The sequence below is a fragment of the Rhinolophus ferrumequinum genome, chromosome X (genome assembly GCF_004115265.2).
Source record: "Rhinolophus ferrumequinum isolate MPI-CBG mRhiFer1 chromosome X, mRhiFer1_v1.p, whole genome shotgun sequence".
Taxonomy (NCBI): domain Eukaryota; kingdom Metazoa; phylum Chordata; class Mammalia; order Chiroptera; family Rhinolophidae; genus Rhinolophus; species Rhinolophus ferrumequinum.
Window position 1 is genome coordinate 117,083,488 of NC_046284.1, and position 72,089 is coordinate 117,155,576.

Sequence of the window (72,089 nt, forward strand, 5' to 3'; positions counted from 1 at the left end):
TCTTTGGAACTGTTATGGGTCTCTTAGTCCATTCAGGCTGCTATCACAAAATGCCAGGGACCTGGGTGGCTTATAAACAACAAACATTTATTTCTCACAGTTCTGGAGGCTGGAAGTCCAAGATCACGGTGCTGGCAGATTTGGTGTCTGGTGACAGCCTGCTTTGTAGACAGCTGTCTTTTTGCTGTAATGCCCCATGGCAAAAAAGCAAGGGAGTGTTCTCGGGCCAGTTTTATAAGGGCAACAGTCCCCTCTGAGGGTTCTGCTCTTATGACCTAATCACCTCCCAAAGGTTCACCTCCTAATACCATCACTTTGGGGGTTAGGTTTCAACAGAGGAATTTGGGGAGGACACAAACATTCAGGCCATAGCATATGGGATAGAGAAATAAACTTCTGTATTGTTGGGTCTCTTTGTTATAGCAGCTAAGCCTTTGTATGTAATACAAAAGAATACACAAGAATCTTGGATGGTGATTTTCTCTAGAGAGCGGTGTTGGAAGGGAGATTTAAATTGCCTTTTACATCCTTTTGTAAACTTTGAATTTTTAAAAACTTATATGCAGGTATTAGCATATATCCATTTTAAAAATAACATAAAACAGAACAATGCTGACTTTCTCTTTAACAAATTATATGTCTGATTTTTCCCATACCGGTATCTTAAATGAGGAATAAGTGAGTTTCGGAAACAAATGTTGTTAAGCACTGATTTCACTATCTTCACTTTATGAAGATATTTGCTAAGAAGGTAAAACTGTTTGTGACTTTCATTAACTTTTGATTCTGTCAACAGAACACTGCCACAGTGTGTGAGCTTGACGTAGATCCCTAATTACTAATGCTACTGAAAAATCTACATTTTCACTTTACCAAAGCAATCAGGGAACATGGAAATGAGTTTCTACCAGACAACAAATTAATGTAGCATCAAGATATTTGTCCCCATGCCTCAACAAACACCAGCATAAATGTCTTCCTATAAACATCATGGTCACAAAACAGGGTTCAATGTGACAAAGGTAAAATAGTCCTTGGCAAAGTTGTACTGATTTCCACTTTGTCCATATTAAATACCACATTTCCCCGAAAATAAGACCTAGTTGGACCATCAGCTCTAATACATCCTTTGGAGCAAAGATTAATGTAAGACTGGGTCTTATTTTAATATAAGACCAGGTCTTATAGAATAGAATGGAATGGAATGGAATAGAATAGAATAGAATAGAATAGAATAGAATAGAATAGAATAGAATATACCAGGTCTTTTTTTAATATAACACCGGGTATAGTATAATATAATATAATACTGGGTCTTTATAACATAATATGTAATATAATATAATACCAGGTCTTATATTAAATTTTGCTCCAAAAGACGCATTAGAGCTGATGGTCTGGCTAGGTCTTATTTTCGGGGAAACATGGTAACACTATGACACACCATTTTGTTTAGTTTCTTATAAACATATAAAGATAATTCATCCTGTAAGATTAATAAGAGACTGTACTTAAGGAAGGATGGTGCGTTGGAGAGTTTTCTTCTTTTCATTCTGAAGGGACTTTATTTTATTATGCTTGTATAATTTCCAGTTATTCCCAGGTAAATTTCATAGGTGCCTCTTCAAGGTTTATACCTATACTGGACAGAGGATGTTATGGACCGATACAGAGGAACCAAGGGGACAACAGAGGTGAAGGGGAGTGCCAAAGTTGTTTCATTTGGGAGAAAAGCAGAAAGGGTGCCAACAGGTAGGCATTTTGACTTTATGTCTTCCGAGTAGGAAGTAAAGAGAGAATTAATTTCTCTATTAATTATCTGAATGTACAAACTTCATGAAAACTGTTTCCCTTTTGATTTCTACCAAAAATTTTTTTTAAACTATTCTCAAAAAATCCAGTGTAGGTGGCAATTTCTTTTATATTATAGATCTATTTCCCTACTGTATATTTGTCATATGTCCATCATATGAAATGAAGCATTTTTTTAAAGGTGTGTTTTTCTAGGACCCATCAGCTCCAAGTCAAGTAGTCATTTCAATCTAGTTGTGGAGAATGCAGCTCACAGTGGCCCATGTGGGGATCGAACCGGCAACCTTGTTGTTAAGAGCACCGCGCTCTAACCAACTGGGCTAACCAGCTGCCCCGAAATGAAGCATTTTTTATCATCCACGATTTGCAGCAACTCCAATTGATAGATACTCTAAATCTTTCTAATTTAGCTGTATACTCTAAAAAATGGTTAAGAAGTTAAAAAAAAAATAAACACTTAAAAAAGCTATCTCAGCCTTTAAATGGCATCTAAACCTTAGAAGTCAAATACTATAGCCAATATTTATAAAAGTAATTCTAAAAGAAAGACTAATGCAACCACAGCATAATATAATCATGTAACCATGGATATATGATAAATCTAAACAGCAACTTAACATCAGAACTATTAGTTGCGGTTTCAAAAGTTCTTAGATATTGAAAAGAAGATGGAGTAGGCCAGCTGCTAAAATGGCATACAATAATCCCCGCCTCCTGAGATTCACAATCTCTGCCCGAGATGGCAGGCTGATTGAAGCCATCACAACTCGGTCATAGACTAGTTTTCCTGGACTGAGGTGATCACTCCTACTGAGCTGGTGGGACCTGTGATCTACTTCTAACAAATAGAATATGGTCAAATTGATGGGATGTCACTTTCCTGGTTAGATAACAAAAGACGGTGACTTCCATCTTGCCAACACTCTCTCTCTTGTTGGCCTTGGTGAAACAAGCTGCCATGTGGAAGAGGTCCACGTGGCTGGGACCTGAGAGCAGCCTTTGGCCAACAGCCCAGAAGGAACCAAATCCTGAAAACAACCACATGAGTGTGAGCTTGGAAGTAGATCCTCACCCCAGGAGATGCCTATGGCTCTGGCTGACACCTCCATTGCAGCCTCTGATAGACCCCGAGCAGAGAACCCAGCTAGGCCGTGCCTGGACTCCTGACCCACAGAGACTATGAGATAGCAAATTGTATTGTTTTAAGCCACTACGTTTTGGGGTCATTTGTTATGCAGCAATAGATTACTAAGGCAGAAGGGTTATTTCTTTGCATTTGTATTATGTTGGTGAACCATGACTTAACATCAATTAGTATTGCTTAATGGAATCAACATACAAATTGTTATACCGTGAATCATTTTCAGTTAAGACCACATTTTTCAGACTTTGCCAAAACAAATCTTCTGCCTTGGGGTTGTCAGGCCATTGGAGGATGGAGCTCTTGCAGATTCTCTGCCTCAGCCTCAGATACTGAGAATGCTGTAACACTGGCTCCAGCAGAATAAATACAATCACATCCATATTCTCATCCATTAGCCTCTGCAAGGCCAAGTAGAAGGCGGTTTTAAAGCTCCAGCTTCTTGCATATTTTTTGGTTAAAACAAATATTGTTTTTTTGCTTTGGTTGATGCTCTGCATGAGGTTATCAATGACGGCTAATCCCGGGTCCCAATCCCTCTCCTCCAAACACAGGAGCACATTTTTTTCTTCACTCTCTTCTAGGTGAAAGCGTAGCTCATTTATCACCCAGTCCGTAACAGAGGCATCTTTGGTGTCATAAGAAACATAAGCATCGTAGAAAGTTTGGGATGTGGAAAGAGACCTATAGCCTTTTACCTTAGCTAAACACACTTGATAGATAAACCAAACATCCCAGTAAAACCAATGGTGACCCAAGGCAGCCAATATAACCACGATGGTGATGAAGGACGTGAAGAAACATAATGTGGCCGCAATGGTGTCTGAAACACAGGTGGTTAGCTCTAGTTTTATAATACTCTTCCCTCTTTGATTTCCAGGACTGTCACAAGTGATGGCTGCCAGTCTAGGAATTCTGACATGCAGATTTTCATCCATCCATCTTCGAAAATCTCCCAGGTCACAAGTACAGTCAAAAGGGTTTTTATGTAGTTGCAAAACAGCTAGCTTGGTGGTGTTCTGAGTTTGAAGTGTGGATCTGTTGATTGTCTGTAGCTTGTTGTAACTGAGATCGAGGTGTACCAGATTTCTGGCTTCAGAAAGAAAGCCGGAAGGCAGGTGGAAAATCCTATTGTGACTCAGTAGCAGCGTCTGAAGAGAAGGTGTGAATTTAGATAGGCTATAAGTTAAAAAATAGAGATGGTTTCTACTTAAATCGAGCAAGTTGAGATGAACAAACTGCTGAAGTAATGACCAGTTAAAGAACTGTAAGTAATTATTATTTATATACAGTTCAGTGAGATTCTGGGGCAAGTTAACAAAAGCTTCATCTGGGATACGCTGCAGCTTATTATAGGATAAATCAAGCCGGGTCAGGTTCCTGAGACCTTTAAAAATGGCGTTGTACCTGTCATCCTCAGCATGCCACAATTGATCAAGGCAGTTGCCACTGAAAACTAATTCTTGCAGGGACACGCTACTCAGATTGTACTCTGTTAAAGTATAAATGGAGTTGTAGCTCAGGTTTAAAATGTTTAGCTTCGTTAAGTTTTTAATGAATCCTAGACGGTGCGTTACCCCTGCTATTTGAAAATAGTGTGCATTGTAGCTGAGATCTAGAACTTCTAATTTAGTCAATTCACTGAAAGCAAGATCACTATCAAAGTCTAGTTTATTGTGTGACAAATCCAAATATTTGACATTAGACACAGCTGAAAATTCAGTTCCATTTAATGCTTGAGCATTGTCATTTGAAGACAGATTTAAGCAGGCAATTTCATTTTGAAAAGCTTCAAATTGCTTTTGCCCAATAAAGAAAATATTGTTCAAGCTTAAATCTAAGGCTTTGCCATAAGTTGTACATTGTGGCTTTATTAAAGGATTGGTGCTATGATAAAAATTCGAAAGCGGGTCAAACTTATTATTTGCTGAACGTGGCTTACGGATATGACTTTGGCCAGTGGAGTCATTTGCATCATATTGCCTGATACCATTTACCAAGGGTGATATTCTGTTTAATGACAAGTAAACGACCTTCAGGTTGCGATGGTTTCGGAAAAAGGTAAAATCAATTTGCTTAATAAAGTTAACACCCAAGTTGATAGTCGTTAAATTTGAGAGGTTTGCCAAGGGCTCCAAATCTTTTTGCCTAAGTTCCTGGAACACATAACCTTCTAAGTGCAATTCCCGGAGACTCTTAAGGTTAATGAATTTTGAAGAAATATTAATATTTGCTGGATAGTCTCCCTTTATATAGTTAAAAGATAAGTCAAGTATTTCTAAGACGGGCAGCTTTGCTAAAAAGTCCCCAGACATTATTTCTTGTGCTAAATTGTTGAATTGAAGATACAGCTCCTTCAGATGATGCATCTTGTCAAACCAGGTTGCAGGAATCTTGCGGAGGGAAGTGCTGGAGAGGTTCAAGATTTGAAGATTGGAGAGGTCATGAAAAGCAAGATTATCTATGACAATTGAAGCGCCTCCTGGACAAGGTGTACAGGGAAATGGGGCGTTGAAACACTTTGGACAGTTCCCGCTTAAATCTAGTACTCTTAAATTTTCCAATTTCTTGAAGTCTCCTCGATGGATGACATGGATATTGGTGTTGCTGAGATACAAGTTTGTGAGGGAGCGTGGCAGGTTGTGTGGCACTTGGGAAAGGTTATTAAAAGATAGTGAAAGCACCTTCAAATTTGTCGTCTCTTTAAATGTTCTGTTGCTTAGACAAAAAGTTTGATTACAAGCATTGCCAAAATAGCAGTTCCAGCCCAAATAGAGAGTTTCCAGATTCCCAAGTCCAGAAGTATTGTTTTCAGTTATAAAAACTATGTTGTTTTGAATTAGACTAAGTGTTTTCAAAGACCTTGGCAAATTAGCAGGTATTTTGTTTAACTGGTTGTCTTCAAGCAGTAACTCTGTTAGGTTTTGAAGGTCAAAGAAGGCCCCATCTGTAATAGTCAGGCCGTTTTTATTTGTATAATGATTTTCAATGTAGGGTGGTAGCACGACGTTGTGGTTTAGATTTATTTTAGTAAGATTTCCCAGCCCTCGAAATGATTCATTTGTTATGAGTGTGATGAAATTACTAGACAGGTCTAGTTCTGTCACATATTTGCTCACTCCTTTGGGAACTTCACGCAGGTCAAGACCACTGCACTCTGCAATAACAGAGGAATTTTGTCTTGTCTCATGGCAAGGATAGTCCCTAGGATAGTCTGCTCCAGCGAAGAACTCACAGGAATCACAAATTAGCAGGAAAAGGCAGGTCACAAGCAAACACTGAAGGGTCATGTTTACCTAAGGAAAATCAAAAGTGGAGGCATACTATTAGAATAGTGATATTTGCCAGGTATTTCATGATGAAATCAACAGTGCTTCACCACACTTTGTATGAGTTTTGAAGTGTGAGTTCTCTTAACAATTAAATAAGTTGCATTAAATTACGTTCAGAATGATTTTAAGCTTTCATTGTGTTCAGCTTCATGGTGCTAAAAGAAGTTGAAGGTGGAGCTATCTCAGATTATGATGATGAGAAAACCTTGGAAGCTTTTGCAGAAGCATTAATCAAGATGCCCCATCAAAATGATAGGGCTGATGCTGGACCATGGCTATGGTTCATGCTAGATCTATGGCATGGCAAGCTACATACGAGGTCTGACAATTACATTCGCGAACTCATCCTAGAAAAAGTGCTATATATCTCATTGCTGAATATCACTATGGTCACCTTCGAAGCACTCCCCTTGGGAAGCTATGCACTGATGCCAGTGCCTAGTCCACCCTTCAAAGCAATTTTGAAACTCTTTTTCTGGAACGGTCATCAGAGCTGTTGTTGTATTACCCTCGATACCCTGAATGTCATCAAAATGTCTTCCTTTCAATGTTTCCTTTATCTTTGGGTAAAGAAAGAAGTCATTGGGGGCCAGATCAGGGGAGTAGGAAGGGTGTTCCAATATAGTTATTTGTTTACTGGCTCAAAACTCCCTCACAGACAGTGCCGTGTGAGCTTGTGCATTGTCCTGATGCAATAGGCATGAATTGTTGGCGATAAGTTAAGGTCATTTTCATCTTCTTTTTATAAATTTTATTGGGGAATATTGGGGAACAGTGTGTTTCTTCAGGGCCCATCAGCTCCAAGTTGTTGTCCTTCAGTCTAATTATGCTGGGTGCAGCTCTCTGGCCCATGTGGGAATCGAACTGGCAACACTGGTTCAGAGCTTGCGCTCTAACCGACTGAGCCATCCAGCCACCCCATTTTTATCGTATTCACACAGCCTTTTCAGCACTTCCAAATAGTAAACTTGGTTAACTGTTTGTCCAGTTGGTACAAATTCATAATGAATAATCCCTCTGATATCAAAAAAGGTTAGCAACATCATTTTGACTTTTGATTTGGACTGATGGAACTTTTTCAGTCATGGAGAATTGGCTGACTTCCATTATGCACTTTGATGCATTGTTTCAGGGTCATATTGGTAATCTCATGTTTCATCACCAGTGATAACACGGCCCAAAACATCGTCTTGTCTCTCCAAAAGGTTTTGGCAAACTTCGACTCTTTTGGTTTTGTTCATTGGTGAGTTCCTTTGGGATGATTTTTGCATACACCTTTTTCCTGCAAAAATGTTCAGTTAAGATTTTCCTAACTGTTTCTGTATTGATGTTTACTTGGTCTGCTATGCTTCTCACAGTCAGCCGATGATTTTGACGCACAATTCGACAAATTTTTGCAATGTTTTCGTCAGTTCTGCTCGTTACTGGCCGCCCTGACCTCTCTTCATCAGTGACACACGTTCTCTCCCCTCAGAAAAACATTGAATCCATTTGTACACTGCCATTTTCTTCATGGTATTATCCCCATAAACTTGGACTAACATGTCCCTGATTTCACTTCTACTCTTGCCAAGTTTCACAAGAAATTTAATGTTTGTTCATTGCTCTAATTCAAGCTCAGACATTCTCGCAACGGCACACAAAAACATGCAACAACAATAATGAACGCCACTCAGCAAGACACCACCACATGTCAACACGAGCACAGCTGTGAGACACTGATATTCCAAGGTTATGAAACCTTATCGAGCTGTTTATACAGTGCTGCCAATGTAAGCGTATGGTGGCAAGTTCACAAACTTAATTATCAGACCTCTTATCTATAGTTTCAACCTATTAATATAACTCTTGATGAAACTTTGGCCAGTTCCAATGAAAGTTCAGATCCTGCTTCTATTAAAGTATTAATAGAAGTATTAATAGAAGTATTAATAGAAGTATTAATAGAAGTATTAAAGTATTAATATTAATACTTCTATTAAAGTATTCATGATCTCCAAGTCAGGGTCATCTCTACCTTATTAACACAACAATATCTCGCATTGGTATTTCCCATAATTTTTCTATACCTTTATGGTGGCACGTATCAAGTTCTCTGATCTCCTTGCATGACAGGAAAGTGGACACCTTCTGTTGATAACAATAATAACAAAGTATCAGTTATTGTGCCAAACATAAACATGTTCTCATCCACATTACTGTTTGCAGCAACACAGCAAGATAGATTCTATTATTATCCATATTTAGTAACTGAAGAAACAAAGTCAAAGACTTAAACAACTTTCAGAAGGATGATACATGGCAGATCTGGGACTTGAGTCAATATGATTCCAACATCCTGTTTTTAGCCACTAGCCATCATACTACACAATCTAATTTTGAAATCTTCCCGCCAGAACAATGCTTGAAATGTAGACAGCACTCAAACATTTTTTTGTGGAATGGCTACTATTCATATGTACCTTATCATACAAACACTGGCATCAATAGCTATTCTTTTGTTAATATTGTAAACTTTTATAGGGAAACATGGTGTTTTATATTTTTATGCATCTTCTGTAACACTTAGTAGCATGCCTCACTTTCTGTGCCTCTTTCTTGATAAAGGGCTGACTATATTACTTTCAGTAATTATACAATGTAATAAACAGATTAATGTGATTGGTTTGATGAAGGGTTATGTTCAAAAGGACTCTCAAAATCTTATCTCACTGGGTATGAAGACCAACCTTTACTAAACTATATTTTTCACTAAAGCCCAACTCATGTTCTTATTGTGAGTTAAGCCAGGTAAGTGCTTTCTCCTAAATTATCCTAACATTTAGGTTTAGGGAACTAACAGTCTCTGCCATACCCTTACTATATTATACAAGATTTTTATATGGATGTTCATTATTCTTAGGGGCAATAATTATTGCCCAATTATGACAGATAAGAAAAAACCCCAGCTCCTTATGAGATGAAAGTTAAAGTGGAGTAGAACTCCCAGGAATTTTCAGTTATTTTTAGTTATTTTCAACTACAGCACTATGTAGGTACTGCTGCTCAATGTTTAACATTTACTGAAAGAAAGCCCTGTTTTACCTGGTGTGGTAGGCAGAATTTTAAGATGGCCCCTGACTCGCCCCCTGGTATTATTCCTGTAATTATGTTACATTATGTGGCAAAAGGGAGACTATCTAATCTAATCACCTAGGCCTTTAAAAGCAGAAAGTTTTCTCTGGCTAGTAGCACAAGGGAGAGTCAGAGAGATTGGAAGCAGGAGAAAAATTTGACGCACTGTTGCTGACTTGAAGATGGAGGGGGCCACTGACAAGAAATGCAGGCAGCCCTTTAGAAGCTGAGAGTGGCTCCCTGCTGACAGCTAGCAAGGAAATTCTCCCCACCCCATTTACAACCACAAAGAACCAAAACTGACTGATGACCTGAATGAACCTGGAAATGGATCCTTATGCAGAGCCTTGAGATAAGAGTCCAGCTTGGCCAACACATTGACTTTAGCCTTATGAGACCTAGAGCAGAGAACCCAGGCAAGCCTACCCAAACTCTAACCTACAGAAATTTAAGCTAATAAATGGTTATTATTTGAAGCCTCTAAATTTGGGGGTTATTTGTTATGTAGAAATAAAAAAAACTAAAATATCTAGATAATATGTGTGAAAAGATGATTCATGGCTTGAAAATATGCAGCTCTCGCACAGGCCACCACAGATCTCAAGGCTCGACATCTCCACTGGGGGACACAGGTAAACCAAGGGGGTAATGAAGCTTGGGGACATGAGCAACTTTGGGAGATGACACAGGCAATGTTATATTTTCTCAGCACCTAAGCTGATAGAAGATTTCCAAGTGTGAAAATTGTTAGATTTGGAACTTACTTCCTGACTCTTCCCTGAGCTTTGCAAGCTGATGGGTGGCCTGGGGAGTCTATTTGATTACATGCACAGCTTATTAGTTAGCTCACAGTCTAGTGGGTTAAAGAGACATGAGTTGGACACAACATTATAAGATTTCAACTGTGACACAAAAAAAAAGGAGTCCAAAAAGAGGAGGATTTCACCTATTCATAGAGGCTGGGAAAAATTTCCCTGAGGAAGTAAAACTTGAGCTGGGATTCTAAGGTTGAATTGGCACGTATAAGGCACAAAAAGGGCAAAAGTATGTTCCAGCATATGCGAAAGCCCTGAGAGTATTCCTTCAAGTTTCCCATGCTGTGCCCTCACGGGAGCCCTGGAGAGGAATCCAGAGGGGCATGGTATGGACCTGAGACAAAGCCCATCAGGTTTCAAGTCCTCAAAGCTGGTTGAAACCTGCAGAGAACTGCTTGCAACAGTAGGACCCGAATAAGAAGTAGGGCCAACATGGTTGGAATGGCACATAATAGATGACAAATGGAGATGTTGCTGAGGTCCTCAGTATATCCACGTCACTACATTCAATGGACGTTTTTCAGTCCTCATCTTAATAAGCATGTAAATATACGAAAACAAAAGACAGCCAGGGACATAAGAAAAGACGAGAGTGGATTGTAAGCTTTATCTGAAGAGCAATGCAAGACTTTGAACGTTTTAAGCAGAGTGGTACTATGCTCATTGATTCTATAGTGGTCACTGGCAAAAGGGCACACAGAACTTCAGGAGCAAGATGATGGTAGCTCAAACTAAGTTGGTGGCAATGGAAATACCGTGTTTTCCCGAAAATAAGACCTAGCCGGACCATCAGCTCTAATACGTCTTTTGGAGCAAAAATTAATATAAGACTGGGTATAATATAATGCCGGGTCTTATATTAATTTGTGCTCCAAAAGATGCATTAGAGCTGATGGTCCAGCCAGATCTTATTTTTGGGGAAACACGATAGAGAGAAATGGGTTTAGGAGATACTTAGGAGGTAAATTGAGAGATATAGCAATAGATGTATAATGGAGGGGGGATTGTGAAGTGACTTTTGGGTTCCTGGTCTGTGCAACTGGAGGGATGAAAGTGCCATGCACTGAGAAAGAAGATCGTTTGGGGCAGGGGGCGGGGGAGTACATATTGTTAATTAAATTTAACACATTGAATTTGAGTTGAGTTTGTGATCTTCCAGGGGAGATGGCCAGTAGGAGTTGCATAATGCATCTTAGGCGGAGAGGAGAGTTGTGATGGAGGGATGAATTTTGGAGTCATGGCAACTACAGCCACGGGTCTTAATGAGATCATCCCGAGCAGTGTAAGCCATAAAAGGTCTTCCACATTTCAGTATCAACAATTTTCTCATCCATTTTTTTCTAGTAATTTTATGATTTTACTTTCTTATATTGAAATATCTTCTCCCACTGGAATTGTTTTGGCATGAAATGTGAGGCGCAGACTTACATGATTTTTTTTTTCTAAATGGAGACCAGTGTGCCCCAACATCATTTATTAAATAATCTTTTGCTCACCAATTTCATATGCTCCCTTCATCATAAACGAACTTTCCTGTGTATTTGGATCTATCTCTAGACTCTCTATTCTGCTTCATCAATCTATTCATCACTCATGTGCTGGTACCACATGTTTTAATAATTATAGTTCTCAGGTATGCAAGTTACTGACAGGGCAAGTCCTGCTCATGATTCTTTTGTGAATGGATCACATCTATCTTACCCTCTAAGAGGTCCTTGCTGGTGTTCACTAGAAGTATTGATTTCTACATATTAATCTTATACCAAATTACTATACTAAGTTCTCTGATTATTTCGAATAGTTGTTTCTCCATGTGATTTTCTGGAGCAAGCAATTCAATCATCTACAAATAATGATCATCTGCCTATCACACTTTATGCAGTCTAATTTATTTTTACTGTCTAATTGCATTGCCTAGTTACTCCAGAACAATGAAAAAATAATAGCAAAAAAAGCAAAAACTAACCAATTAAACCACACACAAATAAAAATTCTGCCTCACAAAAACCATGGCAAACAATGCCAAAAATTAAAAAATAAATTAGGAGAAAATATTTGCAGTTCATATCACAGATAAGGGAGTAATATAGTTGATATGTAAAGACTTTTTATGCATAAGTGAGAAGACAAGCCAAAAGAAAACTGGATAAAAATACACTGAAAGTTCACAGAAAAAGGACACACAAATAGCTCTTAAACACAGGAAAAAATACTCAACTTCACTCAAAAAATTGCACTGAGATAACATTTTTCACAGATTCTACTGTGTGGGTGAGGATGTGGAGAAACAGGTGCTGTCGTATTTTGCTGGTAGGAGTCTAAACTAGTGCCACCTCTAAGATAGAGAGCAATTTGTAATATCTATCAAAATTGGAAACGTACTTAGACTCAGCAATTTCAATTCTAAAAGTAGACCCTAAAAATAGACCTTCACGTATGTAAATGACTATATACTTATCCAAAGATGCTCAATGCAGGGCTGTTAGCAATAGCCAAAGATTGGAAATAATCTAAATGCTTATGAATAGTGGTCTGGTTTTAAAAAAATACGTTATAGTCATATAATGGAATACTATGCAGCAATTAAAGATGAGACAGTAGCTCTATTCATTTATTCATTCATTCAAAAATATTTATTCAGCATATACTTTATTTCAGGGTCTGTTTTCAAGCTGGGGATATAGCAATGAACAAAACAGATGAAAACAGCTGCTCATGTGGAACTCACATTACTAGGCAATATGTTAGATGGTGGGAAGTACTATGAGAAAAATAAAGAGGGGAAAGGAGATGATTATGCAGACTGTCCCTCCACTGGGATTTGTCTGACGTGTCTGATTAGACTGGGGTAATGGGTTTGGGGGAAGAAGGCCACAGAGGTAAAGTGTCATTCTAGCCCCATCACACCAAGAGCACATACTAACAATATGATTTACACTGTTGATATGGACCTTGATCATCTGGCTGAGGTAGTGTTTGTCAGATTGCTATCATTTTTAATTATAGATTAATCAAAAATAAAATACAATAATTTTTGTAAAAGGTCCATGGGGAACAGATGGCAGAGTGAGGCCAGATTGCAGACACTTTGCATGATAGACAGAGCACTGTTGGTAGGTGAGACATTTGTAGGTGGTCACTTGGGCAGGTCCAGAGGAGAGAGCCGTCCCGTGTGGCCTCTCTAGCCTCAAGTTAAGGCCTTAACATCTAATTTCAAATGCAACTGTCTCTCATCTAATGCTGAGAAACTGAGGACAGGATGTAGGGTGTACTAGACACTAGGAGGAGGCCTTCTGAAATTTGCTGTATTTTCAGGATGAAAATGGCCTCCCAGAGAGTCTGCGGCACCTTAAAGTAAATGTTGGGCTATGGAAATGATCAGAATATTCCAGAGGGGATTTGTGAGTGAAGAGCTTGAGGTTCCTAACTCCACCCTCCCGAACGAGTGCTGAGGTAAGAACCTGAGTTGATAAGTTCCAAAGAACCTCAATTGGAAGGAAAGCACATGGGTACGAAGAACGAGAAGTGGTGACCAGGCAGCTGGCAAAGAAGTTGAGGAGGAAACTCTGACTATTCAAGCATCTCTACCCTCCTCAGGGCCTCACAGAGGCAGAATGGACTGCGAAGGCTCATCGTTCATAGAGTGAACCGTAGCTCACATCATCCAGCTGGATCTGAGGACAGAGAATGGAGCCCAGGGCCCCAGCGAGAACTGCACCTCCCCAGCCAACTTCTTCCTCTTGGCCACACCCATGCCTCTGGCCACCAAAAGTTGTGGCCCCAAAAGGACATCAGAGGGAACCAGATCCCAGACAAAGTGAGAAGGATCCCGGGGAAAATTATCCTCATTAAGCTGTAACTAGTGAATAAACACCGCCCAACATGGCAGGAGAGAAATGGCAACTCTGCAAATAAAACAGAGAAATGGTAATGATGCAAAAAATAAAAAAATAGAGAACTGGCAACTCTACAAATAAAACGGAGGAGAAAAAAAAGCAATTATATAAATAAGACAGAAAGTGGAACTATGCAAATAAAACAGAGAGCAGAGAGACAGACAGAGACAGAGAGGACACTTCTGTTGTTTGAGCCTGACATTTGAAGGTTCCCATGAAAGTGACAGTAAAGGACTAGGACCCTAACAAGATCAGAGAGCGCATTAAGAGGAGATCACAGCAGACAAGGATCGCTTAGCATGTTGAGGAAGATGGAGAGCAGGCGGTTGAGCAGTAGGTGTCAGAAGGGAGAAACCAAAGGGTCAGCTACAGCAAAATTCATTCACATCACAGAAGCCTGGAAAGACTCCAGAACTCAGGCAGCAGCCATGGCAAGTGGCATGCCAGGTGGGGCTGCACAGTGGATTGATTGAGAGTCCGCATGAAAAGTTAGACCCTCCTGGTCCTCTCTCTGAGACTTACTGTCTCGAAAGGTCGAATCCAGAGTCTTGGGTTCAGGACTCCAGGCACAAGTGAAGGCCCGGGAGAACTGCCAAAGGGAAAACATGAGGGTCAAGGACATTCTGTGTCTGAAGCGTGGAACCCCATCTGTTTCCCTGCCCGGCTCTAGGAACTCGGACAGCCATTGGCTTACAAACATCACACTCCAGCACCCTGGAAAGGAGACTGGAGGATCTTGCTGGGAAAACAGACAGGCATAGTAGCAGGGCTGCAAGTGCAAAATTTAAGGGGACACCCAAGAACTTAGTCATCAAGATGAATACTATTTTAAAAACCAAGAATCCCTGTTGGACAAAATATCAACATTTCAAACAAGGACAGATTCTGACCCTGTACTTGCAAGGCCCTGCTCCACCTGCCTCACCCTCATCCCGGCTCTGGTTCGATAAAACTTGATTTACTGAAACACGCAACCAGTTTGCGGTCCAGAGCTTGTCAATTTGATTTTTTAAAAAATAACTGAAAAATTATTCATCCCGATTACTGAGCTTTTTGGCACCCTTCCTCCCTAAAATTTGGCACCCAAAGCAAGTGCCTCACTCTCCTCACCCTAGTCCTGCACCGCAGAAAAGATCTCCCATGACATTGGCACGCCCTAGTCCAAAGCTGATCACATCCGTCGTCGTGGGCTGAGACTCATCCGTGAACTGGGAAGCCCTGCTCTTGCAATTGGAGCTTCTAATCAGCTCTTTGGTGCCTCTCTCTTCAGAATGAAATAACAGCCAGCACCAGTCACCTGGGAATTCACCCAGTATGAAAGGGAGGTCAACACAAGAAAAAGAAAAAGAAAATCAGAGGCCCCCAAATTGGCAGAATCAGGCCTCTACCACTCAGGACAGTGTTTATGGTTTCTTTTCTTAATGCGGGTCCTGTCTCAATTCCCTCTCTGCAAGTCTGAAATCTGAAAAGATCTGAGCTCCAGATGATTTTGTTTTGCTTTTTGTAATGTGTTTGGCAGCAAAACCTGATCTGAACTGACCCAAGGCTACCATCACCTTTATTTATCCACTTAGCGTGAGCATTCTAATTTCAAGGCAGAAACAGCCATGGGTGTGACCTGGACCCATTAGAAGAGTTTTGTAATATATCATACAGGTAACATACCATATTTCCCCCAAAATAAGACCTAACGGAAAATAAGCCCTAGCTTATGATTTTTTAAAATAAGACACCCCCTGAACATAAGCCCTGAGGCGTCTTTTGGAGCAAAACTTAGTATAAGATCCAGTCTTATTTTCAGGGAAACACGTGTTATCTTACTAAAATATGAATTCTGAACTTTGACACAACACTGGCCCACAGGTTTCAGATAAGGGCTCATGCATTGATACTTAAATCTCCTTCATTGGGGACACATTAGCAATTCCTGAATTTTCCTGTGCTTGTGTTAAATCAGAAAACAGAATGTGAGAGGATGTCAATGGGGTCAAATTATGCCTTTCATGGGCCCGACGTACTTGGGTCTTCATGGGCCCCTTCTTCCATTAAAAAGAAAGTAAAAATTACATTTTATGACCCCGTTGGTATAAAGATGAATCTAATCCAAGCTGGATTATATTCATTATTTTGCTGATTTTAAAAGAAATTAAAATCTTTGCTTAAAGTATCATGGGCTGTAGGCCCTGTGCGTTCTGTGCCTAAGAGGAGTCGGGCCTGGGTGTCAATGATGGTACAATGGGGCTCAGATCAGGCCCCCGGACACAAGTTACGTAGGATATACTTCTCAGAAAGTAAATTAAGTGTTAGATTGGGAGCTGGTGAACTAAAGGATTAGGATTGAATGGAAGTGGCATAATAGAGAATCAAAAAAGGACAGTGTTACAGGTTGAATTATTTCCCTCCACCAAAAGATATGTCGAAGTAGTTTTAACCTCTGTACATGTGAATGTGACCTTATTTGGAAATAGGGTCTGTACAGATGGAATCAAATTAAAATGAGGTCATACTGGATTAGGGTAGGCCCTAATCCAATGACTGGTGTCCTTATAAGAGGAGGGATATTTGGGCACAGACACACACAGGAAAGATGGCCGCGTAAAGATGGAGGCAGAGGTTGGAGTGATGCAGGTACAAGCCAGGGAATGCCAAGGATTGCCCGCCACCATCACAAGGTAGGAGAAAGGCATGAGATAGATTTTCCCTCTGAGACCCTGAGACCCCAAGAAGAAACCAGTCCTGTTGAAAACACCTTGATTTTGGACTTCTGGCCTCCAGAATTGTGAAAGGATAGACTTCTGTTGTTTTGAGCCACCAAGTTTGTGGTACTTTGTTACATCAGCCCCAGGAAACAGAGTAAGAGCAGAGAGCAGATAAATAGGAGTTATTCAGTGGGAACCACTGCTGAGACAAGTTCAAGCTGCCAGAAAAAGCCCTTTGTCTGGACATGCCAGTGAGCTCGCTGCATAGAATACCCTGAGGATGACTGGGTCTTCATGCTCTGGACCTTTCACTGAGTGTTGCCTTGAAACACCCAGAAAAAAAATCGAGATCCATTTCTTTAAAGAAACCATATGAGTCACACCCTAAAAGAAATCTGCTTATCTTCCCCTCCCTGCCAAATACAGCTGTTGCTAGCTATTAAGGAAGTGATTTCACAACGATTTCTCTATTTTCCACACAGAATCAGTTCTTTGGTTGAGTCCATGGACACACGATAAGACAATTCTCTCCTTTGGGTTCTGAAGGAGCCAAATGGTACAATGAAAACAACCTGTTTCAGTCCTCGCCCAAACCTTCCTTCTCAACTTGGACCCCAGTGGACATCAAAAACACATCTTTTTAAAGACCAGTGCAGTTTGAAGGACAGCTCGGAAAAGTCTACCATAGGTGAGGAACCTGGGAGTCAGAGTGAACCAAAGGGCCACCGCCAGAACCCCCCTGGGGTAAGAGTTGTGGGCAGGGCAGAGACTTGGTGCAAAAAAACTGATCCCGCTAAGTGATACTAAAATAAATCCTGCAGGTTTTCCTACACAACCTAAGGTGAAGATGGTCTGCGAGGTGCCCAATGCTGCCTTCCTGGAATAAACGGCTTTTTATCTTTGCAACCCCTTTCCTAGGCTGCAAGCAGCCATTTTGCAGTGATGCCTCCTCTCTCTTCAAAGGCTTCCTTTACCAGCATGTGGTTTGCCTCAGCCCATCTCCTCGGCTGCACCCCTTTCTCAGGATGGGTCCTGCTGATACCCCCTAATACTAAATTGTCAAGAGAACCTATTGATTATAAGACGTGATTAATCCCCCCAATTGAATTACTTAGTTGTTTGGGCATGATGTGGGATTCAACCAGAACTGATTTTTGCCAAACGGGAAATATTTCTAAGTTTTCGTGGGTTCTGGTTCATTCACAGTGAGTATGTTGACCACTGGCACATTATGAAAGTAAATTAATAAAGAAATGGTTGTGCAGATAGGATTAATCACCTTAAGTGAAATTTACAATTAATAATAGTTACTTTATTTTATCCATTTCAAATCCGTTGAATTCACTAACAGCTTTGAAAGACAAAGGAAACCACTACCACATTAAATGCACACATCAATGAAGAGATGGATCCTGATTTCATATACATAAAAATATGAAAGCTTATGCTGTTTGAATTCCAGGAAATATCGTGAGTTCATTACCATGAGGCAGACACTGGGCTGAGAGCGACTCATGCATTTCCTTGTTTAATCCTTCTACAAACCAGTGAGGTGGGCGCTATCATAAGCCCCCATTTTACAGATGTGGAACCTGAGGCTTCACAGAGGCTAATTTACCCAAGGTCACTCAGATGGTAGGTAGGTGGCGAAGCTGAATCTGAGCCTACATGCACCTGAGTAGTTAACAAATTGGTAGGACTGGAACCCAGGGACCAGTTAGCAATGATCTGGTTTTGATTATCAGCAGACACCATAGCCATACCTGGAACCTTCAGGATTTCGGTGCCGGGGTGAATTTCTGCACTGATCAGTCAACCACAGTGCACTCTGTCATCCCACAGAACTATTGGAAGTCCACTGATTTTAGACATGCACCAACTAGCAGCTCTTTGTAACCATCTGAAGCGTCAACACAGCCTGTACTTACTAATGCTGATCCACAACCATGGGTGACACACTTAAATTTCCTGTGTCTTTATTGCCCTGAATAGTCATAAATTGGGGATAATAGTTTAAAAACTAACAAATCCCTCAACTACATTTAACAACTCAGTTAAACTCAAATACATTCCATTGGAACAACGTTCCCCTCAATAGAGCCAGGAGGTGACACTAAGACACAAACCATCTCCAACTGAGTTTCAAGGATGAACCCTGGGTAATGACATCCTCCCCTATGAGACACCTCCCTACTCCCTAAGTCTGGGGTTTTCATGAGACGGCCTCCTGTCCCATAATCCTACATGCCATGTTAGGATTATTGCATGGAAGGATGAAGGGCAGTGACTAGAGCAGAGAATGAACTTCATCAAGTGCCCTCATCCTGCCCCGCAACCTCGGCTTTTCAGATAAGGCATACCTGGAACCGTTATGTTGCTCTCGGAAATCAAACCAAGGGGGGCTAATGAATAAGCTTCAGGTCTCCCTACCGCCTTGTCACCCCTACAAAAGGACTATGCTCTTTAGTGAAAGGACCAAAAGAGCTGTCCAGATGCTGCTGTAAGACAGTGGTTCTCAACTGTGGCTGCACATTGAGACCTGGAAAGTTAGAAAGCTGCAATGCCCAGCTCCCACCCCCAGGATTCTGATTTCATTGGTCTGGGGTTCAGCCTGCCAGCAGAACTTTTTAAAACCCCCTCTGTGATACTAAGACATAGTCAAGACTACGCCCGTGCTCTGAGGCCAGGAGTTCTGGACTTCCACCTCCCACCAGTGGGAGGGAGCCAGGGCATTTTTCCAAGGCCAGTTCGATTTTATTACTATTCCACTTTCTTACAATACAATTATATTGGCTTCCCACAGCAGTTTACAAACATCAAATAGAAATTAACATCCATTGCCATTCCGTATATGTCATTGGCCCTGTTGGCTCAATTCTTTATGGGCCATTGTAGTTATTTTGTAAAGCGTCATAAAATTTCAGCGCAGAATTAATCTCCTTTCAAGATCTATAATGGGCATCAAATGGATGCAAAAACTAACTTTAGAAACTTAAACATACATTGAATGGTGGCATAAAAAAATGACTCCAAGAACTTTAATAAGCACTAAATGAGTGTGGAAAACAATAGGTAAATTTTGGATGAGCTTCTCTTGAAATCAGACTTCTCAATAGTTCTTAGATCTCATTGAGTTTTCTAGAAAATGTATCATTTTTTAAAATTATGAAGTTTTTCAATCTGCCAGTTCTTGACAATAACAAAAACTGACCACTTGCTATGCCTAAACACTAGAGAATATAATTTTAGAAATAAGAGTTACTTAAAAACTCCTAACAAGAAAAGTAATTAATATTGAACGTTAAGCTCCTTGTAGGATATTAATTTCAGGCTTTGCCTTGGCACTAGCTAGTGACTCATGTACGAGAGGGGACAGAGTTTGTCCTTTTCTTTAGAAGTAGCAAAGGAGAAAAACCTCCCCATCCACTTCACCTCCAACCCATTGGTTCTGGAAGAGAATATTGTTTCTGGCAGGACCAGAAAGTAATGTTCCAATTCAATTCTTAACTTGGAATTGGCTTGTCTTCCTGTCCAAAATAATAAGTCCACTGCATTTCATTTTCAAAATTACCTACATTTAGAGTTGTTTCATTACTTAACCTTTTGATCCTTATTTGCCTATTCATCCCTTACTCTGTTCATACTATTTGCCACCAAACCATATTTCGGGGTCAGAAATCACGTATTTTGCTGGAAAGCATTGTTAAAAGAGTAGAAGTACTTACCACTTTTCTGCTGTTGGCCCTCCTAATGTCTCATTCCACAGCCTGCATGCAGCACGGCAGAGTGGTACCCTCTATACGGTGGATGCACATGGAGAAGACAAACTGACCAACTTCCTAAATTGGTGACTTGACCATTCAGTGGAACCTAGCATGTGGTTTGCAGAAGTTTATGTGGGAAGCAGGAAATTGTGATTTCTTAACTGTTGCTAAATCATTTATTGACTGTGCTTCAAAATTTCAAAACTGAAATTGGGGGGAGAAAAGTCATTTATGAAATGATTTAAATATAACCCGAACCAGAAATTTAAATATAACCCGAACACAGTGTATTTTTGTGAGTTTGTGTATATTAGTGTGGATGTGTGGCTGGGTGCGGAGTGTGGCTGCAAGGATCCTCCCCAAAACGTTAGCAGAAGCTAGCTCTGGAGAGTAAGATTAGGGGGAAATGAGGGAGAGAATTGGGGAAATTTTTCCATTTACTTTAAAAAAACTCTAGGGTGTTTTTTTTTCAATTATAGTTGCTATTCAATATTATTTTATATTAGTTTCAGGCGTACAGCATAGTGGTTAGACATTCGTAGAATTTACTAAGTGATCCCCCCAATAAGTCTAGTGCCCACCTGGCACCATACATAGTTATTACAATATCATTGACTATATTTCCTATGCTGTACTTTACATCCCCATGACTATTTTGTAACTACCAATTTGTACTTCTTAATCCCTTCACCTTTACACCCAGCCCCCCTCCAACCCCCCTCCTATCTGGAAACCATCAGTTTGTTCTCTGTATCTATGAGTTTCTTTCTGTTTTGTTTTTTTTTCTTTTCGGTTTATTTTATTCTTTAGATTCCACGTATTTGTCTCCCTCTGACTTATTTCACTTAGCATAATACCCTCTAGGTCCATCCACGTGGTTGCAAATGGTAAGATTTCGTATTTTTTTTTATGGCTGAGTAATAGTCCATATTCCATTGTATTGTACATGTACCACCACTTCTTTATCCAGTCGTCCATTGATGGGCACTTAGGTTGCTTCTATATCTTGGCTATTATAAATAGTGCTACAATGAACAAAGAGGTGCATATATATTTCCAAATTAGTGTTTTGGATTTCTTCAGATAAATACCCAGGAGTGGAATTGCTGGGTCATATGGTAGTTCTATTTTTAATTTTTTTAGTAATCTCCATACTGTTTACCATAGTGGCTGTACCAATTTGCAGTCGCACCAACAGTGTACAAGGTTTCCCTTTTCTCCACATTCTCATCAACACTTGGTTTTTTATTTATTGATGACAGCCATTCTGACAGGTGTGAGGTGATATCTCATTGTGGTGTTAATTTGCATTTCTCTGAAAGTTAGTGACACAGTATCTTTTCATATGTCTATTGGCCATCTGTATGTTCTCTTCAGACAAATGTCTATTCAGGTCCTCTGTCCATTTTTTAAATTGGATTTTTTTTTTGGTGTTGCATTGTATGAGTTCTTTATAAATTTTGGATATTAACCCCTGATTAGATATATTATTGGTGAATATCTTTTCCCATTCAGTAGGATGTCTTTTCATTTTATTGATGATTTCCTTCCCTGTGAAAAAATTTCTTATTTTGATGTAGTCCCATTTGTTTATTTTTTTCTTTTGTTTCCCTTGCCCAAGGAAATATATCAGAAAAAAATATTGCTAAGGACCATGTCACAGAGCTTATTGCTTATATTTTCTTCTAGAAGTTTTATGGCTTTGATCTTACAGTTAAATCTTTAATCTATTTTGAGCTTACTCTTGTATATAATGTAAGAAGGTGGTCCAGTTTTCCCAGCACCATTTATTGAATAAGACTATCTTTATCTCATTGTATATTCTTGCCTCTGTCATAGATCAAATGACCATATAGGCATGAATTTATTTCTGGGCTCTCTATCCTGTTCCATTGACCTATGTGTCGATTCTTATGCCAATACCATGCTATTTTTATTACTGTGGCCTTGTAGTATAGTTTGATATCAGGTAGTGTGATATCTCCAACTTTGTTCTTCTTTCTCAAGGTTGCCATGGCTATTCTGTGTTTTTTTAAAATAGTTTCATATAAATTTTATGATTATTTGTTCTAGTTCTGCGAAAAATGCCGTTGGTATTTTGATAGGGATTGCACTGGACCTGTAGATTGCTTTGGGTAGTATGGACATTTTAACGGTGTTAATTCCTCCTATCCATGAGCATGGTATATGCTTCCATTTATTTGTATCTTCTTCAATTTCTTTCTTCCATGTTTTACAATTTTCTGAGTACAGGTCTTTTACCTCCTTGGTTAAATTTATTCCTAGGTATTTTATTTTTTTGATGCAATTACAAATGGGATTGTTTTCTTAATTTCTCTGATAGTTTGCTATTAGTGTATAAAAATGCAACAAACTTCTGAATATTAATTTTGTATCCTGCTACGTTACTGAATTAATTTAACATTTCTACTAGTTTTTTGGTGGAATATTTGAGGTTCTCTCCATATACTATCACTGCAAATAATGACAGTTTTACTTCTTCCTTTCCAGTTTGGATGACTTTTATTTTCTTCTTGTCTGATTGCTGTGTCTAGGACTTCCAATATCATGTTGATAGGAGAATGGAAGGAAGTACTCAGATTATTTGATTATTTTGTTTTGAGTTTCCTTTTCATAAAAATTACTTCTAGGAAGGTGAGGGGATTATAAAACAATCAGTCACCACAAGATGACCATGGGGTTTTGAAAATTAATCTGGGGAACATAATTTAGTAGTTACCAGAGGATAAGGGGGTTGGGGGATGGGAGATGAGGGTAAACGGCATCTAATATATGGTGATGGAAGGAGAACTGACTCTGGGTGGTGAACACACAATGTAATTTATAGATGATGTGATACAGAATTGTACACCTGAAATCTATGTAATTTTACTAACAATTGTCACCCCAATAAATTAACAAAAAATTACTTCTATATGTTTTTATTGTGACTTGAGAATTAGTTAAGAATAGTGTAGAAATGCATGAACATTATCCCAGTAAGGATAAAAATCAAGGAAAACCACGATAAAAAACCAAACAAATAAAAAAACCCTGAAAGGTATACACATTTTATCACATTCTCACACACACACACACACACACATCTATTTTGTCTGAGATAAGTATTGTTACCCCACTTTTTTGTTTGTTTGTTTGGTTGGTTTCCATTTGCATGAAATCTTTTTCCATCCCTTTACTTTCAGTCTATGTATGTCTTTTGATCTGAGGTGGGTCTCTTGTAGACAGCATATGTATGGGTCTTGTTTTCTTATCCATTCAGCCATAGGGTGTTTTTTCATTTGCTTTGTTTTTTGTTTTTTTACTTTACCACAAAAGTGTACTCCATTTAGGATTGCCCAAATTCATCTTTTGTTATATAACTCATAGATGTAGTTAAATAACATTTGCATTGCTTCATCTTTGTTCCACACATTTCCAAGACAGCACATAGCCAGGCGGGTGTGTGTTCCCCACCAGGCTGTGGCTGCAAAGAGGGCATCTTTGTCCTGGGTGTCCCTGCACCTCAGCCAGTGCCTGGCACATAGTATAAGCTCCATAAACATTCACTGAATGAATGAGTGAGTGAACAGATGAGCGTTAGCATTCATGAGGCAGGAAAAATTAATTTCCTGATTTGGCCTGATAAGTGAATTGGGTTATAAGCTCTCAGGAAAAGGGTCTCAGAGGTTTAACCAAGAGCAGAGGTCAGCAAACAATAGGCTGTGGGCCAAGTCTCACCCATGTGTGAAGAACTTTCACAGAGGAAATTTTGCAATTGAGCTGATGATGAACATTACACTCCAATTAGGCAAAATGTTATCATCCCTCAAAGAATTCCATTCTTTTCATTATTAGACCTATATTACACAAAACTGCACTCGATTATTATATTTTGAATTTTATCAATTAAATAATTGTTCAATTTGGGTTTTTTTCTCTTATTATGTAGGTATTTACATAATATCCCCGATTTGCCTCTTTGCCTTACAGAAAACATGTGCTGACCTTGGGCCAAAAGAATCGTTTGGAATGAATAGAATATGCTCCATCTTGCCTTACACTCCTTGAATTGGAGGAACACAAACTGGGATAGGGGGTGACATTTACACACACACACACAGAGTTTATTATTATTATTTTCTCTCAGGCCTTTGGTCTCCCTCCCTTGCATAACCTTTCTCTGTAACAACATATAGACTTTGGAAAACCTTCCTATGAAGGAATGCCTTTCAGAACTCATCTGCTTGGGTGGCCATTCCTAATTTGACTTCTAACCACCGGTCCCTCCAGCGATTCAAGGCCTGATGTGTGGTTTGAGAAGGGATTGCCATGACATCAGGGAACATAGCCTGTGGCTTCATGGGCTCACCAAAATCATTCATGATGCTGAGCTTGAAGACCTCATCTGGCTGCCACCCAGTTTCTTGGTTTTCCTTGAAACATTTGCTCAGAAATAAAATTTTAAATGGTAAGTAAAAATGACTGCCAGTAGTGTACTGAGGAAGACCCCTTCAGACTCGAGCACTGGTCAGCCTTTCTAGAAAAGCCAAACACACACGCCCTGGCTTCCAGGACACAATGTGTCATCCAATTAGACACAAGTTAATTGGGATCTCCTAAAGCATGGCGCATGCTAGGGTTATACTTGCCAACAGTCTAGTGCCCACGCCAGGCAAACTCATAAAAATGAGCCAGTGATTCAAATCAAATGAGCCTTCCCAGGTTGTTTCCATACAACCAGTAACCATAAAAGTTAAAAATGACAATAGAATCAACACCAGGGCAGGAAAATCACTGCAAACCAGAAGTTTAATCCCCCAAGGAAAGTGGCCAGAGGATCAAGCCCTCTGCCTGAGCCCAGAGACTAGCCCTCAGTGGCCAGGTCTGCTCGCCTTGCCCTGCTCTGCCCTGCGAGGGCACAAAGCTCTTGGGTATCTCTTTCCTGTTCTTCCCTTTGCCATCCACACTGACACAGACCTTTATTTCAAAATGGAGATGATCTGTCATTAAGCGCTCCTGCCAGGCAAGCCAACCAGGCAACATGGATGTTCCAGACACACAAACGACCAGCTGAAGCAGATGAACCTCTCTGCGCCTCAGTTTTTTCACCTCTCAAATGGGGAGAATACTAACAGATTCATCCTCCTATGGAAGCTTTGAGGATTATATGTGTTCATACGTGTGGAACCCTTAGAACAGTCCATGGCACAGAATAAGCACTCACCAAATAGAGCTAGTATTATTATTACTACTCTTGTCGTTGTGGACTTCACACATCTCTGGGCTGTTGCCCTCAGTAGGCCAGGAGAATCACTTTCAGGGCAATGACACCCTTTCCTGTGGCATCGATGAGCACCAGAGCATTCATAGTGTAGCAGATGGCTTCTCCACATCAAGGCTGTGGCAAAGTGCCATGTATGGAAATACCATGGAGCCTTGAAGATGCTCCAAGACCTAGGACAACACCAGGTGCTGGGAATCAGTTGTTTGTCAAAAACAAAAAAACAACACTGAATATGGAAAAGGCTCAAGTGGAAGGAGTCATGTAAAAGAAACATTTTTTTAAGCAAATGATTTGGATGAAGAAATGCACAAGAGGGTTTCTTTACATAATGCCAGAGCTGATGTTAGCCCATCCTGGTTTTAAATTGATGTGCAGAGCTCCTGAGAAGACAGCAAGCTGCCCTTCCCTGGTCAGTGCAGACACAGGTGAGATGGACTGCAGGACTCAGCCGCAGGTAGCAGGTATTATCAATCTCATGGTGCTCCTTCCTCACTCTCCCTTCCCCCTTCACTCCTGGGTGCCTTAACCCACTCTTCCTGAACCCTCAGTCTCAGCACTCATCCTGCCTCACACCTACCCCATTCCGCTCGTCCCCAACCACAGCCAGTTCTCCATTTGTACTGTTATTTCTCATTTCAAACAAAAGCTTAATGTGCTAGTCTATACAATGCCTCGGTGCCCACTGGAAAATGGTGGCCCTCTGGATAAACAAGTTAGCTAAAGCCACTCTCCCTTTTGGCTGAGTACCCCAAATCAGGGCACAGAGCTAGGAAGGAGGGAGGGCTGGATTATAGCCTCATGTGGCCATATGGCCACCTCCCCTTCAGCTGCGGCCAACCTGTGGGTCTCCAGGAAGGGCAAGTTTCCTGAAGTCAGTGTCTCCTAAATAATGGTCCAAGATACCACCAAAAGAGCACGCACTTTAGAGCTGTAAGGGCCCCATTATTTCATGGATGAGGAAACTGAAGCCAAGGTCAAGAGTGCAACAGTGGTAGAGAGGAGTACCGGAACTCTCACTGCTGTACTTCCACTCTGGTGTTCTTTGGACTTCTCCCTTCACAAAGGCCCACAGTGAAAAGTCAAGCAGTATCGAGTATTCAATCAGCATTTTGAGAAGAGGATGAGGGTGGGTTTTCTGGCTCCCATCAACTTTTTGTTCTTACTCCTCACCTCTTTTGTTAAAATCTCATTGTAATCATCTCTTCAGCGATGGACTGCATGTACTAATTCCTGCTGCTCCAAGTCACCAAAGTGAATTTAGGTGTCGACAGATGTTCCCAGACCAAATGGGATTAGTGCAGCAGAGAAGCATTGTAAGGTGTTGAACAATGTGAGTGCCTCCACTTGAGACATATGTGTCCTGACCTCCGCCCGTCAGGAAGTGGGCTAGGAGGCAGTCACTGCTTCATGGAAGGGTTGTCTTGGAAGAACTGGAGAAAAGGGAGCTGTAGCCCAGTTCTAAATGTATGAAATATATGAAACAATGCATAAAACAATATTTCCTTTCTCTGGACAAGATTAAACTTATCTGGCCTGGAGGATTAGATGGTCCCAGAGGAGTGCAAAAGAGAAAGATGCTAGTTTGGTCTCAGACAGGGGGTTGGGCTGTGGTAAATTCAGGGGCAGAGAAAACTTAGAGCCCCCAGATAAGTTTCTGTAATCAGGAGTAGAGGGAACCTCCTGCTCGTACTCCATCTGGAATCATGGGAAGAGGCAATGTCTAGAACTTTCCTCACTACCATGGCATGAGAGCAGTGTAGAGCACTGAGGCAAAGAGGGCCTGAGACAGCTGTCCTGATTTTCTCTGAGCCCCAGAGTATCATGGAGGAAAATGCTTCAGAGAAGAGAGTGAATATTGGCTGAGACTGGGAGGGTTTCAAGGTCAGGTTGAGGGGACCAATGGATGGCAGTGTGAACAAAAGGGCTACAGTTGAATGAGTTGGTTGATGAAGCAAGACCATCCTGTGTGGTTGTTCCATTGCGCCTGCAGTCAGATGGAGACCTTTTTATAGCTTGTAAACCTTTAAACATTAGCCATCCTTATCAGTGGGTAAACACCAGAGTGGAAGAGAAAGTCTTTATAAAGATACAACAGGGCTTGTTAAAAAATAGAACTTATACAAGAGGGGAAGCTAGAATAAACCACGTGACACTGGGTTGGAGTTGGAGGCATCAGTATGAACCCATATTTGGCTTAATATAGATACTGATGGATAAATATAAAAATAGTTTTGCTGATAACAGGTACCCCTGATATGATGTGTCAAAAATGGCACTTCACCTCTGTGCGTCTTCTTCCTCAAAAATCCATAACCCCAGTCTAATTATGAGAAAATCATCAGAAAAAAAATACAACAAATTGAGGGGCACAGTAAAAAATACCTGACCAATACTTCTCAAAACCGTCAAGGTCATCAAAAATAAGGAAAATCCGAGTGACTGTCACAGCTCATAGGAACCTAAGGAGACATGATAACTAAATGTAATTTGATATCCTGAAAATTAAGGGAAAACTAATGAAAACTGAATAAATTATGGAGCTTAATTAATAATAATGCATCAATATTGGTTCATTAATTGTAACAAATGTATCATAGTAATATATGTTGCTAATAACGGCAAACTTGGTGAGGGGCATATAGGAACTCTGCTCTGTCTTTGCAACTTCTCTGCATAACTATTCTAAAATAAAAGGTTTATTTAAATATTGAAAATAAAATAAATGACTATTGTGGATAAAAAAGGGGTTCTATGGAAAGTAACCACAGGGTGATCTGATCATAAATTCCTCACCAGACAGGTCATGGTGGCTACTCATGCCTGAGGACTAGAATTTCTTTAGTGAAAGGCTTTAAGCCAGCCCTGCCCATTGCTTTTGTGTATCTAGGTTAACACAGCTTTGTAATAGCCCTGGAAGGGGCTATTATCCCTCAAGAGAGCACATCATCTTGTTAACTATCCTGTAACCCGATTCCCACCTTGCTTTCTCCCACCTCCGTGTAATCTTCCTTACGTCCCCTCCTTGATTTCAAATGCATAGAAGAAGTTGCAATGGTTATTTTCCAGAGCATTTAAGATCTTGCTCCCTGGTACATGTCGTCAGTTTGGCTCAAATAAACTCTTATAAAAATTCTCTACAGGTTTGGACATTCTTACATCAACACTATGTAAAACTGAGAATGGTTAAGATTCTCTTTATATGCGTGTATATGCAACTATATGTAAAACAAAATATGAATGTTCTTGCTTAAAACAAAAGAGGGACAAGAAAAGCTCTTTCCAAAGAGGAGCAAAGGCAGAAAGTGTGGACCTTCACGCAGCGTCCAGAGAGCAATGAGCACAATGAAGGCGGCTGTCCTGGCCATCACTGTATTCCTAGTTCCCTGCACAGGGCCTGCCTACAGCAAGGGCTCCATGAAAATTCATTGTTGAAGGAGGGTGATGGACGTAGAGCTGTCAAAGGAGCCAGAGGAAGAGTAACCTTAGGAAGGGGCAAATCAGGACTGAACAGTATGGGGAAGATTAAGAGGAAGCAGCTGGTTTTTCTAGAATTCAGCTCTCAACACCTCACTGCCACCTCACCTTTACAAAAGTTCTTCAGAGGCTTTCCCATTGCCTTCAGGATAAAGTCTAACTTTCTTAGGATTACAAACAAGATACTTTTTTTTTTCTTTTTCTTTTCTTCTTTTTTTTTTTAATTTGTTGGGGTGACAATTGTTAGTAAAGTTACATAGATTTGAGGTGTACAATTCTGTATTACATCATCTATAAATCCCATTGTGTGTTCACCACCCAGAGTCAGTTCTCCTTCCATCACCATATATTTGATCCACCTTACCCTCATCTCCCACCCCCCTCACCCCTTGCCCTCTGGTAACCACTAAACAAGATACTTTCTGATGAGCTCTGTCTCCCTTCCCAGCTCTTATTTGAAGTCGCCCTTCCGACCCAGCACTCCAGTCTTTAAAAGCCACTTGTATTTCCTTTTCCAAGTCCCACTCACGCACACCTCTGGGCACATGCTCACACTGCCCCCATCTCGCCTTTCTGCCAAAACTTGGCTACCTTCTGCGATTCTTCCAGGACAGAGTTTGGATTTCATCAACTCTGAGATGCCAAGTCTGACCCAGCCTAGCTCCTGGCTGGGTTGGGCCTCCTGCTCTGCGCTCCCCAAGAGCCAAGCCATCCTCTGCTTTCCTCTTTCAAAACTCTTAGCACTCATTAAGTGATTAGTGTGTACCCCACTCTGGATTGGGGGCTCTTTGAGGGCAGGCACTTTAGCATTTGATCCCCCTGTACCCAGCCCAGTGGCTGTGGGGTAGAAGCTCAGTAAATGTTTTTGGAGTAAAGGGAGGGAAGGATGGAGAGAGAAGGGAGGAGAGTGGGAGGAGAAGAAAGCAAGTGTTGCATAGCTACATCTGACCCTTAAAGTAGAGCTAGGGTCACTATGTGCCAGGCATTTTTCCCTTATTAACTTATTTACCTCTCCTAGGAACCCTACGACGGAAAGACTATGGTTATAATCATTTTTCACGGGATGAATCTAAAGCAAAAAGAGGTTAAAACAGTCAGGTAACTCTGGCTCCAGAGCTGTACCACTATCCAATATTCCAACAACAGAGAGGATCATGGGGATCTATAAAAAGTCACTTAATTTGACAAAGAGAAGGTTATTGGTGACACTCAAGAGAGCAGTTTTGACAGCATAGTAGAATCAAAAGCCAGGTTATATGGGGTTACACAGTAGTGGGGGATAAGATTAGATATGCTCGTGCCCCACTCAGCACCAACCTGAAGATGTGGGGCTCGCTTTCCTGAATGAGTCCACTGATTACCATTATCTCAGCTCAACAGCCACCCTAAGCATGGGCCCGTCAACTAGGATGCCAGTTCCCCAGTCTAGATTCAGTATTTTTCCAACTTTCCCTCTCAATATTCTTGGACCTCAGTCCTGCCATTCAGTTGACATGACTGACCTTTGCTCCGTGAAAATGCCCTAAGTCGTTCCCGGCTCTGCGGTCTTCTCCATGCTTCCTGGAGAGGTCTCCACTTGTCCCCACTTCACCCCACCTTTGCAAATCGTGGGAGCCTGCATTCTGTGATCTTGTGAGTGCCTTTCGGGCATGAGCATTTGGCACACAGCTGTTGGCGTCCTGCCTATCTCAACTGGCACCCACTTTGCGAAGCCCACCCAGCACATATGAGCTCTCCCAGTCCCCAGTCCCCGCCATGCCTCTGGTGACATTTGACCTCTTCTGTGCCAGGCACCCATTTAAAACTCTACCCGTTCACATTTCACATTCATCTTCGGTGGTTATAATCTCTGTTTTCAGAGGAGGAAGCAGGCTTGCCAAGGTTCAGTAATTTGACAAAATTAAACCAAAAGTTCTGCTGGTCTTGTCACATTCTGCCCTGGGTTGTATTTCGGTGGGTCCATCTTACATTTTCTACCAGACCATAAACTTTTTGAGTCCAAGGGCTGTTTTACTCATCCAGCTTGGTCCTGTGCACTTATCATTTGATAAATGCTGGTGAAAATGAAAGGGAGACATAGTATGATGTTGGTAGAATTAAGGGATATATATATATACATATATATATATATGTATATATATACACACACACACACATATATCTCGTCAAAGACAACCATTATTAACAGTTCGGTGTACAGTCAAGATTTTTCCTATGTATATAGATAGGGACACATGATTACAAACAGAATTCTTTGACAAAAATGGGATCACACAATATGTACTATTCTGCACCATATTTTCAACCTAGAGCTCTGTTTTAGATATGGATCCTGTCTTATTCTTTTTTTTAAATGGCTATGCTGTATATATTGTATAAATATAACGTTTTATTTAATGAATCTTCTTTTGATTGACATTTGGGTTTATCCTAATTTCTGGAAATTACAAACAATGCTGCAACAAATATCTTTTGAGGGAAAATAATTTTAAAAGAATAGTGTTCAGATGAGAAGAAACGCCAGCAGAGTGGAAGAGCGTGATTATGTAACAGATGGAGTATGAGTATATCTGATGAAGCATGTTTCCCAAGTAGGCAAAAGGAAGGGACCCAGGAGCAGGGCTGGGTGGGGTTTCAACTTTCAAAGGGGAAGGGACACCTAAGGGAGGGCCACCTCTCCTTGCATAATAGGATAGGCTTTTTGGTGGATAGGATCTTTGAAGAAAGAATCTTGTTTTGTGAGACAGTGCAGAGGATGGTGACATAAAACATATTTTGATGTTGAGGGGAAGGCATTTGAAGAAGTGCACATTGGGGCGCCTCCAAGTTCTTTGTGATGTCCAAGGTGAGGTTCTGTACTGGGGGAGAGAGCATCAGGTGGGGGAATCAATACCAGAGGCAGAAAATGTGTGGGGAGATTTTGGGGACAGCCACTTAATTCAAACACACGAGGACACTCTGAAAGCACAGAACAATCTGTGAGGTTTGAGGCCAAGGGCTCGACACGAAGAGGGACTCCATGAGGTCCTTATTTGATTCCTCACAATCCCAAGTGTCCCTTTTATCTCCCCCTACCCGACGTGCTTTCTGTCCTCTTTCCTGCTAAACCTCTTCTCCCAATCTCCATATCTCTCAAAATGGTGCTTTTAGAGTTGGAGAAACCCGTTTCTGTTTTCTCCTTTTTGCACCTGCACCCCAAAGGACTTCAGAAACGCCTTCAGGGTCAGAAATTCTGGAAGATCCAGCCAACGGCAAAGGAGTTAATATCCATCTTGCCACCAGGTGGCGCTCCCCGCCCAGTATTTCAGACATTCCGAATAGGCAGGCTGGTCAATTCATTCATTGTGCAATAATAACCGGTAGGATAAAATGAGTATAAAATTTTAAATTGCTGTAAAAGTTAATAAAATACACACATGTATAAAAGGTTTATTCCTGCTTGTGGGGCACTTTCAGTTAAGGCAACTCATGTTTCCAAATAAAAACATTTTTTACTCATAATTTGCCCTATAGGTCTCAAAGTGTTAAAGATGTAAGAAACGCAAACACCATGAAACAATAAGCTTTGGCTCCCGCATTTAGCAATAGAGAGAGAATTTTAACTAAGTAATGAGCTAGAGAAGGGTCAATTTCATAAAATTATAAATGATGTGAAATAAAGTTCAGACTTGCCAATGTATATTCTACAACCAGTTACCGAGTTAGATTTTGAGAAAACCAAACAAAACCAGATTACAGAAGAAATACTGCCAGGTGGAAAATGTTCAAATAGCTGAACATAGTTCTAATGTACCTCTCAGTCTACCAATTGCAATATGCAGAAAGACAGCTTTGTTATCTATGACTCAGTTTCCTCTAGATCTCTGAGCTTTCATCTTACCTGATTGTCCCGAAGCTTCACTCAGACCTTCAGGGGGCTGGGGATCCTTGCCTCCCAGGGGTTGTGTAGTTTCTGAATTTGACGTAGTGACACACTAGGGTGGTGTATGCGCGTGCCCATGCATCCACAATCCATTTCTTAGTGATTTTCCACATAAAATTTTCTCAGAACCAACAGACCTCCCCGGCCCTCCTTTTCTCTTCCCTCCCTTCCCTCTTCACTTCTCTCTCCAAAAGCGGTGGAGAAGCAGCCTTCTCTCTTTGCCCTTCCTGGAGATCCAGCTGTCCTTGAATAGCTACCTGCACAAACACCCCTTTGATCCCATTAGGCCTTTAGAAGACAAAATGCAAATAACTCACCCAGGCACGGGTTCCTGGAGGCGATGTGCACAGAGCTTGAGGTCCGCTTGAATGAGGACAAAGGAAAAGGGAAAGAAAAGAGACGACATCTCAAAGATGACTCTGCCTCTGAGTGTCAAGTCAGCACCAAATGTTAGATATAAATTGTGTCTAGGGCAGGGTTTTGCAAAGGTTTGTGTTTAGATCACTTGCATGGGGATCATCTGGTTCTTATTTAAAATGCAGCTGTCAGGACTCAAATATTTTAACCCAGGAACTCAGTAGAGCAGTTCTCAAAGTGTGGTTCTGGGACCAGCAGCCTCAGCACCCGCTGGGGCCAGCTTGTTAGAAAGGCAAATCCTCAGGCTCCAGTGCCAGACCTACTGAATCAGAATCTGATGTGGGACCTGCAATCCCAGTTTTAACATGCCCCTCAAGTGACTCGGATGCATGCTCAAGTCTGAGAACCGCCTACAGTAGAATAATGAGTCTAAAGCAGCGGTTCTCAACTTTGCCTGCATATTGGAATCACCTGTGAGCTTTAACTACCCTCCAAAAGCCCAGTCAGGCTACCTATACCCCAAACCAATTAAATCAGAATCTGCATGGGTGGAGTCCAGGCATGGGGTTTTGAAAGTTCCCCAGGTAATTTCAAGGTACAACTGTCATGCAGGGTCTCTGGTCCCGCTCCCCGCACAAGAACGCAGGATATGGTGAGGCCAAAAAGGAACCCAACGGAGCCATAGATAGGGGAGTCATACCACTATATTCTCGCTGGCGGCTGCATTGGAGACACAGGAAGCTGGAGCGGCAATCTACCGTCTGCTCCTCTGCCAACGAACCAACTAATCTCTAGCGTAGCCACGGCAGTTATATTAGTGGCTAATGGCTAACTGGTAACAGCTGATGGCCACCCAGCCACAGACAATGGCCATCTGATTACAGCTGATGGCCATCTAATAACCGAGCCAGCACCTTTCCACATGAGGTCAAGAGCCTGGAAACTGCTCTCTGGGACTCTGTCCCCACAGCAACCAAGATTAAGAACCACTATAACAGGTGAGGGAGTTGATCTCTGAATCTCTGGGACTGTCTCACAATAAATATATTCTCTCTTCTGGCATATCTTCGTATTACCCCCAGCCCAAGAATCTCTGCGGTTACAACCCTTGTTATTGATGGGACAGGGTTTCCTTCGTGTGTGTTTGCATGGATTAAAGACTTAAATGTCGGACCTGCAGCAGTAAAACTCCTTGAAGAAAACAAGGAAAAAGCTCCTTGACATTGGTCTTGGGAGTGATATTTTTGGATACGATACCAAAAGCACAGGCAAAAAAGTAAAAATCAACAAGTGGGATGACATCACACTAAAAAGCTTCTGCACAGCAAAGGAAACTATCAACAAAATGAAAAAGCAACCTACAGAATGGGAGAAAACATTTGCAAACCATATATCTGATTAGGGCTTAATATCCAAAATATATAAGGAATTCATACAGCTCAATAGCAAAAAAAACCCCAAACAACCAAAAAGAACAATTAAAAAATGGGCACAGAAACTGAATGGACACTTTCCCAAAAAAGACATACAAATGGCCAAGAAATATATGAAACAATGCTAAACATCACTAATTAGCAGAGACATGCAAATCAAAACCACAACGAGATACTACCTCAGACCTGTGAGAATGGCTATTATCAGAAAGAGAAGAGACAAGTTTTGGAGAGGGTAGGGAGAAAAGGGAACCCTCATGCGTGGCTGGTGGGAATGTAAATTGGTGCAGCCACTATGGAAAACAGTATGGAGGTTCGTCAAAAAATTAAAAATAGTACTACCTTATGATACAGCAATTCCACGATGGGTTATATATCCAAAAGAAATGAAACCAGTATCTCGCAGAGATATATGCACTATTGCAGCAGTATTCACAATAACGAAGACATATGGAAACAATTTAAGTGTCTATTAATAGATGAATGAATAAAGAAAATGTATATACACTGGGGATGCCAAAAAGTGTACACATTTTAAGAGATGTTAACACTTTGGTCAACGTTGCTCAAGCAGTAGTTCGCTGTAATCAGAAGTGTCTGGACGCTGATGGGAACCACTTTGAGCACCTCTTGTCATTGCAGAAGTCAAACGTGACTTGTCTTTTGTTATCGGTATATAGTATTACAATTTTAATAGTTTTTTCCTTTCTTAAAGTGTGTATACATTTTTTTGGCACCCTGTGTGTGTGTGTGTGTGTGTGTGTGTGTATAATTTCAACCATAATATTATTCAGCCCTAAAAAAGAAGGAAATCCTGCCATATGCAACAACATGGATGAAACTGGAGGACATTATTCTAACTGAAATAAGCCAGACAGAGAAAACAAATACTGTTATGATCTCCCTTATCCGTGGAATTTTAAAAAGTCAAACTCAGAAGCAGAGAGTATAATGGTGGTTACTAGGGAGTGCGGGTGGGGGAGCAGTGCGGTGCTGAGGGAAATGGGGAGATGTTGGTCACAGGGTACAGACTTCCCCGTTCTAAGATGACTAAGCCCTGGGGATCTAACGTACAACCTGGGGACTGTAATTAACAATCCTCTATTGTAGACCTGAAAGTTGATTAGAGAGTAGATCTTAGGCATTGTCACCCCCCCCAAAATGGTAATCACTGTATGATGTATGGAGTGTTAATTAAATTGATTGTGGTAATCATTTCACAATGTATATGTATATTAAGCCATCATGGTGTACACCTTCAAGTTAGACAATTTTTGTCAGTTATACCTCAATAAAGCTGGCGGAAAAGAAACAATGAAAATCAGTAGAGTAATATATGTCCACTGCATGCCCCTTGGCATAAAAACAATTAATGAAAACATTAATTAAGATTCTGTTTACAATAAACTATACTGTTCTTCTTAAACGAGAGCCAATTACTTGTAACATTTTCATTTGTTCAATGGCACTAATTGCCTGGATAAAAATATAAAGTAACAATTGTACTTGAGACCAATGAAATCAAGAAGTTGTGAATCTACCAAGTACCTTAAAAATAGGAATGCAACCCAAGTTCTGAGTTCTGAGTTTGTAAGTTGCACATTTTCCTTTTAAATATCCACAATGTTCCACCACATGTGGTTCTTTTAAATCTATTTATAGAAGGTAAGTCTATTTAAGGCAGCAGTCACAGGTAGCAAACCAGTTGTACATATAATTGCACAGTGTAGGTCTCCTCTCATCCACTACCAAACTAGTTTACCTATTAGCAGTGTTTCTCAAATTTTAATGTGCATAGGAATCACCTGGGAGCCGGGGGCTCTTGCTCACATGCAGATTCTGATTCAGCAGGTCTGGGGAAGGACCGAGATTCTGCATTTCTAACAAGTTCCCAGAGGGTGCTGATAACTACTGCTCTGCGGGCCACACTGAGTAACAAGAGCTCTACACACTGTCTGGGTTTCCGCACCTCCCAACCTTCTCCAATCTGAAGTTAACCTTTCCCCTCCGCCAACAGAGCTCATTCTCAGGTCACCAGTAACTTCCATTTCCCTAAATTAAATGGGTACTTTGCAATCTTCACCTTCATCTTCATCTCAGCAGCATGTGGTGCTGTCCTCAGCATCCTTGCTGCCTGGATTTCTCAGACATGTGCTCTCCTGGTTTTTCTTCTAGCTCTTTGTCTCCTTTTCATTTTCCCTTTCAGGCTCATCTTCTACCAGCCATGAAAGGTTAGAATTATTCAAAGTTCAATTCCCATCATCTTTCCCTTTCATACCTTGCCCCTAGGTCCGTGGTTCTCAACTAAGAGACAATGTATTTTGTCCACCAAGGGACATTTGGCATGGATTTTGGTTGTCAGAAGTAGTGTGTGTTGGGGGGGGTGCTCCTGGCATCTCATGGGTAGAGAACAACAAGGCTACTAAACATCCTACGATACATGGGAGAGCTCTCCCCCCACAACTCCGTGGTGAGCCCCAACAAAGAATTTTCTACCCTCAAAAGTCAGTAGTGCTGAGGTTGAGAAAATCTACCCTAGGGCACTACTTCTCAAACTGTAACATGCCTAGGAACCACCTGAGTCTCTTGTTACAATTCAGGTCCTGCTTTAGCAGATATGAAGTGGGGCCCAAGATTCCACATTTCTAATGAACTCCCAGGAGATGCCGATGTTACTGGTCCATGGACCACAGTTTGAGTAGCAAGGCCCTAGACTACATCATCCCTGCCCGAGGTGTCCATTGCTGCCCTTGCCACAGAAGACTTCAACTATATATCTCTAGCTTAGCTCACTTCCTTGAGCTCCGTAGACTATGGCCAACTACTGACTCAGCGTCTCCATTTTGGGTATTGGAAACCTCCCAAATTGAATATGACTAAGCCACACTCATGATCTCTCACCCACAAATATGGTCCTCTTTCAGTATTGTCTTGTTCAGTTAACTCATTTTTCACATGTCAGTTGAGTGGCCTTCCTTAAGCCGCCTGTCCCTCCTGCTCCCCAATTAAACTCAGGGAACTGACAATTATATAATCTTAGAAGACACTTTTCCTTTCCTCCAAAGCACTTGAACCTTCTATGTGATTATGGGATTAATGGGTTTCTGAATAAGCTCTGGGAGCACAGGGATCATTCTATTTATGCTCACCAGTGTCTTCTCAGCTCCTAGCACCATGCCTGGTCCATGGTTGCACTCATTATTATTTATTGACTGGCTGAATAAAGTGAATGAATGAATGAATGAATGAATGTAATTGACAGCTTCTAAATACTATATTGACATCATGCAGAATACAAATTTCATATCTACATTTTACACTATCTTGTAAATGCGTACAGGAAATTATGGACCCCAATCAATAAGGATAAGTCTTAGAAATGATATCTTCAGTGCCTCTGAAGGTAAGGACTCTGTCTTTCCCTGTAAGGTAGATACATAAGGATGGAAAATCCACAAGTTTTGCTCTTAGGCTTAAAAAGGAGAGTCTTCATCATTTCAGGAATCCAAGTATGGCATGATGTTTTGCAGACTAATTTATTATAGATCATTTAATTGAGATTTTACTCATCTATTGTTGATTCAAAATGGTACTTTAGAGGGAGTTGTCCCTTCTCCTTACATTTTGACATCACCTCCTGAAGTGGGGAAGGCTGGGGACTTGTCCTTCTTTCCTTAGGGAGAGCTAAACCCTACCCATCACATCCTTGGAAGAAAGCACTTTATACTTTTGTATCTAAACCTTGATATGGTCTCTCTCAACAGAAGTTTTTAAACGAAGTTTTATGAAAACAGGCTATATCAGAACAAATGTAAACTCCTGTGTGACAGTGGGGACCAATTATACCCAGAGTCAGTCGAAATATCAGGAGAAGGGGAAGGGGTAAGAAAGGGAAAAACTCAATTCTGATTCTTACAGGTTAAGAACCATCATACGGTTTTATGCAAAGCAACATTTGGCAATACTTCATACTTTTGGATTTTCTTCTTCTTGCAGGATCATAGGAAAAAGCAGAACTGGGGAAATATGGCAACTTGGATCAACAAAAAGGGACTTTCCTAAGACAAATTTTAAGCAGGAAGTGGTCAGCGTTGTCATGGTAGCCAGGAGATTATGAAAAATGAAAAAAAAATATTTTAAAGAGTCTATAAAAATGAGCTCTGGGTATCTGAGACGTTTCTGGAAAGTTTGATGGGCTTAAATCCAAAGAAGACAAGAGTAGAACAAGCAGTGACTGAGACTAAGTAATGAATGGAAGAGCTAACAAATTGAGGGTCACCCTTTAAATAAAAAAATATTTTAAACATAATATATACACGTAGTACATGAACTGTTGAGCATAAACTTTATACAAAGCAGAAATGGTTAGAAGACAATTCCCACATACTGTGTGCTAAAAGAAAAAGATGAGAAATATTCACTGTGTGTGGAATGTTTATGTATATTGATTAGCAAGTGAGCATTCCATCATCTTTGACTTAGTTAACTTTGTCTTTGGGAAGCAGGCAAGAAACACTCAAGCATCATGCCCACCCAGTGACAGCTCTCATGAACTCACAGTTAAGTAGGATGAAAAAGACTGCTAACCCTCAGACTACCAAGTTAGAGCAGGCTTTAAAGATGCCATGTACGGGCTGGGATTGGAGGGGGTGGTGGGGAAGAATGGTTAGTGGTTAGATTATTCAGAAATATGAGAAAGACAGAGAAGGAAAGACAAAGATTAGATAGATAGATAGATAGATAGATAGATAGATAGATAGACAGATAAAAGATAGATAGATGACAGAGACACTAACAGAGATTCTGTTGCTACTTAAACCACAGTTTAACATTGGGGGCCATGTTGTATGAAAAGAGGAAATGTGTCGTATGTCCTAGAGAGAAAAGGGCCGTTCACCTGGTTAACTTGGGTATTTCATCTACACCTGCATGTGCAAAGGGAAATGCACGGTCAGCCCCATCTTGAGACACCAAGCAAAGCAATGGAAATAAATGGTGGAAACAAAGTGTGTGGTCTGCAACCTTTTTTATATTGTCCTGTCATCAATAAACAACAGTTAACATACCCTTACATATAGCTGTACTAATCCACCGGGGATATTACCCAATAGCCACAAACACACTTTTAAAAAGATGACTATATCCTTGTATTTTCTTTCCACACGGGTCTTAGGAGACCCAGCCAAGGGTCTGGGGAGCCCAACACCAACATCCACGAGGTTCCACTAGGTGGCACTATGCTCCATATACGTAAAGCACAGTCAGCATTTCATTCAGTCAGACACTAGGAAAGTTACACTAAATACAGCCTTTAAACCAGAAATGTAAGCAGGGCTTATGGGAATGGGACTGTGAATCAGTTGGCCACCTGCCCTGTCTCTACCTAAAACCGTCCAGTGTACTTGTCCAAGTTGTCTTTACATTTCAGCCCTGAACAGAACTGCCAATCCTATAGAGTCAAATCATACCCCTCCCAAATAAGTGCCAGTGGGAAGCAATTTGAATTGAAGTGCAGCTCCACTCCCTAGCAGTGGGTTAAGAGCACCGAGGGTTATACATAGGAGAAAGAGAAATCGAGCACCCCCGGGGGTCCCAGGCTTTCCTTGCTGAAGTGACTCCTGTATTAGCAGTCCTTGGGATCCCAAAGGAAGATGTGATACTTTCCGAACTGGGCTCCACAGACCAGATGCTTCAGAAACACCTGGGCTAATCCTAGAAATGCAGATTCCTGGGCCCCAGAGACCTGGAATCCACATGGTTTCCAAGCTCCCTAGGTGATTCTGGTCCCCAGTAAAATTGGAGAAGCAATTGGACTGGCTGAACAGAACAGGGTCAGTTTGGGGTAGGGTCATTTACTTCCTCTGTGACCTTGGGAAGTTGACTTAACCCCTCTGATCCCACCTTCAACTTTGAGTTGATCCATCATCTTCAAGATGGAGCTCATAACACCAGCCTCATAACACCAGCCTCACCTCATAACATAGCCTCATAGAGGTGATGTGAAGATTTAATGGAACAAATTAAGCATTTAGTTTGCATTTGCTGCTTGATAAATGTGACCTCCTTCCACACTCCACTCAATAACATTGTCCAGGTACCAGTGACTTCATCTTAGACTCTTCTGCCTAAAATCCTCCTCACTCTCTCCTTGCCCTGTCATTCCCTTTGGGGGTCCGCCCTCATGAGTAGGAGCCAAACCTGTGATGATTTTAAAATCCATCCTCCCCATTGAGAACATGCTTCTTGTGTTCTGGTTACTTACGTGGTCTGTGCTGGAGGGTTGATTATCTCACACATTAACCCATCATGTGCTAATGGACAAGAGCAATGTGTCATAAATTAAGTGGGTATTTCAATTAAGATGCTTCAATCAAAAGGCAACAACCCGGGGGAAATGCAGACCTAGGAGACAGAGACGACACTGTAAACCGTTTTATTTAATGCCCATCACCTGATTACAAAGTCCTGCTTGGTGGGCCTCCATGTGGACCTGAGCCGGAAGGGTTACCCACTGTTCCCAAGGGTGACTGCAGGGTGGCAGACTAGTTCTAACTTTCAAAACAGCCCAAGCACTCTTCTTACTAGTGTGGTCCCCCCTTGGACTATGGGCCTCAGATATGGGTTCATGGGGATGTTCCTACAAACTTCTATTGCTCAAGTTATTAACTCACGCAATTCACTATTATGAAAGGCCCTGGAATCTATGACCCACTGCATCTCCTCGGCCAGTGAGGAGTGAAGCAGTCATGTGTGTCATACAAGACAACGGTGGCACCCTAGTTGGCTGTCTCTGTCTGGCCTTAGCCTCAGGGGTTGCCACCAGCCACAGTAACATTGAGAGCCATTTTCTGTGTATGGAGGCAACGCCCTCACCCTGCCCACTGGTGGACTCTTGGGATGTCTGAAAACTGCTGTGAGGTGCCCGGGACTTCCTCTTCCCCTCTGGAGCCTACCAGACTGTTTCTGAAGGGTGCTCACTGAGAGACAATGTGACTCAAACTTCCTCAGTCAGTTTAAGTCTGGGCTCTTCCAAAACATTTAATAAATGTAATTCACCAAGAGGGAGAAGGGATATATGAATATTACCACTAAAATGTCATGACAAACATGTCAGAAATTAATTACAACCTGAGATTAGGGTAATCTTAAAGGCAGCGCACCACATCTTCAGTTTCTTAACTCACATGCTTAAAAGTTGAGATAAGCAGAAAGAATATGAATTTGAATGTGGCAGAGAGTCCGGCCAGAGTCACCCAGGGAAGGTTTCATCAAGCCAATTATAGTAGAAGGCGTGCTCACTGAAGCAGGTGGGGATTTATTGTGTGTGGGGGGGAAAGAGATTAGTTTTAAACCAAAAGTTCACACAAAACCACTGCTTCCAAACAGAAGAATCCACCTGCAACAACTCTTTCTTCACTCTTGTGCATTACACAAGACTTGCCATGGGTGTCTAAAGCCAAAGAGGAAACTGAGAGGGAGGGGGAGGCGAACCAAGATGGGAAAGATATAAAACCTCAACAGTGTGAAACTGCCCTATTGTACTTTCATTGTCACCAGCATGGATGGCCCCTGTGTCACCAGACCTTTTCCCACACTCTCATCATGAGTTTGAGACTTTCTCTCTTTTTAACCCTTCCCCTTCACTATGTTGGTGGGTTGGTTGGGCTCATGTTCTCCTTCATTACATTAACGCAGTGAACTGGATTCATTTTCGGTCCTGGTGTGTTCTCCAAAGCACATCTCCTTCTGAGTCACCCTCAATCATGTTCTTTGGTCATCTCCTTCCCACATTATTTGTACATCATAAGATACAGGTAGTTCCCAGTGTTCCCTAGGGTTAAGGGCTCAATCTTCCAGCAATGCGACTCATGGAGTGTCCCATTACTAATTCTCCTGCGGCCTGGCACCCCAGGCTCCAAGGAGGGGGCTAGTAAATTTGCCCCATAACCAGTGTTCTCTGCTCAGTCCAGCATGTGCAGGAGAGTTAGAGGACAAATCAAACCTTATCCTCACCTCCGTTTAAAAACTGGTTCATAAATACCTTGCAGGATGTGCAACCTGGTTAGAATGAGAAGGAGGAAGCAAATAAAAAGCATGCTTTATGGGGATGGAGGGGACAGCCTCACAAAAAATAAGAGTGTGTGTCCTTGCTATTTCCATTACAGTTTCCTTGGAAATTAGGGACAAGATGCCCAACTTCTCAAGTCACTGTAGCCCCTCACGTACTCATATTCCCTGACTACATTTAAGAGACCATTTGACCTGAGAGTGTTCAGACAGATTGAGTTGGAAGTAGATGTGAGGATGGGGCCAAGAGAACCTGCCTCAGGAGGGGGCTATCTCTGAGCAGACATCCTCCCTCTGCTCTACAGACGGTAAACACTTGCCTTGCCTTTTATCAGCCATAACCTTTGCCCTGCCTAATGCCTCCCTTGTCTTGAATCCTGAAAATGCCCAAGTCTTGCTGAGGTACAGTATCTATCTGAGGAGGAAGGATAAACCCTGGCCAGGTTCAGGGTTGAAAGGGGCTAGTGTCCAAGTCTTGACGGTGGAATGGCATTTATGGAGAATCGGAAGGAAGTCCCTTCCAGATCAGAGTGAACCAGAAGAGGGTCACTGGAGAAGCAGGACATTCAGAGCTTTGCAGGGGACCTGGCAGTCACACTCTCCTGGTAGCTTGAGTCGGTGGCTTTTGATCGGGGCCATTTATGAATGGTTCCAGTCGTATAGAACTTCACAGAGGGTCTTCAGAAGGTTAAAAGAGTGACTTGTCAAGATTACAAAGGAATTAAAACTAAGACCATCTGTTGATGTGCTTTTGGTTGTTTCCTACGACAAACCGCTGTACTTGTAACCTCATGCTGAAATATGCTGTGGCTTGAGTTGCATTATTTTCAGTTTCCCTTCCTCTTGATCCATTTCAGAAGATGTTAAAGTCTTCAAGTACTTTATGGTTTATAAATTGCCAAAATAGCTTAAACTGTGTGCATTTATATGTCTTAATGGAAGGAAATTTATGACGGCCAAAAGCCGATTTTCTATGACATTATCTTTGTTTTCACCAAAGAAGAAAGACATCTACCTATTAAGTAAAACAAAGGTTACAGAAATAGTCAAAAATTTGGCTCTGGCAACTTAATTATCTCTGTATTCATTCCAGAGATTAAGTGGGAATTCATGATCCTTAGTAATTGATTACACGTCCTTTGGAAATAATTCATATACTATGTATTATATTTACAACCATATTTAAAGTTAAACCTTTGGCATTTCCATATATGAGGAAAACACAGCATCTCCCAACTAATGAACTCATGTGAATTTCAACCCAGTTGAAAATCTGTGTCTTCAGAATGCCTTGGTCCTTTCTATGGTCTTTGAGTCATAAAGCTAAAGTTTAAGACTGAAGCTTTCTCAGTGTTAAGGTCTGTAAACCTCAGTTTCTCCACCCCCACCTCCCCCCGCCCAAATTGAAAGGAATCCATCTCATTGTCATCCCTGCCTGATAACTATAAATAAATACATGCTCTCAGGTCCTCTTTTAGAGTTTACCATCAAAACTGTCTAATGTTGATGGACCAAGGTTACAGATACTCCTAAGTATACAGTCTTAATTAACCAAGCAGTTTGAAAGATCACTGGATAAGGCAATTTTACTTTGGACACCATAGTCTGCAATGCAGATAAAAATATGTCTTAGCTCCAGCTGCTATAACAAAATACCATAGACTGGGGGGCTGAAACATCAAACATTTATTTCTCACAGTTCTGGAGGCTGGAAGTCCAAGACCAGAGTGCCCGTATGGGCTGGTTCTGACGAGGGGCCTCTTCTGGGTTGCAGACTGTTGACTTCTCTTTGTATCCACACATGGGGGGAAGACAGCAAACTAGTTCTCTGGTCTCTTCTGATAAGGGCACTAATCCCATCATGAAGACTCCACTCTCAGGACCTCATCACCCCACAAAGGCCCCACCTCCTAACAACATCACACTGGGGGTTAGGATTTCAACATACAAATTTTGGGGGGAACATTCAGTCCATGCAATATTTAAGCAGGTAAATTATCATCAAAGGTAAAGAGCATCACTTTATATGAAAGCAGATCACTTGAAGTTTTTTCCATTTGTAAGTAGACTATGCCCATCAATGGTAAAGATGCTTCTCACTATTTCCCCATGGAACCCAGCCATAGGCCCAAGGGAAAGCAGTAAGTGGCACCCAAGCAGCAGCCACCTGGCAGGTATCAATACTTGGCCTGTGAAGAACGGGGTGCTAGATGATACTGAGGCAACTCATTGAGGAGTTAACTGGGTTTTCTGTTTTTGTTAGATTTTATTAGGGAAGGGGAACAGGATTTTATTGGGGAACAGTGTGTATTTCCAGGACTTTTTATTGGGGAACAGTAGTGTGTTTTTTCCCAGGACTCATCAGCTCCATCCAAGTCAAGTTGTTGTCCTTTTCAATCTTAGTTGTCGAAGGCGCAGCTCAGCTCCAGGTCCAGTCACCGTTGTTAGTTGCAGGGGGCGCAGCCTACCATCCCTTGCGGGAGTCGAAATGGCAACCTTGTGGTTGAGAGCCCGCGCTCCAACCAACTGAGCCATCTGGCCACCCGGGAGCTCAGCAGCAGCTCATTGACTTCATTCTAGTTGCAGAGGGAGCAGCTCGTTGGTCCATACGGGAATCGAACCGGCAGCCCCGTCACCCAGAGCTCGTGCTCTAACCAACTGAGCCACCTGTCCGCCCCTTAACTGGGTTTTTAGTTCACTAATTAACTCTGGTATATTTTGATGCCATGTAGACAGACCCTGAGCATTTTTTTACCCTACTTATATACATACCAGTACTTTTAAGGGTGGAAGTGCAGTTCTCCATTTCATGATTCTGTGTATATTTAATAATCAATTACAGAAGAATCAAGAGCCCCATCTCTTCTTGCTACCCTTCCCCCAATTGTATTTTATACAGGAGCAGAAGGGAGAGACTCAAGTGCCGATGGAGACATAGAGAGATAAGACAACTCAGTGCATTATATAAATCCCATTTTTCCAATTCCTTTGTCATACACTGATGACACCTCTGCGATATTGGCAATCCCAAGTCATGGAGAACTTAAAAACATGCTTGGTGAGACATCTTTGAGAAAATCTAGACAGCCAAGCTTCTCCTTCATTAGTTAGGTAGTCACATTTTCCAAAGAAGACTAGACTGTCTCTTTGAACACCCGGCTATAGGTCACATGATTGTCTGTGGCCAGCGCATTTTTCAGACACTGCCAGAAGTATGGATGAGCCTGTGGGTTTGTTGGCCACTCAAGGACAGAACTCCCACAGAGCCTCTTTCGGAGCTGGAGGAACTTGGACTTCTGTAGGGGCTTCTCAAGGAATATCAAGATAATTACATCCACTTTTTCATCCATGAGCCTCTGATGGGACAAGTAAAATGCTATCTTAAAATTTTCAGTCTTTGCATACTTGTCTGTCATCACAAACACGGTCTTCTTGCTAAGCTGTATGCTCTGGGAAAGGTTTTCCAGAACTGGCTGCCCTGGTAACCAGTCCCTTTCCTCAAGACATAAATTAAAATGTTTCTCTCTTGGGTCTTCCAATTTGGCCACCAGCTCATCCAAAACCCACTCTGTCACTGCTGGGTCTTTAGTATCATATATAATAAAAGCATCATAGCAAGATTCTGGTGATATCAGACGTTGATACCCCTTTATTTTGGCCTTACAGAAATGGTAACTATACCACACATCCCAGAAATAGAGGTGGCTTGCTGTCATAACCACCATCAGAAAGAGAGCTGCCGATGTGGAAAGTGAGAACAGAATCAAGTTAGTCAGATCTAACTCACAGGTATACAGATCCAGAGAGATCACACTTTGGCCCTTGTGTGCTCCTGGCCCCACACAAGTCACATCTGTGGCCAAGTGAGGAATAGTCACCTCTGTATGGTTAACCCACCAGACAAACCACACAGCATCACAGGTGCACAGAAACCGATTATGATGCAAAAGTAACATCTCCAGATTGTTGAGAACGTTTTCTGGAAAGCTAGTCTTTTGGATAATCTGGATTTTATTTGAGCTGAGGTCCAGATATCGCAACTGGAAAGCACCTTGGAGAAAATACTTTGTCAGACACCTGATTTGATTATTGCTAAGAATTAGTTTCTTGAGGCTGCTGGAACAGTTGGATAATCTCTCAGGGACAGTCTTCAGCTGGTTGTGGCTGAGGTCCAAAGTTTCTAAATTCTTCAGAGACTGGAGTTTCTTCCAATCAAAAGACGTGAGCCTATTTTTGACCAAAAAGAGAGTCTTTAGATTTGGAGGCATACCATCAAAAACTCCAGAAGGCAAGAAACTCAGGGAATTTGCAGAGATGTCTAATTCCTCTAACTTTATCAGATTCTTGAAGAATTTTAAGTATCTGTTATCACCATCTCTCCATAAAACATCCAAATGATTTCCTCTGAATTCCAGAACTTTAAGTGATTCGCTCTCCATGGTCCTGCTGGTGGAGGTAGAGATGTCATTGTTATTCATCATCAGTTTCTTGAGAACCTTTAGGTTCTTGGTAAAGTTTAGCATGTGAGTAATTCCTTCTGATTGAAAATAATGGCTGTTACTACTTATATCTAGAACTTCCAGTTCGCGTAGCTCATTAAATGCGGTTGAGTAGAGTAAATCAAGCCGGTTGTTAGAGAAATCCAAATACTTCAACCCCACTAAAGGCTGAAATTCACTGCCATTAAGAGTTTGGCCAATGGTATTTCCTGACAAGTTTAGGCATTTGAGGAAAGAAAGATGCTGAAAATCAGAGGACTTGATAAAAAATATATTATTTCTACTTAGGTCCAAAGTCTGCCCATACGAATGACACTCTTCATTAACATGAAAAAAAGAAGGAGACTCTTTGTTTTTGAACCTGCAACTCCTTGCATACTCATCGTATCTGAAATAATGTAACTGTTCAAGGACCTGGGGCCCATGGGCTCCTACAGAAGTTCTGGTGTTAGAACAGAAGCCAACTTCACTTGAATCTCCTGAAGGGGATATTTTATTCATTGAAAGATCTATGAGTTTCAATGTTTTAAATTGTTTAAATATGCTGAGGTCAGCGATTTTTATAAAGTTAGTGCCAAGATCAAGAACTTCAAGATTGGAAAGATTATGTAATGGGGAAAGGTTATAGAGTTGCAGCTCCTTAAAGACGTATCCTTGGATCCGCAAAACTTTCAGGTTTTTCAGTGAAGAAAATGCACTTGATAGATTCATAAATGCATGATAGACCTGAAGTTCATAATTGAAAGACAGATCCAGTTGGACAAGGTTGTGAAGAAGATGCAAAAATTTGGCATCCCCAATTTCTTTTGCCAAGTAGTTTTGGGAAAGATCTAGTTCCTTAAGTTTGTTGATGTTTTTAAACCATCTTTGGGACACATTCTGAAGAGAGTTGCTGTGTAGACGTAAAACTTGTAATTCTGTCAATGCATCAAAAGCCTTTTCATGGATCTGTAGGGGAGAATTATTCTCACAGGGTGTACAAGGAAATGGCACATTATAACAACGAGGGCAGTTTCCACTTAGGTCAAGAATTTGCAGTTGACTGAGGTTACTAAAATCGTCTTCACGGATCTTTGCAATGATGTTGTTGTAAAGATAGAGTTCTGTTAAAGTAGGTGGCAAAACAGTGGGGACAGCTGTGATATTGTTATCTTTCAGGGAGAGCAATTTTAAGTTTAGCAGATTTTGGAAAGCATCTTGTTCAATGAAAAATGAAACATTGCAAGGATTGCGGTAATAACAGTTTTGGCCGAGGTACAGTTTTTCTATGTTGTCCAATTCTGTTAGATTCTCTTTCATGATCGAAAAGATGCTGTTGGCTTCAAGGCTCAGCAGCTGTAAGCTGGGAGGAAGACCCAGAGGTATTTCCAGAAGCTGGTTTCCATCCAGGTAAAGAGATTTTAAAGAAGTGAGTCTACTAAAGCTTCCGGGTTTAATCTGCAGCCTCTCATGGCACATGTTGTCTTTCGGCCCAAGTAGAATAGGTACACAGTTGCATCTGAAATCTATTTCTACCAGCTGGTCCAGCTGGTGGAAGGACGCTGGAGAGATGCTCGGGATGTGGTTAATGGTGAGGGTGAGGTTGGTGGTGTTGGTAGGAATACCTCCAGGAATTTCCTTCAAATGTTTGTCTGTGCAGTCCACGATCACCTGGGTCTCTGGAAGATCCAGACTGACATCACAGGGCAGAGTTTTAGGAAACCATCTAGCCCCAAGTTTGGAAATCAGGATCATGTTAAAGAGGATAAGACATTGTCTCTTCAATGTCCACATTGGGAACACCTGAAAGTTTAACAGAGAATAAATCACCATTCACAAATATAACAAGAATCAGAGTTCAAAATTCCCATTTGCTGCTTCTCTTTTGCTACATTATAAAATAAATAATTCATGTATTTTTGTAACTGTATAAACAGCAGCCCCCTTACCCCATGACTGTATTTGTCAGTTACTGATGTTCATAATAATTTAGTTACATATTTAGCGTTTAGCATCTTAGCTTTTAGCATCATAGCTTTCCAAGATGGTAGAAATAGTATTTTTTTCTATTCACTGTTATTTAGAATGCTACAATGGAAGAGCCATCAATTAGCTTCCAAAGTCTGAAATTTGGGGGGGTGAAGAAATGTTAAAGTGCAAGTACATCTGGGAAGAAAAACACATTAAGACTTTAATGCCACACAAGTATATCTTACAAAGCAGAGCCAAGGATGGGATTTTTAAGGTAGAATTAGGTGTTTGTTCTACATGGTAGGCAATTAAAACTATATATTAACATTCAGTTAATGTTTTTCTAAGTTAAATCCGCATGTCCCTCTGTCAAAAGAGGAATGTGAAATGGGCTATATTAAAATGGCCACATCGAAAGCACCTTATCAAACGCCATGTTCCTAGAGATGTTTGAGGTTAAATCTGGTATTTGGAGATAATGTCAGTTTTTTCCACCTGGATTCATATCAGATATTTTTCTTTTTTTTTTTTTTAATTTATTTTTAATTTATTGGGGTGACAATTGTTAGTAGAATTACATAGATTTCAGTTGTGCAATTCTGAATCACATCATCCATAAATCACACTGTGTGTTCACCACCCAGAGTCACAAATTATAAACTTCAATAAAGTTTTAACTTTAAAAAAAAAAAAAGACTTTAATGCAATTAATGTTTTCTTGCTAAGCCTGCTCTGGTACCCATTATAAGAATCTTACACAATATTTGAGGCTTTTAATATTTTAAGTAGGGAAACAAAGGAGATCCATTATCCCCATTTTACAGATTAAGACATAGCTCAGCGATATTAGCTGATTTGCCCAAGATCACGCAACTCCTGCCATTTTGGCACTGCCAATCTATAATCTGGCTTTACTCTTGGATTGTTTTTGGAAATCATCTCCAATATGATTCTGGAATGAACATTTTCCCAACACATTGGGTTTACATTACATAAATTTGGAAAGGAGAGAGATTCAGGGCACTGGGTATGGGTGACCCCTAACTGGTCAAACAGGATGGATACTTACGGGAATGAAAGGAGGGGAGCTGTTAATAATTATGCCAAGACTACAGGCATAAGCCAAGACTCTGTCAGGCAACCTGGGACATATGGGAACCTACCCTTAACACTGATTCTTGGACATCCAGGTTTAACATGAGAAACACTGGCCGCTGGGGAGAAAGACCTTAAAAAGGAATATGGGAAGCACTGAAGAGCTTTACTAATCACCATATTAACTTGAAGTTGCCCTGCCTTAGAGGGTGGTTGAACCATGGACTACTCTCAAGTTTCAGGATTTCTATCTATATTTTACTGGTTTTAGTTTAACTGGTGCTTATCCATGGAATGATCCAGCCTGTAAGTCTCCAACAGGCTACTAGCTCAACCAATGTTTTGTCCTCCCAATTGACTGAATCAACCAATCACATTGATATCTAATAAACCAAAGGCCTACTTCCCTGAATCCCTCCAATAGGTAGTAAATCTTTTTCTCTAAAGCAATATAGGTCAGAAGGATCTCAGAAAGCTCCTTCACACATCTTTACATGCCTAGAGTTTGTTGTCTTTTTTTTTCTTTCACCAACCTGTCTCTTCCTTCCCATCATTAAAACCATTCACTGAGGCCAGTTGACCTCCTTCATCATCCTTCTTGACATCCGCCTTGCTTTGCCACTTTAGCTGACAAAGTCTCAGCTGGGATGATTCCATCCTTGGTCTGCTCCAAAGCCTCATCTTTGTCCCCAGACTCTCATTCTTCCAAACTACCCCATCCATTGAGCTGCCCAAATATTAATCATATTATATTGCTCTCAAATGTGTAAAATGGTTTTATTTTTCTTTTCTTTTTCACAAAATGAGCCCTAACTTTTCATCAAGGCAGCCAAAGTCTTCCATAAGACTTTGGGCTTCCTGTACCCCCTATCCATTTGTCTGTGCTTACCTGATACAACTCCGCTACCGGCTTCTCCCATCACGAAACCCCAGCCCAGCTTGCAGGTCTCTGACTCGCAAGTTCCTCCACCTAGAGTAGTCTTCCCTACCCTTTACACCTACCTGAGTTCTAGTTATCCTTTAAGACTATACTTCTTAATCTGGAGCTCTCAGATCCCTGGGAAGATATGGCAATAGGGCAGGGAGTACAGGAAGCCCTTAGATAAATATGGTATATCTTCCTTGAGCATCGATCTTACTCAAAGATTTAGGAAAAACGCTCACCACTCAGGGAGGAGGGGTTAAGTCAAGATCGGGGGAAGAGCTTTCAAGGAGGGAAAGGAGAGAAGTAGAGTAACCTATTTGTATGGTCCCTGATAATAAGATCCCAGACCAGCTATGCTTCTGTCAGAAGAAGTGATGGGTTCATGAATCCCACCATCAGAAGGCAATAGGTAATGCTACTAAGAGTGATGCTGCGGACCAGGGAGGTAAGTTATCTTACAGAGGCGGGCAAAATGGATAAAAAGACAAATCAGGAAACAGGAGCCCTCTTCCAATCCCACTCCCATGAACTTAGACGAGACCCGGGGAAGAAGTGGGAGGATTCCTGAATTACCTGAGGTAAAAATATATGCAGCAGTTGGAACAGTAGTCATCAAACTGAGTTTTCTGGCATATGAGATCTGACAATTAAGTTCACGAGCTTGTTGCAATGATGCTGCTAACCTTTTTTGATATCAGAGGGTTTATTCATTATGAATTTGTACCAACTGGACAAACAGGTAACCAAGTTTACTATTTGGAACTGCTGAAAAGGCTGCATGAAAAAGTTAGACAATCTGAACTTTTCGCCAACAGTTCATGGCTCTTGCATCACGACAATGCACCCGCTCACAGGGCACTGTCTGTGAGAGTTTTTAGCCAGTAAACAAATAACTGTATTGGAACACCCTCCCTACTCACCTGATCTGGCCCCCAAAGACGTCTTTCTTTACACAAAGATAAAGGAAATATTGAAAAGAAGACATTTTGATGACATTCAGGACACTAAGGGTAATACGACAAAAGATCTGATGGCCATTCCAGAAAAAGAGTTGAAAAATTGCTTTGAAGGGTGGCGTCAGTGCATAGCTTCCCAAGGGGAGTACTTTGAAGGTGACCATAGTGATATTCAGCAATGAGATATGTAGCACTTTCTCTAGGATGAGTTCGTGAACTTAATTGTCTGACCTTGTATGTCTAGTTTAAGTATTTTTGTTATGGGGGAAATGGAGGCTCTAAGATTAGTTTAGTTACAGAAAAGAAAAAAAAAAACCAGTGGTGTGCTGGTAAGTTTTTAACAACTGGCTTTCTTCCTCTCCCCTGACTCCCAGTCTCTGATTTGTGAAGTCCTGATTTGTGGTACTTGCCAACTCCCATAGTGTAACTACTCCCACCATGGCCAATTTTGAGCTGACCCTGTGGTGGCACTGAATGCAGAGTTGGGAAGAGATGTGCAAAATTGCTCTGGCAAGTCCATATGAGCTGGGTCCAGCAAACCACTGACTGTAATGCACCTGAGACAAAGACTGTGTCATTTCTAGTCTCTACACATGGACGCATTATAAATTAGAATGAAAAATTAATCAGAGAGCCTTTTCTTCCTTATTTCTAAGCTTTTTTTGGTACCTGTTTACTTTTCTCCTTCTCTTCTACCACCTCCCTACTCCAATTAACCCATTAGCTCTCACCTGGATTACCGTACTGGACTCTAAACTGGTCTGTCTCCATGACTCTCCTTCTCCTCTACAATTCATTCATCAAACTGCATCAGAGCACTCTTTATAAATGAAATTCAAAGTCTTTACCATTTCTCACATCATGCATGTCATGACTCCAGGCTACCTCTCTGACCTTGAACCATCTTTGCCCTTCTTTGACCACACACCAGACATCTGGCCTGTTTTCTGTTCTGCATTTAACCAATCTTGGCACTTGTTGTTCCCTCTTCCTAAAATTATCATTTTCTTCCTCTTTCTACAGCCAGGTCATTCTCATCTTTTAGGTGTCTTCTTAAGTGACACATCCTCAGAGAAATTTTCTTTGACCAATTTATCTAAATCCGCTCCCCCATGTATTAATGGTGATAATGACAGTAACATTTGTTGACTTAGGTAGCACTAACTATACGGTGAGCATCATTTTCAGTGTTTTACATGTTAACTCATTTACTTCTCATAATAACCAGATGAGGTGGCACTACAGGTCCTTGGTCCTTATCCCAAACCTTTGGGGCTACATGTGTTTTGGACTTCAGAATTTTTCAGACTTTAGAAGGTAATATGATGTGTGTACCCCATATTATGCAATACTGGGCCTGGGGCAGCATAATCAAACAAACAAAAATTTGTTCAGTAAAGCACAGGATTGTCCACTCTCAGTAGGATAAGAAAAATAAAAAGGAAGACCTAGCTCATTCAGTTCAGGTCAAGATTCGCCTCCAAATGAGTTCAGATCATGTCGTGTTTGCCATCAGCTGAGTTAGGACCCAGCTTTCAGTATGGGGATTTTGGAATCACAGAACTTTATTATTATGTCCATTTTACAGATGAGTCAACTGAGGCACAGAGAGGAATATGTATTCTGTATTCGACTGCGCTGCTAGATTTCCTTCATAGCCCTTAGCACAATCAGAAATTATTTGCTCGTAATTTACTGCTTATGATTTATGTGCTTATTTGTTTAATGTCCATCTGCATGAGAATGTAAGCTTCAAGAGACTAGGGCTTTGTGTGTCCTCATGTAAAACAGTACCTGGCACTTTATTAGTGCTCCATTATGTGTGCTACATGCATGAATGAATGAATAGTGAAATAAAGCAAAATACTTAAAAGAAAGCTCTCCTTGAAGTAGGTTCCCTCAGGCTACACCCACATTCCCCAGGGTCATGCTCTGTTTCTTCCATTTGCCATGGGATTCCTCTGAGGAAATTTTTTTTTTTAATTTTTATTGGGGAACAGTATGTTTTTCCAGGACCCATCAGCTCCATGTCAAGTCGCTTTCAATCTAGTTGTGGAGGAGGGCACAGCTCACTGACCCATGTGGGAATCGAACTGGCGACCTTGGTATTATGAGCACCGCGCTCCAACCACTGAGCAAACTGGCTGCCCGGGGAAAGAGTTAAGAAGGTCTGCTCTTATAATGCCCAGTTCAAACCTGTCTTCTTCAAGAAGCTTCCTGGTATCAATCCGGACAGAAGTAATCACTCCTTCCTCTCATCTCCTATTGCACCAATCACACATGAGGTTGTGAGAAGAACTCCGGATTGAGGGTTGGAAGAACTGGGTCCTAGGCTTGGCTCAGTAATTCACTATCTATGTACACTTCTGAGGCAGGCCCTGTGCTCAGGAGAAGACCCCCCTACCAAAAAATGACAGACACAGAAATGATGTCTGACCCCACAACAATATGGGATACAGCAAGGATCCAGACAACCCTCCTGGACCAAGACAATGGACCTAGACCAGAAAGTTCTCCAACAATTCCTTACATAGGAATTGTAGTAAGTATTTGTGAGAAATATTTCTTTTAAAAAAAATCTGATTTTAAAAAAAAAGGTCAGGGGGCCGGCCCACTGGCTCAGGCAGTTAGAGCTCCATGCTCCTAACTCCGAAGGCTGCCAGTTCGATTCCCACTTGGGCCAGTGGGCTCTCAACCACAAGGTTGCCAGTTCAACTCCTCGAGTCCCGCAAGGGATGGTGGGCTCCGCCCCCTGCAACTAAGATTGAACACGGCACCTTGAGCTGAGCTGCCGCTGAGCTCCCACATGGCTCAGTTGGTTGGAGCGCATCCTCTCAACCACAAGGTTGCTGGTTCAACTCCCGCAAGGGATGGTGGGCTGCGCTGCCTGCAACTAGCAACGGCAACTGGACCTGGAGCTGAGCTGCGCCCTCCACAACTAAGACTGAAAGGACAACAGCTTGAAGCTGAACAGCACCCTCCACAACTAAGATTGAAAAGACAACAACTTGACTTGGAAAAAAAGTCCTAGAAGTACACACTGTTCCCCAATAAAGTCCTGTTCCCCTTCCCCAATAAAATCTTTAAAAAAAAATCAGAATTCCACTCACTCATACTCATTCTTTCATTTGACAAATACTTTTTGAATGCCTACTGGGGGCAGCAGACACAGTCTCCGCCCTTAAAGAGCTCAAAATCTAGTGGAGGAGAGGAAAACTACACAGGATCTAAAATATGGAAAGTTAAGTATAAGGCAGTTGAGTACAGAGTACATATACCTCCCTGTGCCTCAGTTGACTCATCTGTAAAATGGAGGTAATAATAGAGGTCTGCAATTCCAAAATCTCCAAAATGAAAGCTGGGTCCTAACTCAGCTGATGGCAAACACGACATGATCTGAACTCATTTGGAGGCGAATCTTGAACTGAATGAACTAATTCTTCCTGTTTTGTTTTGTTTTTGTTTTTTTTTAGTTCTTTTCAAATGCCGACACTTATACATGTGTGACTTAATGGTATGTTTTTCTTATTCCATAGGGTGTTTTCTGATTCTCCCAATTAATTCTTTTTATTATCCTCATAGAGTCCAGCGATTGTTATATACCTCCCAATACCTTTTTTCTCCCTTTCTTTCATCTCATAGTGAGGATCTCCATTTGTAGCCAGGCATATGGCACTCTGGAAAAAGATTGTATTTCCCAGACTCCTTTGCAGCTAAGCATGGCCATGTGACAAAGTTATAGCCAATGTGAAGTGAGAGTAAGTGAGACGTGCATCTTCTGGGTCATACATACCCTTAAACAGTAGATCTGTTCCCCTTCCTCCTGTCTATTTCCATCTAGTTTCTTGTAATATGGATGTTGTAGCCAGCCATCTTGGATAATGCAAATGAGGAAAATATGCTAAGGATGATGGAGCAACAAGATAGATGATCCAGAGTATCCAGATCCTTGTACGACCTCATAGAGCAAAGCAGAAATAATGGCTCTGAACTGCTGACTTCCAGGAATTTATAAGAAATCATAAAATTGTTATGCTAAGCCAGTGTTAAATGGATTTTCTAGGGCATTTTTCTATTTCTATTGGAGTTTCTATTTCTATTTTTTTATTGGAAATTCTATTTCTGTTAGATTTAAACATTGCCTAATTTTAGCCAGTGTAGAATTTAGAACTGGGGAATAAATTGCTCCATGAGAGAACCTAAAATAGGTGACATTGATGTTGTCAGTTTATGGACAAGAAAGACTCAGATATTGGGAGCTGTAAAGCTGGTGATCCCTGTTATTCCATCCCAAAACACTTGACACAACTATCACCTATGCTATCTTCGAAGGCAGAACACCTGCCAACTGTAACTTTTGTTGTCCTAGTTTTATTGAAATATAAGTGACATATAACACTGTATTGGTTTAAAGTGGACAACATAATGATTTAAGGTATACCTGTTGTGAGATGATTACCATGTAAGTCTATTTAACATCTATCACCTCAGGTAGTTATAATTTTTTTTCTGGTGATGAGAAATTTTAGGATCTACTCTCTTAGCAACTATAGTCATCATGCTGCACACTACCGCCCTAGAATGCCAGCTGTGACTTTACTCTTAGGGGAAATGGTTTGGCAATACGGTTGATCCTTGAACAACATGGGCTTGAACTGCACGGGTCCACTTACACGTGAATTTTTGCAACAAATACACAGTTGGCCCTCTATATCCCCAGGTTTTGCATCTGGGGATTCAAACAACCGTGGATCAAAAACAGTATTTTCCATCTATGGATCGGAATCTGTATGTGTAGAGGGCCAAGTGTAGTTCTATGTGGATTTTCAGTTGCGCATGGGGTTGGTGCACCTAACTCTTGCATTGCTCAAGGGCAAGTGTATCAATGATGTGCATTGATGGCTTCTCATTGTTTTTAGCAGTCTCATGGGAAAAATGAACTAGGGCTGTCATTAGCCAGTCTGCAAGTGGGGATGAAAGGAAATACAGCTTTGGTAAGTGAGGTTTTCTTTGCCTGCAGCTTGAACTCTAAAGTTGATTAAGACGTCCTGAATTTGGGGCCTTGCAAGGTTGAAAAAGCCAACTGCTTTACCCTAAACAAAAGCACATGTAATGGAGAGAGTCAAAGTAGCAGCCTTAAGAGGACATAAGCACATGCTCACATGCAGTTTTCAAGCATTTTCTATTAATCATTTTCCAGCGGACAATGAAAGCCGGTCCACGACAAAGAATCTGATTAAGAGTGCTGCTTTCCCCTTGACTCACACAGCCTCTAGGGAGTGATTAAATTGAGAGAGAGGAGCACTGACAGAATACAGAATCTTTAGACTTAAAGTTGTCTAGAGCTGCTCTGTCTCATATGATAGCCACCAGTCACAGGTGGCTATTTAAATTTAAATTAATTAAAAGTAAATGCAATTTTCAAATTCACTTTCCCAGTCACACTAACCGTATTTCAAGTGCTCAAGCTACATGAGGCTTGAGGTTATGGTATTTGAGCGTGCAGATATGGAACATTTTTTATTATTGCAGAAAGTTCTATTAGAGAACGTTGGCCTAGACCAGGGGTTGGCAAACTTTTTCTGTAAAGGGCTGCACAGTAAATATCTCAGGCAAAATTGAGGATATTATGTAGGTGCTTAAATAACATTTAAAATGTAACTAAAGTCATAAAAACCATTCTTAGCTCACAAGCCACACAAAAGCAGATAGTCGGACAGATTTGGCCCACAGGCTGTAGTTTGCAGTCCCCTGGTCTAGAAAAAAATCTTAGGCTGTGTTATGCTTATACATGGAATGAATTCTAAGAAAATTCAACCCAAGACTGCCAAATATTAGGTTTGGTGCAAAAGTAATTGCGGCTTTTGCAATTATTTTTAACCTTTTAAACCGCAATTACTTTTGCACCAACCTAATAGTAGAAGAAATTATATTGTGTGCAAAGCCTGTAAGTCAGTTTATATGCCACTAACTTCAGCCAAGAGCGAGTCTTCCAAGTGCCACAGAAGATTCACATTGAATGATCACAAATACTAAAGTTTTTTCAAAGATCAGAGTTTTAACAAGGGCATGAAAAGAAACCAGGAGGGCTTGGGGCCTCTAAAAGACGGGTTGAAGTGGGAAGAGTGGTACAGAAGGAAAGGAGAAGGTGTCGGAAGAAGCTCGTGGACAGTGGAGCTGCAGAAGGACTCCTACACAATCCATTTTCTCAGAAGAACTGTTCCCTTGAACTTGAAACCCCAGTGAGAGCACGGAGCTCATTTGTCTCTCCTGGGAGCAAGAACAGCCAGAATGGGACTGTTGTTGGCCTATGCTCAATAGTTGAGCCCCAGCCCAACTGGCCCTTGGAATGCTATCCACCAGACCAGACGTCTCTTGGCTTTCCACGCCAGCTGCACTGGAAACCCGGAACTCAGATGCCAGCAAGTTTGCATTCCAAGATCCATGCCAAAGAGACAATTAACTGCAACGAGATAGTTGGGCTCTGATCGAGCAGGTGAGGAAAAAAACCTGACTCAATGAACGAAGCCTTTCTACATTTGTTATTTAAAGAGAAATAATATTTGTGAGGCTTCCAAACTTAAAAGATATTCTTGAGAAAATGATTGAAAAATGTTAAACGATCCTTTACTCCAATGGAAATTTCCTTAAGTGTGAACATTTCCCCCTTTCAAACCATTGGGAATGACCTGCTTCAGACTGAAGCTGGGACCTTAGCTTCAACCAACGTTATTTTTAAATGTAAGAGTTCATTCAGTATTGAGCCAGGTCTATTTTGTCATTTGATACAAATAATCCACGTTATTTTGTTTTGCTTGTGTTTTTGGCAATGATCGCCTAAGGCATGCGTCTTCCAGGAACGTCATTTGTAAAATAGCATAATACACCATGACACAGGCCCAGCTTTGGTAATGAATCATAGCTAATTACACATGCAAACACACTGGGTAAATTTGGATGCTCAATTAGTGAGCTAATTATGGTAAATATGGGGATGTGTGATTTTGTATGCACAGGTGCTCTATTCTTTCAGCAAATCATCTCTTTTTGTTAAAATGGAAAATGTAGAATTCACATGGAACAGTCATCAGTCATTTGTGTTTTTGTTTTTTGTAAGGGCTGCTTTTTATCATGTATTTGTTATGTGCCAGATGCTGAGCTAGACACACTGTTTATATTACATCACCGAGCCCTGACAATGAAGTCAAAGAATATATAAATATTCCCATCTTATTCATGAGGAAGCAGAGATTAGAGGGACAATTTTGAACCAAGATTCAACCTCCCTATTGACCAATCATCTTCAAGTTATTTCATATAGTGGCAGCCAGTACACTTGATAGAATGTCTGTTTGCATCTTGGTTAATTTCCTTTGCAGTGAAAGGATTCTTTGCACTGTAATATTTTGATACTGTGCCAATCAGAGTTCTTAGAAGAAAAAGTTACAAATATTAAAAAAGTATCTTATGAGTTGAGTGGGACCACCTTAAGGGAAAAAGAGACTTTTTAGGTGATACATTTCTTATGAATCACATCTGATGTCCAGCAACACTATCTATACTAGGAGTTTATGACCTTGTAAATTTAAAGGCATGCTGAGCTTTACCTTCGTAATAAAGAATTTCATGCTCACATAACCATTCAACAAATATCATTGGGAACGTACTGCATGCAAGGCACCGTGCTAGACAAAGTAGGGGAACAATAATGAGTCACACACCATTCCTGCCCAATTATGAACCAAATTCCTCTGCTGCTACATCTCAGAAGCTGTGTGTGTCTCTTGCACCCAGGACTCTGCTGCCAGGAAACAAGAAGATGCAGGACAAGGGCCAGTCAGGCCTAAAGGTGATGTGCCTGCCCACTATGCAGACAACAGTTTGAATAAACAACCCTTCAAAGTGACAGAATGTATTCCCTTGGATGCACCATTTTTGTGGCAGGACTCGAGGCTGTATTCGAAATTGAATTCTCCTGATTTCAGATCCCTATTAGATTCCCACCAGAATGCCTGTGGTTGTGGAGCTGTGATGACTAATAGGAAAACACATTTACCAAGAAGTTTCTAACTTCCTGCTTTGCAGACAGTATTTTTATCTTCAAGATTTGGCAAGTTTGTAATAGATGTATGGATGCACTCCAAGGAGTTAGAAGGACAGATGGCAAGAGTGAGGAAGTGAGGTTAAGTGGTTTGCATCTTGCAAGGAGTTAGAGGAAGACCAGGATTAGTCTGACTTCTCATGTATATTTTTTCTGGGGGTTACCACCCTGTGAACTGAAAGCCAGATCAGGAGTCAGACACTCTGTCTAATGCAGAGCTACCGACTGAATTCACCTAAACCTTGACTTTCTCATCTCCACACTGTGGGGTTGAGCTAACTGACCTCAACACTCCTTTTCTATTGCAGTTATTCTATGATTCTGAGGGTTGGCCCAGAGCCCTCTGAAATTTATCAGTCGGGAGTCGTCCTAGACCCCAGAACCTCAGGCTGCCGATGTTTCAAACTGGTCTAGGCAAAGCTTCCAACCACTATGAACGTAAGGATTTCACAGAAAGGGGGAGGAAAAAAACCTAGTACATCTTTTTATAATAATAAACATTGCATGTCTTCAGATAAAATTATTTTATTAGTTTTATTCAGCTCTCTGAAATAGTAAGAATGGGAAGAACTCGATGATGATCCCTCAATTTGGGGAAATGGTTACAAATGGAAAACCACCAATAGTGGAATACTGAATACATCTTTGAAAAAATATGGAAGAGCTATAGGTATTGAAATGAAAAGCTATGCAAGATATACTATTAAGCTGCAAAACATTAAAATGAATTTTTAAAGCACTACCACAATAACATATAGTATATAATCCCTTTATGATGTGTGTGTGTACATATATATACTATATATATATATATATATACACATATATATATATATATATATATATTTGATTTGTATTTGCAGAGAAAATCATGGAAGAACACATTAGAAACTTAACAGTGATTTCTTCTGGGCAGTGGTAAGAAGGGGCCTTTGCTGGGTAGGAAAGAAGGACTTCTATATGCTTCTCTACTCTTGAGGTTTTATTTTTTTATGAAGAATATGTGTTGTTTTTATTTAAACATTCTAAGAATTACAGATGAAGTAATACAACCTCATTGTAACAATGTGGAAGGAAATTGTGAAAAATGAAAAATTCAACAAGTATTTACTGATAGCTGCTATGCGTCATGTATCTGCTTCTAAGTGTTGCATCACATCAGTGGACCGAATAGAAAAGATTCCTGCTCTTCTGCAGCTCATGTTCTTCAAATAATAAACTCAAAATTATATAACTGTAATAAATTATATGAGATGTTAAGTGATAAGTGTTATGGAAAAAGAAGTGGGGCAGGGTGAAGGGGATCAGGAATGCAAGATGGCGCTGTGACTATAAATCAGGTGGTTTGGGTGGGCATCATTGAGAAGTTGACATCTGAGCAAAGATTTCAAGGAAAGGAGGAAGTTGGCCATGCAGATCTACCTAGGGGAGAAGCATTCAGGGCAGAAGGAAGAGCCTGATACAAAGGCCTCAAGGTGGAAATATGCTGGAACATTCATGAACATGGCAACAGGGCTGCTGTAGCTGGAACAGGGAGAGGAGAAGAATGATATGAGATGAAGTCAAAGAGGGAGGGCCCCCAGCCCTCCTGCCGAGCACCAAGGGCCTTGTCAGCCATTCCAAGGATGGTGGCTTTCACTCTGAGTGGCATGAGGATCCAATGCAAGTTTTTGAGCTGATGAGTGACATGGTCTGACTTAGATTTTGGAAGGATCATGCTGGTTGCTGCGTTGAGAAGAGACAATGAGGGGCAGGGGTAGAAGCATGGAGACCAGTCAAGAGGCTAATAAAGTAATTCAAGCAAAAGACCCAGCTGGCAGGAATGGATGGAAGTGGTGAGAACTTGCCCAATCCTGGATATGTTTTAAGGTGAAGCCAAATAAAATATGACTTCAAAGTTCTTGGAAGAATGTGAGGAGCAGGATTAGAGACAGCAAATATTTCTGGGAAGTTTCCTAGCGGGGGTGGGGTGGGGGGTATAAAGACCCTGGCAGGCGTTCATAGGGACAGTAGCATCAAGAGAATTTATTTTAGGATGGCAGAAATAACAGCATGTTGTAATGCTGGTGAAAATGACATACTTCAGGTCATAAAAGTAAAAAAAAATGCAAAAAAACATTAATAATAATGATGATGATGATGTAGGAGAGAAAGGAGAGAAGGCTGGAGCACTGACCCCAAGTAAGTGAGCAGGAAGGAGACCTAGTGCACTAGTGGGGCGGTTGGCCTTAGCTAGGAATATAGATATTTCTTCCTTAATGTAAGAGTCCACAAATTTGTTGACACATCTCCCATCCTCCTTTGAACCTGGGCAGGCTTTTGTGAGTGCTTTGAAGGACAGCATCAGAAGAAGTGATGCTGCTGGACTTCCAAGGCTAGGATGGAAAAGGTGATAGAGTTTCCACCTCACCTCGCACTCGTCCTCTCTCCATCTCTCATTTTCTCTTTCTCTCCACTTGCTTTGGAGTCCTGAGCCACCAGCCTTGTAAGAAATCTGGTAACACTCCGGCCGCCATATTGGAGAGACCACATGGAGACAGAGACACCTGAGCAGCCCTCGCTGCTCCAGCCCACAGCTGTTGAGTCTCCCAGCCCAGGCAGCAGACCTCAGAGAGTGAGTCTTCAGGTGAGTCCAACCCCCAGACATTGACTGCAACTGCATGAGAGACCCAGCACCAGAGCCACCTAACTGAGCCCAGTCAACCCCTGGACCCACGAAACATACCAGCGTATGGTTTTTGTTTTAAGGCTATGCATTTTGGGGTGATCTGTTACACAGTGATAGCTAACTGGATAGGAGGTCACGTAGGACATATATGTCCAAAAGTTCTGGGTGGGTACACAACGAGAGGGAAACATGTGGAACTTCTTTCCAATTGCCGCCATGCTCCCAGTGAAGTAGGAAGCAAGGTTAGCAGCTAAGAGTGAGGAGGCAGCAGGAGGTGCTGGAGGTTCAAAGAGAGAGAAGGTGAAGAGAGAACTCTAGGAGGGTCAGGGAGCCACTGGATAAGGAAGTCGAGTGTTATTACCTGGTGGCAAAAAGGAACCCCCTCAAAAAACTCCTCACCTTTCTGTATTTAATTTGCATTCCCCCTTCCAGTCTTTATCATACATTTTTTGCCTAGCCCTTATCTGGTTAGATTTAATTATTAATAGTTTCTGCAAAAGTCTTCACAAATGGAAATTCATCTTGAGATGAGAGGAGGAATCCTTACTGTTATACTCAGGTAAGGGAGAATTTCCTCTTCTCCTTCCTCTGCTCATTCACCTAACCAAGCAGTCAGAAGGCCAGCATACTGGGCAACCCCTGTGGGCTACCCTGTGCCAAGCTTCAGGGGACACCACCATGCACTCAGCTGCTCCTCTGATATCTTTTCAGGATCACAGAGCACATAAAAGCCAAGTTGCCAGAGCTGAAAAAGAAGTATTGGCATATGCACTTCTGGTGGAGGGAGTCCCGTGAACCAACTGGGGAAACAAGGGATTCTGTCATGGCGGGGAGCGGCAGGTGGATGAGCTAGGTTGAACTAGAAGTGATGGCTGGCTGGAGGATAAGAAGAAGGGACATGCAAGAGGCGAGGAGTGGGGGAGCAATTGTTGGAAACCCTTACATTTGACTTCACTAACCTTTTGCCATGTTGATCTGGAACTGAATTGCTGGATAATTACATGTGTATTATTTACATCCCCAAGGGGCCAACCAAGCTCTGTGAATAAGGGAAGTTACTTAAGTGCTATTTGTTCTCTAGACCAAGCCTGCACTGGAAATTTCCCTAATAGATTTATGACCAAATATCCTCTTTCTGAAAAATTTGAAATACTTCCAATTATAGTCTAATTTCTGTAAACTGTAACTACCACAAATGCCAAAATCTTATTATACAACAGAAAATTTTAAGTACAGGAATATTACCCACTGACATTGAAAAAAAGACTTTTAATCATTTACTTCCTACGATTTTAGCTCAACAGACTTAGTTTTCAAAATAAAAGAATAAAATGATATAGTCTTACAGAAATTAGGAATTCAACGGCTATTATGCATCACAACAGGTACCAAAGACCATATGATTTTAAAACTTATTTGACCTTATACCCTATTGCGTTGTTTTCCGTAAACCATGAGTGGCACTTTTTCCTGTAAGGGACAGTTAGTAAATATTTTATGCTTTGTAGGCAATATGGTCTCTGTCACAACTACTCAACCCTTCGAGTAGTTTGCCTTGCAGTGCAAAAGCAGTTATAGTCGATATATCAACAAATACACAAACAATAAAACTATTTATGGACACTAAAATTCGATTTTAATATAACTAACTTTTACACGTCAAGAAATAGTATTCTTCCTTTGACTTTTTCAATCATTTAACAACATGAAAAACATTCTTGTTTTGGAGGCTGTACAAAAACTGGTGACAGGCTGGATATGGCCCACAGCCATAATTTGCCAACCTCAGCCCTAAACTTTGGGGGGGCTTCTAAGATATAAATGATCTATTCTTGGGGTACACAGGCTTCAGATGTCACCACTCACGCTAAAAGCTCATGATATCAAAACTAGATTTCATACCTGATCTAACTGCAGTTTAAACCTCTCCCAGAAACATCTTAACCAACCAGTCTGGAAATTTCTGGTCAAGCACCAGTAATCTGTCATGTAGGCCCTCTCCACCCCCCCACAGAAAGAAGAGTGATCTTTCATGATCTTTCTTCTTTCATGATAAAAACCCTTCTGGTTCTCTTCCCCCAAAGGAAAGACATGTAAACCCAAGAATAGTCCTGCCTTTTCTTTTGTTACTATGTAGCTCCCTTGCCCTGCCCTTCTTCCTATAAAACTTCTCATTTCGTATAACCCCTAGGAGAACTCTTCTAGTTACTGGATGGGGTGCTGCCTGTGTCATGAATCACTTAATTAAAGCCAATTAGATCTTCAAATTGACTCGGTTGAATTTTGTTTTTTTAACAAAAGACACTGGTTGGTTAATCTGTAATTATCGTTTTTAGTTTCAGCACCATCTTCCAAATTTTTAAATAATCAGAATTGATTAATTTAGTCAATGGATTCCTTATTAACCCTTGGTTTAGCCATGAAGAAATTTGCTATAGTTAAGTGCAGAATAATGTTTTTAGTTTGAAACTTGCTTAACTACTCTTACATTTCGACATGCTTCCTTCTAGTACTGATTTCCCCATTCCTGTATCTATTTCACATAGTGAGAAGCATTTTTAGAATTAGCTGGGTGGGGCTTTGTCAGTGCAAAGACTTGATTTAAAATTTTTGTTCTGCCACTTAAGAGCTCTCTCACTTTGATGAATCACTTTACCTCATGAGCCTCAGATTTCTCTATTGTAAAATGGTTAGAATGCAGGGCTTTTTTGTGAAACTCTGAAGAAAAATAGGTAACACATTTGTTTGTGTAAACCATCATCACAGATTAACCAACCTTTAGTTAGCATCTAGCACATGCATTAAAAACATCAGGAATAAATGATACCAATTTCTAGCTTGTTTCCATTACCATTATATCATGAGTCTTACGTTGTTCAGTATTATTTTTAAAAATGATCTGATGGTTACATAATATTCCATTTAATGGGTAGATCACAGTGAATGAACCCTTCCCCAACATGGGACATGAGAGAGTCTCTTTGCCTTGCTGCACAGACTATCTTTGTAAATAGTTTGCCACATCCCTGATCATTTCTTTAAGAAGAGTTTCTAGAAGTGGAGTTTCCATATCAAAAGATCAGAACTATAACTATTAATCAGGTTGAATAATTTTTCTGTGCTTTTTTTTTTCATGTCTCATAAAAGATCTACCAACTTCTCCTTTTGTCTTAAGATAAGATAATCAAAGCCCCCAGTTACTGTGTATCTCCTGGGTAACTGTGTTCCAGGCTTGGTCTAGGTAGAGCACAGGGGTCTCCAACATGGCTTCCGAAGTCAGGCGCCAGTCAAGACCACCCCAGCTCCTTAACCTCTCGAAGCTCCAGATCCCTCATCAGTGCCTCCCAAGCCTGCTTTGGAAGCCGAAATAGGATCACAGACATCAAGCCCTCAGCATGAGGCTTGACATGTAGTAAGTGGTCAATAAATGTGAGCTCTCTTAATTATTATCAATCTTATCATGCCATCCCTCAAGGGGCGAAGGCAGATGCAAAATGGGTTTGCATAAAAATAGACATCTGAGTATCTAGGAAATGAAACTCTAAGAAGTTGTTTCCTCTGTCACGTAATACCCCCATGGTTAACTATTCATTAGACTTTAGACACAAGATGAGCCTTGGTGTCAACATTCAGATTTAGAAGTCAGAGTGGGTTCCTGGTGAATGTGCTCTATCATGTCTGATTTGGGTGACAAAATAATTTCAGAAAAAAAGCCACTGATGTCTTTTGCTGATTAATATTTGGCATAGCTAATAACTCGCACTGCTTGCAAAGGACTTGAACATACAGTCTGTCATTTGAGCCTCACAATGGAGATGCATTATAATGCTCATTTTATAGCCAGAGAAATTGAGTTTCAGAGGGCTTGGGTGATAGGCCCAAGGTCCCCCAGCTAGCGACAGACCAGCACTGACAAAGACTCGCTGCTTAACTCAACTTCAGTCAGGCTCCTCTGAGCGACTTTTGGGTATCTGTGCCCATCTGTCTAGTTTTAGCATGAATGCTGCTAAGTCAGTTTAATGAAAATGCCTCACCCTTGATATCCGATCACCCTTGACATCTGATCAAAGACCTCAAAGATGAGTCCCCTGCTACCCCCCAAGTGATGTCTGACCTCCTTGTCCTGTTTTCAGCAAGAGTCTTGGCAAATAAGTTCATCCTGAATCCTCCCAGCCTTGATGTTTCCTCCTAGTAATTTTCCATCCACCGACCCTCACTCTACTCATCAGCTGTAAATCCCCACTTGTCCTTGCTGTATTTGGAAGTGAGCCCGGTTCTACACCGAGTTCTCTTTTCCCCTATTGCAATAGTTCCTGAACAAAATCTGTTTTTCCATCTTTCACTACTACCATCCAGCTCTGGTTTTCTTTGATAGCATGCAAGCCCAGGTTTCCTGCAATCCTGGTCCTATGTGCTCCCCTATAGCATACTTGTTCAGATGACACCATACGCTGGAAAGACACAAAGTAACTTCAGTGATTTATAGGGTTTGAAAGCCAAAAACACAGAGTGAAAAAATTGGACCCACAGAAACTATTTCCCCAGTTCAAACATCAGCCTCTCCTCACTGCAGCGCATGTTTATTCTTGTAGGAAATTGGACAGAGCATTGGCTAATCTGAAATTATGAAATACCCTCATGATTAATCATGATTATGAATTATCACAAAGAACTTTCCACCAGCAAATAACCAAAGTGCAGATTCTTAAACATCGCTCTTGCCAGCTGGTTTCAGTTCTTCTCTCAAAGATTACAGATAACACTTTTTAAGGATCTCTTAGCTGTTCTTACCATTTTTAATCTTCTTCCAAAATGGACAGAGGTCTGGTTGAAGAGAGCAGAGCAAGAGAGGCAGCAAGGTCAGCCAGAGATGGGCCCCATAGCATCAACTAAAATAAAGAGAAAACATCAAACTTTACATTTCAAAACCACAAAGTATTGTAGCTTCAGAACACACTGGGAACATTGCTTTAAAAGGTGCTGTTGAAAACACCTATTAATAGTATTTACTTCCTCAAACTTATACAGATTAGAGGCACACTCCAGAAAACATTTCTAATATTAAAAGTCTGACTTTATCTTCGAAGAACTGACATTTTACACTACCAAAATTCTTCTTTAGGGTCTAGAAAGCATGATTTGGGTTCCCTCTCACCCTTCCCTGCTTCCTGAGAACAGCTCATACATCTAATTACTTAAATCATCTCAATTTGTCCCGATGTTTGAAATACCTTTATTGATTGCATGGAGCGATTCTGTATCTGGAGTCTTCTGAGATGAAGAGATGCATGGGCTGCAGGAGGTGTAGAGTCACGGAGACTCCAGGCTGCCAGCCCTGGAGTTTCCAAGTGCAAAGACAAGGTTGGCGGGTGGGAGGAGGAGCGTGACTATTGAAGCCACCCAACACATGAGGTTTGCAGAAACAACAGGTTCCTCTTATTTCTACCACCGTAACTGGGGCAAGGTCTTGTCTAAATCCAGACCACATGCTGGACTGATCTTCCTTTTTCACAGGAGAGTTTCTCAACCTCAGCACTACTGATGTTTTTTGTACGATAATTCTTTGTTGCATGTAGGATGTTTAGCAGCATCCCTGACCCATACCCACTGGATGCCAGTAGCAGTACCCCTTCCAATCGTCATAACCACAGATGTCTCCAGACATTTCAAAATATCCCTGGGGGGGCGGGGCAAAAGTGCTGCGGGTTGAGAACAGCTGTTCCACAGAAATCTTAGAGACATGTTTAAATTGACTTTGTTCTGTTTTAGACCCAGCTGAAAGGGACGGTGGGTTTTAAGCAGCGGCAAAGCTTCCAGTTGGTTCACTCATTTTGGTTAAAAGAGGTCAGCTGTACTTGCAGTCTAGTATCATATAAAGCCTTGCTTCTCAAAGTGGGGTCCCCAAGACAGTTCTTCCTTTCCTAATTATTGGGGCCTTTTGTAGGTAAAGTCACAATATCAATAGTTATGTTTCAAAGTTCTTTAGTTCATCTAGTCGACCTGGAGAGATTTTTGAAAAATGAAGTTTGGCGTGGGGGATATCAGCTGATAATGATCAGAGTTAATATACTGAATTGAAAAGCCACTGGTGCCCCAGATCCACACTGTTTTAACCGCTTTATATGTATTATCTCATTAAATACTACAAAAGAAGTAAACGTCTTATTATCCTTTTTTTTTTCTTTTTTTCTTTTTCTACAAGCAATGGAATTAATGCAGAAAAAATAATGGACTTTCTCCAGGTCATATACCACGTACGTGATATTCACACAGGCAGTAAAAATCAATCACCTTCTTATCAAACCACTTTGCTATGGCAACCATTTGTTAAAATCCGTAGCCTTCTCACATATAAACAATAATTGATCCAGATTGGTACTAGAAGCAGAGATCCCATTGAAAACAGTAACAGAACTATGAAATACTTGGGAAGAAAATTGACACGAAATGGTTAGGAATGAAGGAGGTGGCAGGAGGGTGGGAGGCTATCACGCCTTACCTAGCAGACTGCGAGCTTGCCATTTCTTCTCCAGATCCCCTCTCCACGCCTTGCCACCCTGCTCTGTGTCCGAGAACACTGAGCTGTAAGAACAGAAACAGCTGGCAGACATCTGGTTGGGTATGGCCAATGGAGGGACAGGTCAGAGCACTTATCCCCTTGGCTCCCTGCCGCCCTTTCTGAGGCTGTGGGTTGGCTTAGACCCTCTAATGAAGTTCTTATCAGGTGATGCTTATCAGGCCTGGGGTTGTAAAGAGTCCTCCTGGAGTGCTGCTATCCCATCCTTTCTAATTTCCCTAAATCCTGTCCCCACTGTCATTAATAGTCACTTTGCTAAACCTCCATTTCTAACTTTGAGTGTGCCATCTGTTTCCTATCAGCACACTGGAGGACACAAAGGAGACGTAAATAAATGAAGACAAATGTATCGTTATTAGAGCCAGAGACCACACACTATAAAAAATGGAAATTTTGCTTAAATTGATTTGTCACGCTGTGCAATTCCAGTCAAATACCAACAGGATATCATGGGTAACTTGCCAGATTGATTCTCAATTCAGGGACGTTTTGGAAGTCAGTTGGGCATTCTTGTTGGGCACAAAGACTGGAGCTATGTTATCCATAAATGTCATCTCCTTTCCTATGGTAAAGGGCACATCACTAACTATTGGATATACAAACGAGGCATTGGAGCCGACTGGGTTAAGACCACTTGTAAGAATGGTCAGGCAATTTCTAAAAGAAAAAGTAACAAGGGAGGATTTCTCTTCCAGATCTATAAAGGCAACATAATGCCTACAATGGCATAGTATCAGCACATCAATGAAAGAGAGCAGATATCAAAATTAAGTAAAAGCACACATGGGACATTAAACTCACATCAATGACAAAAGGAATTTTAAAAGTGTTGGGCAAATGGCTGAAGTTTAGAAAAAATTAAGCTATAGTCCTACCATGTTTCTTACACCAAAATTAATTTCATATGATTCAAAAAATTTAAACGTAAGACACTGATCATTAAAAGTATTAGAAGAAACCATAGATGAATACTTTTATAATCTTGAAGTGGGAAAGTCTAAGTACGACAACAACCAACATAAAACAAACAGTGACAACCCGAGAGCCTGAAAGAAAACAGAAATATTTGATCGCTTAAAAACAAATCTATTACTAGACTTATTGCAGTGATCACTTCGTAAGGTATATAAATGTCTACCCACTATGTTGCACACCTGAAACTAATGTAATATTGTATGTCAACTGTAATTTAAAAATACATTTAAAAAATCTGCTTACTTGCCTATAAAGTGAGGAATGAGGTTGTGTGTGATCAGTAAAGACATATTCAGGTTTTATGTGGTAAGATCCTGAGAGATTATGATACTATGCATTTAGCTTATTGATTATTCTTTATGTCTCGTTATTTATCTTTGATTCATATCTCCTAGCTACTCAATGATATTACAAGCCCCTCGAGTTAAGAATGCATTGTCTCCAGCATCTTGTTCATAGTAGGTGCTTAAAAAATCATTCTTTATGATGATAAAATGAAAATGATCTGATCATGAAATAAGAACAATTCAATCAATGAGGTCAATTTTGGGAGGAAGATCGTTATTCAAATTGATCAACTGAAGTGACAAGTCATCTGATTCGTTTCACTAACTGTATGAATTTAACGAAGTGCAACTTGTCTAGTAGTTAAGGGTAAATAAAGCCTTTTGTTTTCTTATTTATTTTTCAATTACAGTTGACCTTCAATACTATATTTGTTTCAGGTATATAGCATAGTGGTTAGACATTTAAATAATTTACGAAGTGATTCCCCTGACTACTCTAGTACCCACCTGACACCATACATAGTTATCACAATATTATTGACAGATCTTGGAAGCCGATTGTTTTCTTATTCAAAAGAATCTAAGTTCTTCTTAAATCAAGGTGGTGAATTCACAGCAGAGTGGTTATTGATTTTCTACTAACTGATATTATATCACTCTATTTTAACTTCAATTACATTAACAGGCTGTTTAAAAATCTTTTTCTTCCCAACTTTATTTTGAAAACTTTCAGATACATAGAGAAGTTGAAAGAATTGTACGATGCAGCCTGAATGCCTGCTGCTTAAGTGCAACGACTGTTACCAGTGAGCTACTTTGCCATTACCTTTGTATGTGGGTGTAGTGTATAATTTTCTTACCATTTGAAACACAGACAACATGACTTTTTACCCCAAACACTTAAGTCTACATCTCCTAAAATAAAAGAGTTAACAGTAATCGC

At 40.9% G+C, this 72,089-nt stretch overlaps 2 protein-coding genes across 4 annotated transcripts; both read right to left on the reverse strand.

Moving 5' to 3' along the window:
* Positions 1-1,409: 1,409 nt before the first annotated feature.
* TLR8 (toll like receptor 8) lies at positions 1,410-41,433 on the reverse strand. Of its 3 annotated transcripts, XM_033114241.1 has the most exons (4): positions 41,309-41,433; positions 33,574-33,619; positions 8,355-8,415; positions 1,410-6,249 (listed from the first exon to the last, which is right to left on the reverse strand). In XM_033114241.1, the coding sequence occupies exon 4, from the start codon at positions 6,241-6,243 to the stop codon at positions 3,124-3,126; it is 3,120 nt and encodes a 1,039-aa protein (XP_032970132.1). In that variant the 5' UTR covers positions 6,244-6,249; positions 8,355-8,415; positions 33,574-33,619; positions 41,309-41,433; the 3' UTR covers positions 1,410-3,123. The 3 variants fall into 3 exon arrangements, with proteins under 3 accessions (XP_032970132.1, XP_032970046.1, XP_032969957.1); XM_033114155.1 differs by lacking the exons at positions 33,574-33,619; positions 41,309-41,433 and adding an exon at positions 14,633-14,688; XM_033114066.1 differs by lacking the exons at positions 33,574-33,619; positions 41,309-41,433 and adding an exon at positions 20,535-20,674 and having other exon boundaries at positions 3,082-6,249.
* Positions 41,434-45,791: 4,358 nt separating this feature from the next.
* Positions 45,792-68,764, reverse strand: TLR7 (toll like receptor 7). Its single transcript, XM_033118137.1, has 3 exons — positions 68,539-68,764; positions 68,099-68,196; positions 45,792-49,394 (listed from the first exon to the last, which is right to left on the reverse strand). The coding sequence occupies exons 2-3, from the start codon at positions 68,099-68,101 to the stop codon at positions 46,248-46,250; spliced, it is 3,150 nt and encodes a 1,049-aa protein (XP_032974028.1). The 5' UTR covers positions 68,102-68,196; positions 68,539-68,764; the 3' UTR covers positions 45,792-46,247.
* Between the last annotated feature and the right edge of the window lie 3,325 nt (positions 68,765-72,089).

Excerpts from the sequence above, each read along its gene's own strand:
- TLR8 (XM_033114241.1), bottom strand. The coding sequence starts at position 6,243 with ATGACCCTTCAGTGTTTGCTTGTGACCTGCCTTTTCCTGCTAATTTGT.